The sequence below is a fragment of the Octopus bimaculoides genome, chromosome 11 (genome assembly GCF_046866305.1).
Source record: "Octopus bimaculoides isolate indiv1 chromosome 11, ASM4686630v1, whole genome shotgun sequence".
In the NCBI taxonomy this organism is placed as follows: Eukaryota; Metazoa; Mollusca; class Cephalopoda; order Octopoda; family Octopodidae; genus Octopus; species Octopus bimaculoides.
The window spans coordinates 154,867-226,955 of record NC_142938.1 but is presented as its reverse complement, the minus strand read 5'-3'; the positions used below and the strand labels follow the sequence as shown (position 1 = coordinate 226,955).

Genomic DNA, 72,089 nt, shown 5'->3' with positions numbered 1-72,089 from the left:
TATCGGAAATGCTTTTGTATAGTTATATGTTAATACATTCCTTATGTTCGAGTAAGTAATGCGATGCTTATGGAAACCTGAGTGTCATGTGGTGTGTGTGTGTGTGTGTACTTATGTATGTATTTATATGCCTATGTGCACACATATATATCTATGTATGTATATGCATTTTTTTTAATGACTGGATTTTATCTCTTCGTAAGTGTTCTTTCTGTTTCACAGGCAGATGACACAAAAAAAATATTCATTTTCACATAATGTTCCACTTCAAAATTTTGAAATGAATCTTCCAGAAGGAATTGTAAGTCACTCTAAGTAAGGAAATACAATCCCAGATTTGAAGTCAGTTTCATAATAATAAACACCAAGCAAAGAGCTCAGCCCGAGAGTCACATTTGGAAGTTTCTGCTGATAAAAAATAATACAAATGCACATACATGCATGCATATATGTATGTACACACACCCACACACATATATATGTATATGTATATGCGTATACATACGCACACGCACATATGCGAGAGAGAAAGGTGGAGGAAGAGTGGGAGGGAATTCCTCTTATTAAGTATAATGATCAAATTTGATTTATTCCTGATAACCTTCAACTGTGATGTAGTAAAAGAGTCTCCATAAAACTGATATTTTTTTCTTTTTCTCTGTCGTTCTACGACGACGTTGTTAGAGTTTGATGGAGACAATCGACTGTTGTAGAAGCAGCAGCAGCGAGAATGCTGTCACTCGTGATGGAAACATCTCACCGTTCCACAACTGATGTCTGCTGTTTATTATTACAGAAGACAACCTCACTTAATACACGATATTCTTTACAGAGAATAGAGTTAGGCTGGGGTGGGAGAGATGTCATGGATTCTCATTTATTACGGATCTAAGTGGCCTTTGTTTAGCTTTCACATCCAGTGATTGGCCATTGAGAAAATAGTGGATCCATGTGGTCACTGCACCTGCTAGAAATAGCAGCTGATTCTCCCATAAATTATATTTACCCTTCTCGAAGACTGACGCATTGAATAATATAATTGTATTAATACTGAATGAAAGACAGTGTGGTCATGGCTGGAATCATTTGCAGCATGAAAGTCTTGTTTCAGGAAATGACCTGGATCTAAGAACAGTTTTATTTTTAATGGAAGGAACAAAGAACAATACACAGTAAAAGGCGCAGAGGTTGTATTTATGGGAGACGTTGATATGAAACATAGACACACCACACCTGTACTATCTCCAACATACAAATGCCATCTACAGAAATCCTAGACACACTATATCTGAACTACCTCCAAGATAAATTTGTTTGTATAGGAAACCCTTGTAACTAGAGTCACACCTGGGATGTTAAATGTGAACAAAATAAGACAGCTTAACTTCAGCCAGGACATCGGAATTGCAAAATGTCGAACTAAAGTATAGTAACTACACTCGTAGCTATGATATTGCATACGGACAGTCGGGCCATAGATATATTGTTAGGTGACTTAGTAAAACAGTATTTATCTCATTATAAGACATAATGAGTGAAATGTATAAGGTGGGTAAATTAATGACAGTTTCTTTCATGGCTAATGTTGGATACTCTCTTAAACAAAGGACATTTTCTTTGTAATAACCCAATGTGTTAGAAAAAGCAGCTAAATCTTCTTCATATCTCACCTCATTGTCTTAAACCTGAGAAGGACTTACTAGAGAGTGAAGTCCTTGACATATCGTCATCATCATCATCGTTTAACGTCCGCTTTCCATGCTAGCATGGGTTGGACGATTTGACTGAGGACTGGTGAATCGGATGGCTACACTAGGCTCCAATCTGATCTGGAAGAGATTCTACAGCTGGATGCCCTTCCTAACGCCAACCACTCCGAGAGTGTAGTGGGTGCTTTTACGTGCCACCGGCACGAGGGCCAGTTAGGCGGTACTGGCAACAGACACGCTCAAGTGGTGTTTATTTTTACATGCCACTTGCACAGGAGACAGTCCAGCGGCACTGGCAACGGCCTCGCTCGAATGTTTTTTCACATGCTACCGGCACAAGTGCCAGTAAGGCGACGCTGGTAACGAACACGTTCAAACGGTGTTTTTTACGTGCCACCGGTGGCACGATTAATAAATGTGAACACCATGGTTGGAATACATTCGAAGATAGAACTGTTCAGAGGGAGTCATGGCTGAAACAACATTTTGCTTGTGAATGGGAAACAATATCAGAAACACAGCAAAGAGTTTTACAGAAGGATGTGGTTTCAGACGGTGGAAACTGGGATTTCATCTGTTAACTGTTATTAGGGAACACAATAAGGCAGTGAGCTGGCACAAAATTGTTAGCATACCAGGCAAAATGCTTCGCAGTATTTTGTCCATGTTCTGAGTTTAAATTCCTCCATGGTCGACTTTGCCTTTCATCCTTTCAGGGTTGATTAAATAAGTACCAGTTACACACTGGGGTCGATGTAATCAACTTAATCCCTTCCCCCCAAATTTGAGGCCTTGTGCTTCCAGTAGAAAGGATAATTAGGGAACACAGTGTTAGAAAACTTCTCTAAGGACTCATGGGTTTGTCTCTTTCTCATGACCTCAGTGGTGATAACTGCTTTTGAATATTTCTGTAAAGCACAAATTTATTTAAGTAGATTTTGAAAATGAAAGGAAGTTGTCGAGAAATAAAAGAAGATTAGCAGAAAAACAGTAGAAGATAGAATCTTTAGTAACAAGATTATGATAACAAAAGTTTCCTTATAAGATAAACAGTTAACCATTTCTTTTGAGGGTGCTTCAAGAGAAATACATTAAAGATTCGTCTTTAGGATTTATAAAATAAATGTTTGTTAAATTTGTCAAATGAATCCATAAAGTAATTGAAATAGGATATTGAAAAGTAAGAAATAATGATTGAGGAATGCTGATGGAATTGGTGGCCTATGACTTGGTGGTGTATGAAAAAGGAATATGTGACATGGTGTTGTATGATGTGAGGATATAGAAACTATAGACCTCATGTTGTTGTTGTTTGTTCTCAGATTAGCACAATTAAACAGGTTTATGGTCAAAGACATCTTGGTTGAGAATATTTGGTCTTTTTAACATCCAAGACTACATAAGGCAATGTAAATTTTAAGAATTTTAGGGTGTGATTTGAGAAAGATTGGTTGCTACTTCAAGCAAGAAGAGTGACTTCTTTGTTGAAACCTAACGTTATATGACTGTGGGTATGACTTAGTTGCTAACCAACCCAGTGTCACATTTTGTTCAAAGTTTAAGATCCTTAACATCTGAGTACTTTGAGTAGCAGCATTGTTGAAGGTTCTTTAAGGACACCAATTGATTGTCTGGGATGAATGCACAATGGCACACAAAAGAACTCCTGAGACCTTGGGAAGGATATTGCCAGATTTATATGACAATAGACCTGAAATGGGAGGAGTATCAGTGGAATTGTCAGACTCTGCAAGTGAGCCTCAAAAGGAACAAATGATGGTGAAATTCATGCTAGTCTTTAATGGTTATTGCTTTGGATCAAAGCTAAAAATCTTCAAACTGTCTACAAAGTATGAAAGCCAATTTTTTGAAGATGAGCAGTCTGTCATTTGACTGATAATTTTTGTTACAATTTGGAGGAAGTAGATTTCCTGATGATATTACTGGTACCATGGACCAACTCCTAGAAGAGAAGTGGTAAAATATAGTAGACAAATTGAGATCAAAGACGTTTCTCAACTTGCAAAATCATTAACATATAAATGGTTGTTAAAAAAAAGAAACAATACACGTTTGAGCAAAAACACCAGCTGTTATCTATTGCAGATATTTGCAGGAAATAGTCATAGTTACAAATCAATAGACATTGTTGTTTAAGGAGGACAAAATAGCTGAGTATCCTGTGGAATCATTGGAATCATTGGAAAGGGCTTCAGATCCACAGTCACACTGACAAGAGGATGATAAATAATGCTATTGTGCAATTTAGATCAGTGTTTCTCCTTCCTTTTGTATTTGTTGTTGGATCGTTCGTAAAGGTTCATAAGAGAAAGTAGGAGTTGAAAGGATTTGTAAAAGTATTTGAAAGAGGAAATAAGATTTTATTAGGTGGGGGAAATGTTAATTTGTGTAGTTTTATGGATTTTATTCGTAATTGGGAGTTATTTTGACTGAAAAAAAATGACGCTGTGACCTAAGTTATGGTATTTAGAATATTAATTGCGATTCTTTCATCCAAGAAATTTGGAATTGTGTAAATGTATGAATTTTAAACATACACACACACACAAAATCTGCCTTTTATAGATAAGATATATCTATTGTTGTATTTGGGGATGGTCATGTTGCCAGTTTAGCCAATAACCATCCCCAAAATACAACAATATCTGTTTCAACACATGATTTCACATCAAGAATCTTGCAAAACGAATATATAAACATATATATATATGCACACCCACACATCAATTGACACCTTTACATCTTTGTTATTTATATATATATATCCATGCTGGTGACATGTCAAAAGCACCCAGCACAGTCTGTAAAGCGGTTGGTGTTAGGAAGGGCATCCAGTCATAGAAACCATGCTAAAACAGACAATTAGAGTCTGGACAGCACTCCAGCTGGTTAGCTTCTGTTAAACTGTCTAACCCATGCCAGCATGTTAAAACGGACATTCAGTGACAATGATGATGATGATATATCTATATATATGTGTGTGTGTTTATATTACTGACCGAGACCTTTGGAAATGTGCTGTGCGTGAGAAGACCCGGCAAGCCAAGTAAGATCATTGCCAGTGCCCCTGGACTGGCTCTTGTGCAGGTGGCACATAAGATGCATCATTTTGAGCGTGGCTGTTGCCAGTATCGCCTGACTGGCCTTCGTGCAGGTGACACGTAAAAGCACCTACTACACTCTCTGAGTGGTTGGCGTTAGGAAGGGCATCCAGCTGTAGAAACTCTGCCAAATTTAGATTGGAGCCTGGTGTTGCCATCCGGTTTCACCAGTCCTCAGTCAAATCGTTCAACCCATGCTAGCATGGAAAGCGGACGTTAAACAATGATGATGATGATGATGATAAACACACGCACATTTAAAGAGATATTAACTGTACAACAGACGATCACATGTGTCTGATTAGTTTGTGGAATGAAATCACAAAATAAAATAAAACGAAAATATTTCTCACACAAAATTCATGAAACACAAAAATTGAAGGAAGTGTGAGAAAACGGTGTGAGAAGGCAGTAAACAGAACAACACACCATGTCAATATATACACACACACACACATGTATATTTTTATGTACATACATACACACACACATGCACTCACAAATATATATATGTGTGTGTGTGTGTGTGTGTGTGTATTGCAGTCAGAATAATAGTTGTGCTGTAGTTGATCAAGGCTTCTCCTGAGAAAAGACATACAGCTTCACACATTATGCATCATATATACTTGTATATCTCTATATATACTTGTATATCTATATATATACTTGTATATAAATGTATGCTCAGTCACGTGGTTGATGTTTGCGTGTATCAATCAATGCATAGTGAGTTTCATATATACATGCACAGAAACGCAGAGTAACTGTTCAACCAGAAGCAGGTGTACATGCATCTATCTATCTATCTATCTATCCATACACACACACACACACACACATATATATATATGTATTTATATATATATATATATATATATATATATATATATATATATATATATATATATAAGATGGATTTTTTCAGTTTCCGTCAACAAAATTGACTTACAAGGGTTTGGTCAACCCGAGGCTATAGTAGAAGACACTTGCCCAAGGTGCCATGCAATGGGACTGAACCTGGAACCATGAGGTTGAGAGCAAGCTTCTTACCACACAGTCATGCCTACACTCTCTGAGTGGTTGGCGTTAGGAAGGGCATCCAGCTGTAGAAACTCTGCCAAATTTAGATTGGAGCCTGGTGTTGCCATCCGGTTTCACCAGTCCTCAGTCAAGTCGTCCAACCCATGCTAGCATGGAAAGCGGACGTTAAACGATGATGATGATGATGATGATGACATCATACATATATACATACATCATACATATATACATGCATGTATGTATACTAGCAGTAATACCCATTGTCGATCGGGTAATTACTTTTACTGTTTCTTGGGCCAAGAAGCTAGAAAAATGGGTATATCATATAGAAGAATAGCTTTATGGAATGCAGGTGACTGTGCAATGGTCCTGAAAAGGCTACAGGTCAACATAAAGAACATTCCCTTCATCAGTTGTCCCCTGTTTTATGTACTCCGTGTTTGGAAGGTAGGGATAAGACATGACTTTGTTAATACGGGATACACCGTCTGCAAGTAGTTGGGTTCAGCATATTATCCTCCATTTTCTAATTGTTACACAAATTTTGGGTAAAACCTCCACTTTTACCCGCTCCCATTGATTGCACCTAGTATAGCACTAGCGTAGCAATAATTGGGTACCCTCCCAGCAGTATACTGGATAGATACTATCCCTTAGTGGGTTGAACCCCCAACCCCTAACTCTCTCACGTTATATATATATATATATATATATATATATATATATATATATATATATATATATATATATATATTTATCACCTGACAATTGTAAATGGGTGTCACAGTCATATAAGACATGTCTTTTCTTTCTAATCTTTTCTAAGAGCATGTCTAGTCATGGGGAAATATTACCTTACTTGTAATAAGTGATAGTGGTTAACAGGAGGGGGATCAAACACCAGAAAAGCTGCCTCTATAAATTCCAACACATGCCAGTATGGAAGTGGATGCTAAAATGCTGCTGCTGCTGCTGCTGCTGCTGCTGCTGATGATGATGATGATATATGTATGAATTCTTCTAAGTGTGTGTCTAAGTATTTAGGAAGAATTCCTGAAACAGTCCCAAGATTGGAAGAAAGATTTTTCTTAAATTTAAAATAATTAATTATCTGAAGAACATCTTTAAAAACCCTCAAATCGTTGGGAAAGAAGCATTGAAAACATCTATGGCATTCTATTTTTTTTTTTTTAGATATTTTATAGAGTTAATCATTTTTTTTAATTGAAGAAAATCTTTCTTTAAATATCATCATCATCATCATTATTTAACATCCAAATTCCACTCTGGCACAGGTTGTGGTCGAGGTCTCTTTCTTTCTTTTGTTGTCTTTTCTATCAATATATATATATATATATATGTGTGTGTGTGTGTGTGTGTATGTGTGTGTGTGTGTATGTGTGTGTGTGTGTATGTGTGTGTGTGTGTGTGTGTGTACATATAACCCATGCCAGCATGGAAGACAGACATTAATCAATGATGATTATGACACCCACACACAGCCACACATGTATTTGCATATGTACTCTTGTATATGCACGTGAGTCTCTGTGTGTGTGTGTGTGTGTGTGTGTTTGTTGTAGACGTTGTGTTCATCACTGATTTGTAAGATGGTGCTTTGTTAAACAGTCTCATAATATATTCTTTCTTTTCATGTCTTGCCCTGCCCACTCCACCCATTAAACCTGATCCCCGAGGACTAGTTCAATGAATGAACCCCACTACATCACTGGCATTTCATTTTATCAACCTCTGTGGAAAAGATGGCTTTGGTGGGATTTGATCTCAGAATGTAGAGGCAGAATGAATGGCACAAGGTATATTTTTATGATACTCCACTTACTCTGTAGATCCACTGTCACGAATAGGAGGAGGAGGAGGAGGATGAGGAGGATGAGGATGAGGAGGAGGAGGAGGAGGAGGAGGAGGAGGAGTTCCACAAAAGTTTCTATGTGGCAAGTGAAGTAGATTGAGGGTGAATCCATTGGGTCCCTACACGACTTTAGATAAACATGATGAGGCTTTCTAGGGAGAAGAAACGGAGAGGTGGAGAGAGAGAGAATTTAAGATGCACTGGATTGGAATCTAATGTTACATAAATAAATACACGGACATGCACATGCACACATACACAAATATATGCATATATGTGCGTCACGCATGCATAATATAATATATGCATATACATACACACATAGATGTACACACACACACACACATATATATGTGTGTGTTTACTTATATAAAAGTTGACAGTATGAACTCTGATGACAGCAAGCTGAGACTTTGAAGTTACTGTCAACCTTTTCCCTGCAAAAATTAATCTCTCTCTCTCTCTCTCTCTCTATCTATCTATATGAAAGAGAGAGAAAACTGTATACACACATACACATACATAGATAAATATCTATATATATATATATATATATATATATATGCATTTATACATACACCATATACATAATATACGTGCATATATACATGTGTATATATATCGTCGTCGTCGTTGTTTAACGTCCGCTTTCCATGCTAGCATGGGTTGGACGATTTGACTGAGGACTGGCGAACCAGATGGCTGCACCAGGCTCCAATCTGATCTGGCAGAGTTTCTACAGCTGGATGCCCTTCCTAACGCCAACCACTCTGAAAGTGTAGTGGGTGCTTTTACATGCCACCGACATGAAGGCCACATATGTACAAATATGTATACATACATATATATGTATGTTTATGGTTTTATGAGCTTTTCTTCTCTTTCTCCCTTTCTTTCTCTCTGGTGATACATATTTGGTTCTGAGAGCCACAGGGCATTGTATGGACATCCTCCATGTGATGCTTTGCCTGACACCTGCTGTTCTATGTGACATGTAAGATTGTTAATGATTGGCATAATGGCAAAAAATGTGTTTATTTGGTGCTGTAAGATCAACTGTTGTATTTATTGCAGGACACTGATAAGGTGAAGTGCATAATTGCATAAGGTTTCTAGTACTGTTATGTAATTAGTTTGGTATTTTGATGAAACATGTGAGTGTCTTGCAAAGCATTGAATACCACTCCTATTTTCTGCCTATTATGATTTCTCTGCGAAGGCAGTGAGCTGAAAGAACCGTTAGCATGTCAGACAAAATGCTTGGTGGTGTTTTGCTCATCTTCACATTCTGACCTCAAATATTGCTGAGGTTGACTTTGTCTTTCATCCTTTCAGGGTTAATAAAATAAGTACCAGTCATATACTGGGGTTGATGACTTTGCCCCACCCACACCAACTCGAAAACTGCTCGCCTGGTGCGAAAATTTGAAATCATTATCATTTCTCTGTCTGTGTCTGTGTCTCTCTGTACGTACACACACACACACACACACATAAATATTATATGATGGCTGTCAACTTGTAGATGGTTATGACCATCACTAACAAAGCAATGCTTGTGCAAAGACACCTCACAGACCCTCTCCCCCCACCCCATTGACATGATCCAGAGACAAGTGGAGGCAAGATGTCCTGTGTCAATATGGGTCGAAGACTCAGGAATGTGGAAGTACCATGATCTCAAGCACAAACAAAAGATCTCCAAAATGTCCAGTGCCATTCCCTGCATATCTGGTTTTAAATATCAGAGTGACCTTCTCCTAGAGACAGGCTTTAACAAAAGCTTGGGGCCACTGGAATTTCTGAGGGACTCTACTATTGCTAGACTGTTTTGCACCTACGTTGGTTCATTCGTCCTTTGTATGGGTGTGTGTATGTATGTATGTATGTATGTATGTATGTGTGTATGTGTGTATGTGTATGCAGGTATGTATGTTTGCATGTATGAGTGTGTGTCTATGCATACATATATATACATATACATCCATACACACACATGTATGTGTGTATAAATAAATATATATATCATATGGATATTATATGTACATGTATATATATATATACATATATATATATATATATATATATATATATATATATATATATATATATATATATATATATATATATATATATATATATATATATATATATACACACACATGTCTATATCTATAGAGAGAAAGAAAAAGAGAGAGACAGCAGAGACAGACAGACAGATAGACATACACACATGTATACAAAATGTAGAAGGCCACAAATCCAAGGAGGATATTCAGACAATGGAAGAATTTAATCTCAGTATCTGACTGGTACCTAATACTAATACTACTACTGATGATAATAATAATAATAATAAGAAGAAGAAGAAGTGTGTGCTTTCCTCACCGAATATGAAGATGAGTTTGGGGTCAGCTGCAATTAAAGAGACCTCCTTGCCATAATGGATCTTCACTTTGCCTTTATCACGGCCTCCATGAATCACTGTACAGTCGTCCTCCACTGCAGCCGTTCTCCTCGACTTTGAGCGGCGTAAATTTGACAAACCACATCCCATGTTGGTAACAGAGCTCTGGCATTGTAACCACAGTTCCACACCACTAAAGACTGCTGTCTCACACAAACTGCTACAACGGCAGCAGTAACAGCAGCAGCAGAAGTAGTAGTAGTAGCAGCAGTAGAAGCAGCACCAGCTGCAATAGCTGCTGCAATAGTAGCAACAGTAGTAGTAGTAGCAACTGTAGTAATACTAGTAGAAGTGGTAGCAGTAGTAGTCACTGTTGGTTAACTCCCTCCTTCCTACATAAATGTATTGTTGTTACTCATGTTAGTGTTGATGATGTTTGTAGTAGTGGTGGTGGTGGTGATGCTGGTGACGGTGGCAGTGGAAATGCCAGATGTTGACTGTAGTGTTTGTTGTGATGCTGATTGTTGTCAACAATGGCTGTTGATGTTATTGTTACGATAATGATAATGTTTAGCACTTGATGGACCCTGATTGAGCAGACAATCCATCTATGACCATCCTGTCATTTTATATAGGATCGTCTGTGTAGGGACACAGTTGAGGGACACAGTTGCTATTTCTAACACTTGGAAGCCTTATGAATGATGATGATGATGATGATGATGTTGACAATGCAAAGCTGGAGTGCAGTGTTCCTGCACTCACCACCACAAAGCAGCAGCAGCAGCAGCAGCAGTATCGGTGGAGGTGGAGGTGGTGGTGGTGGTTCACACAAACAGATGTGACATGACAACAGATGACAAAGTGAATCAGATGTGGTGGTGTTCATTTGTTGGTTCAACAGAAATAGCCTTAGAAGTTTTCCTCCACTACATGTGCTGCAAACCTAACACCCCATGATCCAATGTATCTTTCTAGAAAGCAGAAGATATTATTCAAGGGAGATTCAGCTCTTATTTCTAGTAGGTCATGCAATCATGTAAAGATACCTACACACACCACACCATCAAACACACACGCACACACACATCACATACATACATACACACACAGAGACAAACATGCATATACACAAAAACATTCATAAACAGAAATGCATGAACACATACACATACATGTACAGAAATGCACTCACATAGACACAAATACACAGACACACACATATACTCACACAGACACTTGCACACACACATACATACAAGTACCCACACTCAGACACATGCAAATACCCTGCCCTCTGCCAAACATATGCACCCCCCCCCCCCCCCACACACACAGAGAAACCCTTGACCAATGTGTTTCCCATCAGAGTGTCACAATTGACTCTAAGACAGTGATTATTCAGAAATTGATCTTGGTGGAATGACAAAGATGGTTGCTCCTGTTAAGTTTGACGTTTGAGTGTTTGAAGGAGAGGATTTGAGAATAATAGAAAGAAAGAAAAGAGAAAACACTAAGAATCTATTTGCAATGGATGCGAGAATGTAATTGGAGTCGAAGGATGGATTTTATTACAAAGTTGCAATGGGGACATTGATGATTTTGATTTTGGTTGGGATTGGCCAAATGTGTCTGTTGGTTGCAGGATAGAGTTCTTCTATAGTTCTTTTTCTTCAACTCAAATTGTTTGGATGCGTCATGAATGTCCCTGGAAGACAATGAGTGATCTGGAAGATTTGCCACAAGCGTCACCCCTGGAAATGTGGAGAAAATTTATGAGTTTGTGTATGAGAATCATTGGAAGACAACAATGTTTTGAAGCCTTTGAAAGAGGATATTTGATGAAAGTGACCGGATCTACAGAGCATGAAGAATTGGATTCTTGTTCACAACAAGATATCACTTCCATACCCGCATTATTCGCCAGATTTTGCTCCTGCAATTTTCCATCTCTTCCCCAAAATGAAAATGCAGCTCAAAAGTCACCGTTTTAACACTGTTGTTATGATTCAGAGTGAATTACAGAAGGTCCTCAACTCACTCATAGAAAATGACTTCCAGGCTGGATTCCAAAAGAGACAGGAATACTGGCACAGGTGTAGTGCTGTGCAAGGTGACTATTTCGAAGGAAATGCTGTTTAAAACATAAGTTGTTTTTTTTTATTAAACCTAACTAGTCCAGGGACCTTTTTGATTCTACCCTGTATTATAACTAATGAAATATTTTCTGTAAAGAGAAAAAAATGAGTTCAAAATTGTTTGATGTGTGTCACAAGGCCTTTTTTTTTTGTGTGTTTGTTTTCCCTAACTTTAGAACTTGGCTGCGTCTCTGATCCTTACCTCACATTAAATATGGTGTCAAACAAGGTGACTTTCTTGTTCCAACACTGTTCATGATCTTCCACCCTCTGTAGTTCTCCTGCACACTTTCAGGGACTGCAATGAGGCTGTGTATGCACAATATTGAACACCAGGTTAACTTTTCAACATTTGATGTTTTGCAACAGAGACGAAGAAGACTCTCCAGCTTTTGGTGTATGACCTCTTGTATGCTGACCACTGTGACCTTGTGTCACACATTGCACAAGCGATGCAAAACCTGATGGCTAGATATTCATACTCTTGCAAGGCCTTTGTCTTCATCATGAACCTTGACAAAACTGCTCTAATGTACCAACCTGCACCTGCATTGCTATATTTAGAGCCAACTGTCTATGTTGATGACCTCAAACTGATGGTGGCTGATAAGTTTACATACCTAGGTAGGACTATCAACTAATGTTGTTCTTTAGACGATGAGGTCACTACATGAATAAAACAGGCCACTGATGCTTTACCACTCTGAAGGGTTATGGTTGGTCCCAAAAAGGCTTGAAAAATAACATCAAATCAGCAATCTACAACACCAGTGTACAGACATGCCAATTATTTTCTTGTGAAACATGGGTAGTTTACTGCCATCATCCAAAAAACTGTTGAGCGTTTTCATCAGCAGTGTTTGAGAAACATCCTGGGCATCCACTGGATAACTGAGGTTTTAGAAAGAGCCAGTGCACTATCATCATATATGCACTGCGTTGGTCATATTGTACATCTTGATGACAGCAGAATTCCCAAGCAGATGTTGCATGGTGAACTGTCACAAGGCCATTGACCACAACATAAGCCAAGAAAGCAATTCAAGGTCAACTTTAAAAAGTCCCTTGGAGTCTGTGAAAGGGAAGACATATCATGAGCTTGGAAAACCTAGAAGCAAAGTGTTTATGATGGAGTAGTACATTCCAGTGAAATGCAAACAAATATGGTCACACATTTGAAGATCCACATGAAAAGAGAATTTGTTTGACCCTACAGTTTCTCACCTAGTCTGTGGCTACATATGTATGTCTTGCATAGGCTTTCTTGCTGGGGCCAACCTCACATGTACTGTCACCCAGAAAACGTATATAAATTGCTCAAGTTTATCTAGGCCCATGAGGGTGCAGAGAGAAAATCAGCAGAATCATCTGGAACAACCAAGAAGTCAGAGGAATGTGTATGAAAGTCAAACACTCAACAAGTTCTGTAAGTCGTTGGCAAAATTCAAGAGCTATTGCTGTTCTCACGACATGTAATAAGTCAACAGCCATCATGTAATGTATCTGTGTACAGGGTGATCAGGGTAAACTTGACAGTTTCCATAAAAGGAAAAGAATGCACAATATTTAAAAAAAAATTGGAGTATTTTAAAGACATCAAAAATAGATCAACTAGATTATGACTGAGAGATAACAGTTAACTCAAAGTAGCTGCTCTCAGCTTCCACCACAGTCTGAAGATGTCTCTGGAACCTGGCACATGCATTACTCACCATGTCACTAGGAAGATCTTCAAATACCTCCTTGATCTTGGCCACCAAGTTGGCTGTAGTGTTGCAGAGAGAACTGTTGGTATCTCACCTGTACCCTGCTCACAGTAATCCACGGGGAATTAGTAGGACAGAAATTGGGGCTGGTGAAATCACTTCTGACTCTTTCTAGAGATATGGCAAGGAGCCAAATCCTGCTACCACACATATGGCCTTCCAGCAGCAACCTTCTCCAGTCAGGGTTTGACCACAGTCTCCATAAGCCTCACATAGCATTCTGAATTGAGCCTAAGGTCCTGTTCAAAGATGTGGGGCAACATGACATTACCATCATTGGAAACATACCCAAAGACCAGCACTAGTTCAGTTTGTTATTTTTGAGGTAAATTGAGCTGTAAATGTTATTTTAACTATAATTAAACTATGACCATTTAATACCAATGATCAACTTCTAGTTGTTAGTTGTTGCTCCATTTCTTTTCTTATCTGAATATATTAAACCACAGTTTACCATTTAAATTACCAACAACTGTTAACCTTATAGCAAGGCCTATACATAGTGAGGTAATACACCAGTAGTGCCTACAGATACATTTATCCCTTAGATGGTTGCATAACCTCTAACTCATAATTTATATATATATATGTATGTATGCATCAATATATGTATGAGTTTGCATGTATGTATGTAGTAGATATGTATGTAGAAATATTTGACTGTGTGTATGTATATGTGTTTGTGTTTTAGAATAATCAAAAAAATCCAGTACAAGAATGTGAATAAAAGCACAAATACCAGGTATTGATGATGATGATGATGATGATGTTTTCTTTGATTTGCCACAGGTGTGGGAAATAATTTGTGTAGCTGTTTACATAAAATCCGGTGAGAGAGAAATAACAGTGAAGAAACAAAACATATACAAAATCTATGACTACATGTTAGACAATGTCCTCTTGATAGAGTAGAGTCTCTGATTCGGGTAACCAAGGAGAGCAACCAATTGAAGATCAGCTTGACAGCCAATGGCAGGATCCCTTATCCAGCTTTTGTTCTCCAATCTATAGGGGCATTTTTAAAGCAGTTCCACCGGCATTCGAAATAGGCCCCTAACCCCGATTCGCCTACGTTCAGGTTGGACATCATTGTTACCAGTTTGGGAAAGCAGGAATAAATCAGAGATACTGCTTCTGTTCATCTCAGGAATTTATTAAAATGTCCTTTTCCTCAATTGGATTATAAACTTAGACTATGCGAGATGTAAAAGCAGCCGCATTACTTGAAAAGCTTTTAAAGTGATTTGTAATAGTGAGGACTTGATTAAACAGTCTGGAAAAATGGACATCCAAAAGATAGAAACATATTTCCATTAAGAATGAAGTAAAATTATAGTAAAAAGTCGAAGGGAAATAACTCGGTGTAATATTTCAGTGTAGTTGTGAGTTCGAATTCTGTTGAGGTCGACTGCCCTTTCATCCGTTTGGGATCAATAAATTAAGTACCAGTAAAACACTGGGGATCTATGTAATCGATTATCCCCCTCCCCCAAATTTCAGGCCTGACATGCTAATGGTTCTGCCAGCTGGCTGCCTTAATAATAATAATAATAATAATAATAATAATAATAATAATAATAATAATAATAATAATAATAATAATAATAATAATAATAATAATAATAATAATAATAATAATTTCCTTCGTTTTCAATTTCTTGTATATGAGAGGTTAGCTTGGGAAGTTAAGCAGTTGTGGTCGACGAAAAAGGTAGCAGTAGGACCAATAATTGTCTGAGCCCTGGGAGCAGTGAGCAAAAATCTTGAGAAGTACGTGGAACAAATAGGGGCTGCAATAAGGGTGGAGCACTTGCAGAAAACAGCACTACTTGAAACTGCTCGAATACTCCGGAAGGTGCTCGAAAAATAAGAGGTGTTACCTCAGTTCACTGGTAGTGAATAGCTGGCACCGTGGTACATCTCCAGCGTTAGAAGCTGTGCAAAGGCAATGATAATAATAATAATAATAATAATAATAATAAAGCTTGCTTATCAAAAACTACTAGGCTAATGTCCTTCAAAACAGTTCTGACCCTAAATGCAGATTCTGACACATTTGATGAAACAATAGACCATCTCATCTTGGGATGTCCTGTGCTGACACCAAACGAATACAAAAATTGCCATGACAGAGTACGATAGTATTTACATTGGGAAATATATAAACATGACAAAATCCGCTCTCCTGCTTCCTGGTATGAACATCATCCTGAGCCAGTCACTGAAGGTCAAAACGTCACTATCCTCTGAGATTTTCCAGTTAACACTGACAGAATGATCCAGGCTAATCAAACAGACATAATTATTAAAGATAAGGAAGAAAATATTTATACACTAATAGATGTAAGTGTTCCCACTGATAAAAAATATGTAAAGGAATTTGATAAATTAAGTAAATATAAGGGACCTGGAAATTAAGATACAAAAGATGTGGCATCTTAAAGCAAGAACTGTTCCTGTTATTGTAGGTGCCCTAGGTATGATAAAAAAGGGATGTCAGAAACATCTAGATAAGACCCCAAGAGAGCCATATCTCAGAGAAATCCAAAAGATTGTGTTAACAAGTACTGTCCACATCCTTAGAAAAACCCTATCCATTTAAATGTCTGTGTTGTATTACATGATATTTCATTACCTTCCCTCCCTAAGCTCTCAGTCACTGCAATATCTCTTAACCTTCACTCACCCAAGGACACTGGGTGTGTCTTGGTAAATGATTGTAACAGACATGCAGATTAAAAGTAAATAGTAATAATAATAATAATGATTGTAGCTTTTAAGAAGTGGATTAAACCTAAAAGAAAAGAAAATTTGTCTAATTTTTGACCAAGTCGGCAGAGGCACAGCTGTAACCCTTTTTGTCTTTATTTCAGACACAGAACCCTCCTCCACACTACTGCATAATTGAATGTACCCTTTTATAAGGTGGTTTGAAAGAATTGGCAGGGTTTTTGTTTTTAGCAGATTGAATGATTATAGAGAGATTAACATGTTGAACTGGTTCTCGTTGTTGCCAGACAGCCTTCACCCTTTCGTTACCAAACTGGCTGAAACCAGCTCTGGCTCTGAGTATAAATGTCTTTTACTTGTTTCAGTCATTTGACTGTGGCCATGCTGGAGCACCGCCTTTAGTCAAACAAATCAACCCCAGGACTTATTCTTTGTAAGCCTAGTACTTATTCTCTTGGTCTCTTTTTACCGAACCACTAAGTTACGGGGGATGTAAACACACCAGCACCAATTGTCAAGCGATGTTGGGGAGACAAACACAGACACAAACATATACACACACACACATACATATATATATATATAACAGGCTTCTTTTGGTTTCCGTCTACCAAATCTACTCCCAAGGCTTTGGCCGGCCCGAGGCTATAGTAGAAGACACTTGCCCAAGGTGCCACGCTGTGGGACTGAACATGGAACCATGTGGTTGATAAGCAAGCTACTTACCACACAGTCACTCCTGTGCCTGTTTTCATAAGTTTTGAATCAAAGTCTTCCACCAAACCTTAGTCACAATTTATGTTCCTAACATTAGCTGAATGATAACGAAGTTAGTTTACTAAATTCTTTGTTATATTTAAAATTAATTGAAAGAAACCTGACGGAGCATCTCAACAGAAGTAAAGTAATGAAAGGGTTAACCTTGTTGGTGGTGGAGAGTTTCATTTAAGGGTCTCACTTAGCCTTGTTACTGGTGGATTAAACAAACTCTCTGATCTTTGGAGTAAACAAAATTCTTGAGAAATTTGATATTTTAATAACAAAAACAAAGACTCTAATGATTCCAATATAATCTAGGTATTGGTAGTATAAGGTTCTGTTTGGTACATTTCCCAAGCAAATTCTTCCGTATGATTCATATCATACATGGCAGCAATATAGTCAATCTCTAAACCAAATGGTCCTGAGTTTCCATCTCCAAGAGTTATTCCAAAGGCAGCAATACGGTCTAATGGTAAAGGATCTTGTCTATCCTGGATTCGACCCTTGAATGCTCTGTAAAACCGAGAAATTGGTATCTAGAAAAAAACAAAACAAAGTTGAAATATCAGAATGCGTGCACATATGGTCTCTGTGAAAGGAAAAGTGAAATAATGTTGACAACAGATGAAATAATCTCCCCTTACCTTAGCTACCTGCCAGTAGGGACCACCTCTTGTATATAAAGCAAAGTTATAGACATCATCCCAATGGACATCGTAGGTCATATCCATCTGAAGGTTGAGCATATATGTCCGTCCATCACCACGAACCCGTATCACAAAGTGGGTGTACCAGGTCCAATCATAAGGAATAAACCGCTTGAATGACTTCTGCAGTGAGAAAGACAAAAAGCATTTAAAAGTAGGTCCAAGGTTCATATTAGGCTGGTGGTAGTGGTGAGTGTGTGTGTGTGTTTCAAGAATGAGAGACAAAATTCCACACTGATTGATTGGGTTTAAGTCAACACCTCTGCACTTACTACACACAGTGTGTGTGTGTGTGTGTGTGTGTACAACTCATGCTAGCATGGAAAGCGGACGTTAAACGATGATGATGATGATGATGATGCACTAATACTGAACAGTAAGAATGAGTGCCCAACACTGCATTAGTGGATAAATATTCCATCTTTGTGGGTTAATAAAGCATATCATCATTATCATCATCATTTAACATCTGCTTTCCATGCTGGCATGGGTTGGATGGTTCGACAGGTGCACCAGGCTCCAATTGTTTACTTTTGCGGAGTTTTTATAGCTGAATGCCATCCTGATGGAATGGATGTCTTTTTATGTGGCACCAGCAGTAATGAGATTGCCAAGACAAGACCACCTCTCCAGAGGGAAGGGGCAGCATTAAGGAAGTGGCTCTGTGCCAGATAAGATGGATATGAGTAGAGGGAACAGAGAGAGAGAGAGAGAAAGAGAGAGAGAATATGCCAATAGATATTAATGTGAGCTCAACAAGCAGTGTTGAGTGTATGGCTGTAGTAAATGAATGAAGGTGTGAGAAAAACAAAGATTGAGAGTCAAGAAATTCTTCTCCCAATCAAACAGGTTGAACTAAAATGTAACATACCATATTCCTTGGTGATCGAATATTCACATAACCAGCATTCCTCACTATTCCATCTTTAGGAATCTTGGTAGAAAGATTACCATGAAAGAAGCCATTGCCATTCTTGTTGATTTCAAATGTTGCTGTACTGTTGCCTTCTCTGTGGTCATTGTCACAGGTCACAACCCACTGGTCAGTATCATTCTTAGAATTAAATCTCCATAAATAAGAATGATCTAAATGCTCTCTTATTAAATAAGGATCATTTTCAAATTTGACTTTCCATTCATTGAAAAATAATTTTGTTTCAGGCTTCAGGTGTTTCAAACCTTCCCAGGCCATTTTGAGTTTTGAATATTTTCCTACATTTTTGTCATAGCCAGACTTTCTGTCCATCTGATAGAATGTAACCCTTGTTGCACACGGCACTTTTATCATGGCTCGATTAAATGGTAACAACAAATGTTGGGTAAAAATAGGATTTCCTGGGGTGCAACATTGCTGTAAAGATGTCACCTTGTTGCACAGTCTTATTTTAGTAATCAAAGCCATTCCTGTGTGCTGGAGAAAAATGAAAATAAAATTATTACAAATGAAATAACTTCAACTTCACAGGACCCAGGTGTCCTTTGTAGATTTATAACACACACACACACACACCTATTCTGTCTACATCTACAACACACAATTGTCCTTCTATCTCTAAGACACATTTGTCCCTTTCTGTTCTATCCACATTAACAACACTCTATTCTTTAATATTCTCTATTCTTATGGTCACAGTTCTAAGAGGTTGAGTAAATTTGCTGAGAAGTGTTGATATTGCAGGTTGAAGTGGCTCAATGGTTGCAGGGGCATAGGGGTGAGGTTTGAGGATATGAAATTGAACTCTAATATATTGTTAATGATTATTAACCTATCCCCTCACGAATTAAACAATAATTCAACTCAAGGATGTGAAAATAAACAACATTCTATAACGAAACCAGCTCAGTACTTTACTATTAGTGACAAGTGACTGGTCTTAAATTACATTAAAATATATTTTCATTAGGTGCAGACTCTATTTTAAAAAGCATTTAGATAATCCAATGGTTTTCTGGTCAAATAAGTAATATGGTCATTTATTGAAAGTTTGTACATATAAGTTGATGGACAGAGAGCGGCAAACTACACTGAAGAAAAGTGAGAGAGAGAGAGAGAGAGAGAGAGAAGTAAACAGCTGTTTATAATTGGCATTGTGTCAAATGTATTTATTTCATTTTAATTTTCTTAATTTGTAAACGAAAATGTAAGTATACAGAATAGTAATGTCAAATATATTTGAGGTGTATATATGTGTGCATTTACATGTGTGGGTGTGTGTGTGTATGTGTGTGTGTATTGCTGAGATCAACTTTGTCTTTCATCGTTGGAATAAATAAATAAATGAAAAAGTATCAGTCAAATACTTGTATTTGATCTATTCAGCTAATTGCCTTTCATTAAATTTACTGGCTTTGTGCCAAATTTTGAAACTATTATTATTATTATTATTATTATTATTATTATTATTATTGTTGTTCTTTTTCTTTTTATCTCAGGTTTTGTTGGAACTCCTGGAGTCTTGCATACGTAGCAGGCTTGCTACTTGCAGCCTACCATGCCATGCTAGTCATTGGGTCCTGCTGCTACAATTAATTTGGGGCATTTTTTTAGCCTATCCTCTTCCAGGTCTGACCAGAACCAATATCTTCCAGAAATAGACAAATAGAAAGGGAAGAACTAACCTCAGTACAAGACTGGTACTCTACTTTATTGACTCCAAAAGGATGAAATGCAAAGTTGACCTTTGCAGTATTTGAATTGAGAGCTGCAAGGAGTCAAACATTGCAAAGTAAACATATCAGGCATGGCTGTGCGGTAACAAATTTGCTTCCCAACTACATGGTTTCAGGTTCAGTCCCACTGTGTGGCACTATAGTCCTGGGCTGATCAAAGCTTTAAGAGTGGGCTCGGTAGACAAAAGCTGAAAGAAGTCCCTCGTGTATGTGTGTGTGTGCGTGCGTATGTATATACATGAATGCGTGTGAGCATTCATGTACATGTCTCTGTGCATCTTTGTGTTCGTGTTTGTTCCTCACCACTGCTTGAAAAGCTGTTCTGGTTGGTACGTTTCGATACATTAGCGGTTCGGCAAGTGAACACCGATAGAACAAATACCAGACTTTAAAAATACGTACTGGGATCGATTTGGAGGAGACCCAGTCTTATGATTGAAACAAGTAAACGGTATATATATATATATATATATCGACAGCATTACACATATTTCAGCTTATTGATGCAACAAAAAACACTCATTCATCCAATGCCGATTACTTGTTTATCTTTGACTTTAGTTCGGTGAGGTGTGATCCCTTTTGTCCCCAAACACCCACCTTGGGACAAGCGGAGATTATATTAGTTTCAGTGAAAGCTAACAGCAATAACAGATGTAGATGAAGACAGGAAGGTTACCACTAACAGCAACGATGTCCTCTTTAACCTTTGAATAAACAAACCAACACAGTTTAACAGGTTTCTAGTTTTTATGGACACAGTGCTGGTGTTTGTTTTATAGAAAAAGGACAATCGGTATATTGTGACATTTATGAATTAGGGAAAACGAGTTTGAGAGAAGTAGGCGAATTGCCGAAATGTGAGTAAACAGAGATTAGGGCTGCTTTGATTTGGGCAGTTTATTTATTTCATTGAGATTTTTTCAGATTAAACCAGCATAATATCTATTTTATTCTTCGTAGGAACAGAGAAAACATTTGACTTAAGAGACATTGGGCTGTGGCTTGGCGAGGATGGGGTTGACATGTCGATTGCGGACCCAACGATGGTGCAAGTGCGTGCAAAACCCGTCAATTCGTTGAAATATCAATTAAGTATCGTTAAGTTAAAAGGGTGAGAGATAACCTTTTCGTACCTAGACACCAGTCCGTCACAGCTACAACACATATTAAGAAATAATAGATAAATAATTTAATACAAACCCGACAACAAGCCGTGTTTATCTAAGTCGATCCATGAGAAACAGTTGCTGGCAGGATCTAAGATCAAATCCTTCAGAAGTCACCAACACTCGTGTAGGTTTCATGTAATGTTGTATGATATTTTTACCTCATTTTAATTTAAGACAAATAAAAATCATTTTTAAATTAATGTCATTAAAAAAATTTGTTGTAAAATATTGAAATATTTCGAACGTACCAACATGAATACGAAACTATGCAAAATTGAACAATAACTCCAGTAAATAGGGGGGGGGAGAAGGGGAGTAGATAAGAAGGATGCGGAGTGAGGGAGGGAGTAGAGTAAAGTGAGAAAAGAAAAGTATAAAGTGAGATGAAAGGGAGAGTAAACAAGGAGAGGAGGAGGAGGAGGAGGAGGAGGAGGAGAAGATATAATAAGAGAGGGGAATAGAAAGGAAGAGAGTAATAGTGATAAGTATCAAAGAGAATAAGAGGAGGTGGTAGATGATTGTCTGAGAGAGAGGGGGGGATGGGTTAGAAATATTTTATGTAAGTGAGGAGAAAGGAAAGTAATGTAAGAGAGAAAGTGGGGGGAAAATAGAGAAAGCATAATGGGAGAGGAAGAGGTGATAGAAATATAGAAGTGGGTAGAGAAATAGAGAGTGCGAGAGAAAGAGAAGAAGGGTCAAATAATTAAATCGTACAAGAGGAAGAGGGAGAGGCGGAATACGGCGGAGAAAGAGGAATAAAGAGAGAGAAAAGGAGACAGGGTGAGAGGAAAGGAAGAAAGAGAGAAACAAGGAGACAGGGTGAGAGGAGAGGAAGAAAGAGAGATAAAAGGAGACAGGCTGAGAGGAGAGGAAGAAAGAGAGATAAAAGGAGACAGGGTGAGAGGAGAGGAAGAAAGAGAGAAAAAAGAGACAGGGTGAGAGGAAAGGAAGAAAGAGAGAGAAAAGGAGACAGGGTGAGAGGAAAGGAAGAAAGAGAGAGAAAAGGAGACAGGGTGAGAGGAAAGAAAGTGTTTATAATGGTTGTAGGATTTCCTTGCTATCATTTCTAGATTCCAGTTGGCCACACGAAGTAATCAAGTCTCTCTCTGCCGTTTTGTATGTTTTAAAATTGAACACTTAATACTGTCACTATTTCTGACACCTTTTTTGGTTGACTTGATTAATTAAAACTAATAGTTTTAATTAATTGAATATCTCCAATAATTACTGTGAAACCACCCCCCCACAACACATTTCAATTAAACTAAATTTCCCCCAAAATGGGAGCACGTACTTCGAGGTTACTTCAACATGAAGAAATAGAAGAAATTTCATCAGAAACTGGTTGTAAGTTCATTTCTTCTTATTTTATTCGATTTTGTCACTTCAAATCCTTCCAAATTATTTCGTGTCGCTTTATTATGTTTTGTCCTCCCTATTCAAGAAATTTCATTTAATTTGTCACATTTTCCAATGACTATGTTTTTACCTTTCGCTCATCCTTGTTCTTTTGTAAACAAATGAATAGGTTGTGACGCAAATATTCTTAACGAACCATAATCCAGAATCCGGTTTCGATTCTTACCTGAAAATAGTTTCATCATTTATAATCTTTGGTCAAGATGGATGTCAAACTATCTTCTGACTTGGGTTTGTTTTAACAGGTCTATTAACTATTTCCCTTCCATTACACACGGTTGTTGGACAAGGCATTCTGGTCCTAACTTCACATTTCCTCTCGTTTACAAGGTTGTTTGTAGTTTTAGAAAACCTTGTTCGATATAATATGAGGTACTTTTTACCCTGGCTTCACAGAATCAAGCCTAATGTTAGCATATAGAAGCAATCTTGCGATCAGTGACATTTATCTATCTATCTATGTATGCATTTGTAAAAATTTACCTCTATCTATCTGTCTGATAGACAGATGTTCCTAGCAGCTAACTGATGCGCCAAAAACCGTGATTTCTTCAGACGTGTTTTGAACTCGTATATTATTCCTCAAAATAACGAGGATTTTTGCAACCCTCACCCTATTCTTACCTCTTTCCGTAATTTTTCAGTTTGACTTTCGGAATTCTCAGATTTTTTTTGTTGGAAATATAATGTCCTTCAAAAATATGCGTAACTATTTCTTAAGCATACATCTAAAAAAATTTCCGAAAGTTTACACTGGAAATTGACGTCGAGACGGGGGAAGAAGGGGAGGGGTCCCCCCCCATCCCAATATTCTTTGGGCAAAATTGCAATCTACAATATTTAAAACACACATATATCCAAAGAAATATCACGGATTTTGGCTCACTAGATAATTTCCAACTCTATTCTACAGGAATGCGTCATATATGAGTTCCTGGCTTAAAGGGTATCATGAAAGGCCTGGTTTGAGGTCCAGCCTTCCAAGTTCTTTTACAGGGCTTAGAAAATCTGAAGGACCTCTGCAATAAGTGTGTGAATCTGAGAGGGGAATATGTTCAATAAAATCATAAATTACTGATCCTCCTGTATTTTCTTTTACCTAAAGCCATGAACTTTTCAGCACTCCTTCATGTGTGTGTGTGTGAAAGAGAGAGAATGATGCAAATAAACAAATACAACTACTTGGGTTAGAACATATGAAATCTACATACATGCAAATATAAAGAAAGCAAAGATTGAAAATTTTCAGACGATGAATGTTCATGCATAAACATAGAGATATATCTCATGTTAAGGTCATCTCGACAGATTTTCTATAGAAATTCTAACCAGCACTGATTTTTGTTAGGAAAATCAGTGCTAGCTATAATTTCTATAGAAAATCTGTGAAGATGACCTCAACCTGTGATTCAAGAGCACTACTAACACAATAGTATTGACTTATATAAACACTTAATATATTTTGTACCGTGTGGTTGCATAACAAAATACTGTATGCCCACGAGTCATAGATATTTCTCTATTAACAGAGCAAACTTACAGAGTACAGCAGTTCCTGGGTATTTGGGATTACTTCATGATGTTGGCAGATCTTGTTTACAAACATATATGCAGCCAGTAGTGAAACCCTATATGCATTGGGTAGATCTGGCCTCGGTCTTCAGGGTGGAGAGATAAATATCCATCATTTCAAATCAGAATGCAGTCTTCACTTTCTCCCTATTTTCATGTAATGTATATTTTGTATATCTAACCCAAGCAATTTTGTTTATTAGCATCATTATCTCCACATCTGCTCACCTGAATTCCTCTTGTAGCCACTCTTTACCCTGTGGACTCGGTCCTCAATAAAGGTTTTAAGAGTGCGAGTTCAAATCAGTTGAGCACAACTAAGTGTTTTCTACATTGAGCATCTCTGGATTCCATCTGTTGACTCCCACCTTCCCCTCCCCTCCCCCTCTCTCTATGTATGTATGCGTATCTTTAGGTGATCTTAAGGTTAGTGCAAAGCAGAGTGCTGGGAAGAAGAAAAAGCTGATTACGATAGAATTGAAGAAGGAAATCCTTGATAAGCACGAGAGAGGAGTGCTTGTAGTGGACACAGCATGTCAATACAACCAAAGCACATCAACGATCTGCACCATCCTAAAGAGCAACGATGAGATCAAGTCTGTTCCAACGGCAAAGAGTGTCCTGTGGACTCTCCAAGCAACACACATTATTTGTCCACAAAAAGATGGAAAAATTGCATCTGTAGATCAGGGAGAAGCAACTCGTAGGGGATATGATTACGGAGACCATCATCTGCAAGAAAGCACGAGAGCTGTATGGGGATCTCTTGATGCAGAACTCTGGAACCTTGAAAGAGGAGACCATGAGCAGACACATTTAAGGCTAGTCACTGCTGGTTCAATAATTTCAAGAAGAGGACTGGTGTCCATAGCATCGTCAGGGATGGAGAAGCAGTGAGCTGTGACATGAAGGCAATTGATGAGGCTTTTTGTGTGTGAATTCCCTCAGCTCATTGCAGTCAAGGGGTGCATTGCTGCACAACTATGATGAAACTGGCCTTTGGGGGGGGGGGGATGCAGAGGAGAAGAAAATGTCAGGCCACAAGCCTACCTATGAACAGAATAAAATAGCAGAGTCACAAAGAAAATGTGAATTATTATACAAGTCCACAACCAACTGCTGGCCTTCAGTCCCTGTAGACTACCAATACTTGACCTGTGGCTGAGCTTTCAGAGCATGCAATGGACTTATTGGTCACAGCTGGATACTAGGCCTAGTCTTCTCCTCCCATGTGATGTCCTTGGTCATTGTCGATGACCGACAAACTAATACTGCAAGTGTTGACCTCTATCAGTATAAGTTGTACAATAAGTCAATGTAGCTGCAGAGCACATGTCACTTCTAAGAGTTCATAAATACAGGCTTTCAATGATTTAATAATTCACACAGAAAGAGAAACAATTTTGGGTTAACCTTAAAATATAACAGAAAAGTTTTAATATTAAAAAAAAAAAAGTTAAAAGTTGTGTTGTATATATTTGTTCTGCATTGAAAGGTTTTTATTTTTATTTTTAAGGAAAATGTTGCAGTAAGTGGATTTAATAGACAGAAAGTGAAAGAAGTTGTGTGTGTGTGTGTGTGTGCATTATATATATATATATATATCATTGTCATTTAGTGGCCTTTGTCCATGTTGGCATGGGTTGGACGGTTTGACAAGTGATGGTTAAGTCAGAAGACTGTGCCAAGCTCTAGTGTCAACTTTTACATGGTTTCTATGGCTGAATGCCCTTCTTAATGCCAAATACTTTAGTGTGTACATGGCAGCAGTGAGATTACGAAGCAATTTACAAGACTCAGACTCTCAACTGAGTGGTGGTGAAACAGCTGAGAGAAGTTAGCCTAACCACTGCTAATTGACAGCAACTCCATAGAACGAAAGCTCTTCTTGTCATATGGCACCATGTCTGTGGTCAGTATGTTGTCATGTTAATTTGTAATTTACTTGTTAATCAAGGACTTTGTTAATTTTAAATGAAAAACTATCAGCAAACTAATCTACACATTTTAATGGTGAAGATATCTAAGATATAAATGTTATCATTTACTGATTAGTGATATTTAAAAAAAAGAAATGATTTTAAAAAAATCTATTTTCTTGTCTCTCGTCAGAACTAGAATGAGACATGTGACAACGGTGTCACATGCCCTGTTTGTGAGAATACGCTGACACAATTTTCATTTAGTAGATTTAAAATATCCAAATAACTTAGTCATTAGATATTCTCTTGATAACCAACTCAACTCAGTACATTCGTATTAAACGATTGACAGTTAATTAATGTGTGTGACAAATTGGATCAGTGGGATGGGAGAAACTCTCACCTTTTTGTTTTGTTGAAATGATGTCAATGGCAATTGGTAATGCAAACATTTTCTCATAAAACTTCCGAAAATAGAAGTGCATGGCATAAAGACACGTGTTGGAAATCATCTGAATTTTCTGACATATTTGAATTTTTTTTTTTCAAAGCAGGACTTTACTTCAAATCATAGAATTCTCTTCATTCTGAATAATTTCATCTTTTACCTATGCAGAAACAAGTTTTGTTGGACTTTTGTTTTGTCACTATCCATTGAAAGTTTAGTTAACTAAAGTTAATGAGAAACTTCCATTAATGAGAATCATCATTGTTTCATTCTTCACTTTGACAATTTTACTTTGCTATGGAGGTTACTATATCTCTATAAGCAATTCAATATAGACTTTCCTCATTGCTTCTCTATCTAGCAGACTTTATATGGTTACACTGTTTAAATAGTTCCACTCTTGTCTGTTGTTGTACCATTTCCTTCTTACTCCTTTTGGAGTTTAGATCCAAAAAGTGGAGGTAGAAGGAGTGAAGTATGGCTGTTGACGAAAGAAGTTCTTTGAAAAGTGGAGAACAATGAGAAATGTCTGATATAATGGTTGCGTAACAATAACTTGTCTAAAACATAGAGGACAAAAGTGAGCTGAAAGAGTGACCAGGTATTAAAGGGCACCAATTGATATTGTCATTGTTTCAATGTTCTCTTTTCTAGACAAAATTTGTTGAGGCAGATTTTCTATAGACAGATGTCCTTTCTGTTGCCATGTATTTCAACCTGTTTCTAAGTAAGGTAATATTCCCCATGCCACTGTATGGCAGTGGCACTTGTTTACAGCTATCATGCAAGATCAAGACAAAGAGAGACACACTCATGCATACGTGAATGGATGGGGGAGGCCAGTTGCATCAGTGTGCACATGTGAACGAGTCTCATTGACTGGCGTATGTTAACACTGAGAAGAAGATAAGCAATAAAATGGTTTGGCTTCACAGAATCAAGATGACTAATTGATGCCAGTTTGGAGAAGTTGACATTTAAAACAATGACTGTGAGGAGTTATTTTATAGAAATGGTTAATACAGAATATTTAGATTACACTTGATAGGGGTCAATGTTTTTCTGAATAACTTTCAGCAGATAAGATAACTCTCCTCATTGGTCAGGAAGCTGCATTCATGTAACTTTTCAAGAAATTTTTTTTTGTTTTGCAGTTAGGTAAAGCAAAATTCTTAAAATAGTCTTGTTAAGCATTTTGCTCAGTATGCTAACAATTCTGGCTGCTTTTAAAAAAAAGTTAATTATTAAATTGTATTTAAACAACACTGTAAAGACAGTCCAGTCATGATGTGACTTTCAGAGAAATATTCAAACAATAATCAATAAATAATGAAAGTTAAACTTAATCTGTTTTCTACAACATCCATAAAAGAATTTCCAGCACACCCTGACGGGGTAGGGGCAGGGACGATCAATAAAATTACAACCAGTTTACTTTATCACCAATTTCCCCCAATGTCAACTTTATACAAAATTACTAAACCGCTCCTCCTCCTTTACTTGTGAAATGTTATTGTTTCTAAAGAAATTTATTGCTGTCGTCATAGAAACAGGATTTCTGGTGTGAACCACTTTATGTCTTTCTATTGACCTCAACACTTTTCTGTGACTGACAACTTTGTGCCTTTCATTACAAACATACTTTCTTATCTTTATTTGACTTTTTCAATATTTCTTACATTCACAATATCATCATCATCATCATCATTCTATGTTCTTTTTCCATGCTAGCGTGGGGTGAATAGTTTAACAGGTTGCAATGGGTCACATCTGCTCCAGTATCTCATTCTGATGTGGTTTCTATAACTGGGTTCCCATCCTAACCCCAACCACTTTACATGGTGTGTTGGGTACATATTTTCGTGGAAGCAGCACAAAAATTGCTTTACTGTCTGTGGCACGAACACTGTTGGGAGTCACAGCTTGCAACACACAAGATCCCCCTGCCCCCACATCATGGATGGCAAAGATTGCAAGAAGATTGTCATGGAGAGACTGACAGAGATAACTGTGCTGGAGTGGTAGTAATGGGATTGGTGGGGAGAAAAAAAGGGAAGAATGATGGAGGGAGTGCGTTGAGTATGTGAACCCAGAGATGGACGGGGACAGTCTGCTTGGCATCAGTGGTGATGTTGCATCCTCTGTAACAAAATGTCTGGCTGTGGTTTGTTTTATGAAAACCAAGAATAAAATGAACAAAAAAGTTAACGGTTGGCACCAGGAAGGATATCTTGTAGAGTACTTCCTTAAAGTCTCGTCCAATCTACACCAGCATGGCAAAAATAACGATGATATGTGTGCATCTATGTACATATGTTTGTGCGTGTATATATATGTACACTCAGTGTTATGTGCTTGTATAGACACTTAAGTATAGCAACAATAGAGAGAAATAGGCCATGGAAGGCAAACGGTATTGTCATTGTTTGAAGTTGACCAAATCTGCCAGAAATCAATCTGTAGCTTCAAGAAAGGAAGGACGCATTACATAATAAAGTTACTTCATAATGGTGAGATCCTAACTCAGGTTCACCACCACCACCATATCTACAGTGGACACTCCTTATTATAAATATACTGCAAGTGTGTAAATTCTATTCTTATTAGTAAGGAACCCCAATTACTGATGAAATGTTTAACTGACTTTAATTAAGAAATTCCTGGTTTCACCAGTCTTTCTCAGACTTCAAGTACACACTTTGTCTAAACACAATTATATACTTGTTTGGCTGAGAGAGGTGGAGTTCACACTCAATGAGATTAATGACATATTAAATATTCTGTGAAGAGTTTGCTTTGTACATGCAGTGTCAAGGTGCTCATTGTGTGTGTGTGTGTGTGTGCGCGCGCACACACACGCACACACACATGGTGTGAACACAAAAGCTGAGGCCTGACCAGTGTTTTTTTTAAGTATTTATCTTCAGTGATGTATTAAGTAGAAGGGACCAGAAAGTTGAGTCTCGAGGGAATAAGAACAACTTTCATGGGCCCTACCCCACTGCAATTGTGTGTGTAGCAAACTCTACTTTTTTAAATTGGTCTCTTTCATGACAATTTGTACCTCTCACTTGCACTTTGATTTTATATTTAAAACATTTACTCATTATCACCTCCACCACCACCACCACGAGATGTAACCAAACACACAATCTTCAGTAATATAACAGCTCTAGTAAGAAACAGATTTCCTTTATGTGAAACTCTTTCCCTCTGCCTCCAAAATTTAGATTTCCTACATAGCATCATGATTGCCATCTTTTTACATCAATTTGCTGTGCTGACATATTTCACATGGGTTGCCACAATCGGACTCAGCAGAAATATGAAAACTCTTCATGCTTAGTTGGTTTGGAGGATCACATCTTGCTCACGTGTTTCAGTTGTGATTTGGTTTCTCTAGCTGAAGACCCTTCCCAACCACTTTGCACCTAAGTAGACTGGGTATATTTTTTCCATGCTACCAGCTCTCGACCCTTTAGTCTTGTTGACAAGACTAAAGGGTCCTCTTGATATCATGTCTTGTCTTGTCTTTACCTAGTGCAAGAGGCATGGATGGCAGAAGAAAGATATCGAGAGATAGCAGAGAGAGGAGAGATAGCAGTACTCAATATTATGTGCTGTATTACATACTTTGAAGATAATGTGACCCAGGAGGTAATAATGAGAGATGATGTGAAGGTGAAAGAAGCAAACACTGACTATAATAATGGTGACTGCCAATATAGGAAAGGAGGGGAAAGATAGAATGGACCCTGCACAAATAGGACCGATATATTTTGTTCAGGTTTACGTTTGTTTTTCCATCTTGTGATTGCTTTGGCCTGTCATGGGCTAACTTCACCTGAGAGGTAGTTTGTGACCCATAGTACTTTCCGAATGGCAAACCAATTTTTTTTTAGCAGTGAAGCCCACTTCCTGAAAAGGGTTACCCATACCCGGCCTAGATGAAAGCTGTTGGAGCCCATTTCCTATGGCCAGATGCCCTTCATTGTAAGACCAACACACGCACGCACGCGCGCCCGACTTTCTCGGAGTATCAGCCATATCAAACAAGTTGCTCCTTTTCACACTAAAACCAATTTAAACAAGTCCAGACACAAAATCCGAGGTGATTGCCCAACTGACACCAACACAATCACTGACAGTCGTCTTCTGACAGATTTCTATGAAAGACACACATACCTACATATAAATTCCCATGCACACACACACACTACTTTACATACATATATGCATACCTACACACACACACACACACACCTATGTATACAGAAGTGTGACAAGCATATGTTCATGCTTGTGTGCAGTTGCACATGTGTTTGGAAGCTGGTATGAATGTAAAAATGTTGAAGAATAAAAACTAAACAAATGAAAGCAAATAGAAAAAAATGAAAAAGAAAATTAAAGAAGTAAAACAAGAATTAAAATAACCTGAAGGAATGGCAGAACCGAGAAGGTTTAAAGACTTATGATCAAGGTCTATAGTGTGTGAGTATTCCTTCACCAACACATATCACATACTGTGATTGAGGGATATTTGGCTGGAGTTTCTAGTGGGCTCAGTTCCCCCATTAACTACATAGCCAATTATTTTCCTCGTTAGCAAAATCAGTAAATTGACAGACTTCTCTTTACTTCAGTTACTTTCTATCCAGTTTGAATCAAGTTGCCAGTTGTATTCATCATACACTGGGGTAGATCTTGTGGACTTTCTCTCACCACAAAATTTGAGGTTGTATGTCTGTTAGGAATAATCAGTGTCAGGTAACCAACTTCTACTGCTACGGCCATATTGTTGGAATAATTTTTAATGGACACAACACAAACACATCCATACAGCTCTGTACATTGGCATGTGTACTCACAAATATATTTAAGCATACCTTCATATGAACAAGCATTTATGTATGTTTACATGTACACGCACGCACGCACGCACGCACACTAATCCACAGAGAAGAGAAATGAATCTCAGTGCTGGTTGCTAGGAATTATTTGTGTCTGATTTGTAGATTTTTGGTATTATTTTCTTAACTGAATGTATTGATTGCAACTTAGTTGCTAATGGTTACCAGTTGTACAATCAATGTAAATTTCCTAGTTTGGCACAATTATCAATATTTTGACTAATAATGGTGTAGTGAGGGGAATCAAGGTAGATCTGTAACCCTTTTTAAGACCTTACACATAGGTGAGTGGAGGGGAGAGCAAATTCTCTTCATACCAAAGATCGTCATCATCTAAAGTCCATTTTCCATGCTGGCATGGGTTGGACGGTTTGCGAAATGTTTGCAACCAAATGGACACTGCTTAAAACAATAGTCCAGTGGGGCAAGATTTAAACCAGAGTGTGGGGACAGTTTAGGAACATAAATGAACAACACTACTGTATTTAGTCTTTTATTGCATCAGCTTCACTCACTCTATTGCATGTGTGTGTATATATATATATAATAATAATAATAATAATAATAATCCAAATAATAAGATAAATGTATACTTTAACACATCTTTAATGATTAGTTACAATTGTTTCTGTACTATATATATATATATACACTCTCTAGAAGATTCATCCTCCACAGCAGCAGAAGTGTTAAGGTTGCATCCCCTGGTGAAGAGGATTGGCCTGCAAGAGTCCTGTGCCAGGACCACGTAAAAAGCACTGATGCTGGTGCCATATAAAAAGCACTTGTACCATTGTCTCACATACAAGCAGTTGTGCCAGTACCACATTAAAAGCACCCGGCACACACTGTAAAGAGGTTGACATCAGAAAGGGCATCCAGCTGTAGAAACCAAGCCAAATCAGACTGGAATCTGGTATAGTTTTCTGTCTTGCCAACTCTGGTCAAACTGTCTAACCCATGCCAGCATGGAAAACAGACGTTAAAGGATGATGATGATACATATATGTAGGTGTACACACACACACACACACACATTATAAGTTTCCACACAATTTCCATTCATAAGTTAGCCTTAAGAAGGAAGAGACTTGCTCAATGAACAGCAGAATGAACAGCGAAATTCTTCACAACAACAGCCATGTTTGTTGTGCCAATGATTTAGTCACAGATTATGGATGATAGCCTTTAAATTACAACTATTATTTCTCCATTCCATCAGTATCATCAGAGACAGTCTGCTTCTACCTTCATATTACTCACTCTCACCCCAAGAAACAAACAACCTGATACTGAGATATCTTCTCTCTCTCTCTCTCTGGGACATGTTGAAAGAATTAATCCAGCTGCAAATCTTCAAAATCGGTTTGAAGACAATATTGGTGGCGTTTTTCTCCCAAATTTTCTAAAAGTAGATTATGAAGCCTAATTTTATTTTTACTTGACATGTCCTATTATTTTAGGTGTTCAGGGATATAATTTTGTTGGCAACAGAAAGATAAAGATGATGTGGATTCTAATTGATTTTGAAAATCTATTTACACATTTGACCTTTCCCCTCGGACTTTCTTGCGTATTGCAAAACTCTGCTTACAGATTGTCTCTTCAGTATTACTCTATCCCATCTTTATGTCTACTGATTGCAAGGTGGAATCATCGTGCCCTCATTTTAAATAATTTGAGCAAACACATGGTTAGAAAAAACATGCTCCAAATTAGCTCTTCTCTAATAACACCTGCTATTTCATTTGACCCTGAACAGTGAAATAATGAAACAAATTCCTTTCTTTTGTTTTATTTAGGGAAAAAACAAACATTCTTTTCTATTTGCATGACATTGAACCTTGTGACTGACATTCAAAGAACTCCTACACCATATGGAAATTTACTCACCCCATTTATTTTGAATAAAAGGGTTAATGATTGAAGGTCTTTTAAACTTGTTGTTCAAGTTTAATCCAAGCCACGTGACTTGTGCATGTGCGTTGGCCTCCTTTTTATAGGAGTGCAATGTGGTGATTGTGATGTGAATATTGAGATTGGTGATATTTTCTATGGGAAAATCCAATTCCAATTCAGTTTATTGTGTCTCTGAGGAAATGTTTATTCAGAAGATTAGATTTCCACCAATAAATATCAAGACCTGTTTGAAATGTTAAGCTGTTTGTTATTTTAGAATTTCTAAAGATTTCCCACTCTTTATTGTTGACCTTCTCTCAGTATAGTGACGTATTTCGTTATTCATAAGAATCTCTCTATTGTTTGTTTCATTGTATTAATTAGTCATTAATTTAGTCACTTTTAATTACTACTTCCACCTTAGAATACAATTAAATTCACATTGACTTGTGTATGCTTGTCTAGTTTTCATCCTTCTCATTCAGACCAAGCTGGAGCAGCTGGCATTAATCTTTTCCTTTGTAGATTAAAAGATCAACATTGATTTCTAACAATCCCACAAATTTAAAGGGAGGAGGGTGTCTATATTAACCCCAGTATTTGACTGGTACTTTTTCAATCCCACTGGGATTTGAATTCAGAACATAAAGATACCAAAACTAAACATTGACAAAACTTTTGTCACTCTACCAATTCACTGTTAGTTTGACTGCCGCTCCACCATTCTGAATTAAGGTTTAAACAGAAATATAAAACTATAAAATAAAATTTAAAACCTAATCTCCCCTTCCTTACCCACCTCCACCACATTTCAACATGACTGAAAGGTAAATATTCCTAAACTGACCACCACTACATGTCCTTGCTTACACATATGTCCTCACTACATCACACAATATACAATCTGGGATCAAGGCTCAACTGTTGTTCTATTATGTAGGGAACATGTGTGAATTATTTAATTTCTAAACCTATTTTCCTTTGTCAACCACTGTACAATATAGTATGTTATATATTTTTGACTGTATCAATAATATTTAGTGATACGAGCAAGTGTTTGACTGATAAGATCAGAATAAGACCAGAACTTGTCTGGAGTTGACTCCTATACTTGCTAAAAATAAAAACATTAGTAATTGATTAATGTATTGTCTTTTTTTACCTCATCACATTATTTTCCCAAATTATCTTTTTTAAGGCTCCATTTATAAATTTATTTGGCATAAACTTTTTTTGTCTCCCCATGTATTTCTAGTTAGCTTTGTTACTACTTGTATTAAACCCTGACTTATTTCTTTATTACTTTCTCTCTCGCTCCCTCTCCCATTTATTTCTAGTTAACAAATGTAACATTCTTTGCAGGGCTGGATATTAAAACAATTTTTTTGGTTGTGCATGACAAACTTCTTGTAGCTTAGGGTCTACAAAATCACAATCTTTGATTACTGTATCAATTATTAATACTTAATTATCCCCTAGCTGATTCTAGTAATTAGATTTGTTTGTTGCTATATTATTGTGTGTATGTATGTGTGTTCAGGTTGGTCTTTGGAATTTTGTCAGTTAGAGAATAGACACATTTCAAAAGAGAAATGCATAAACAAGCAAAATCTATGAAATTTCAGTTCATACTTTCTGCTAAAAGAAGAGTTCATTGTTTTGACCAAGGTTAGGTGTCCAGACAAGTTTGCATCTGATTTTGGTGTTTTGAGCGAGCTATTTTCATAAGTTTAAAATGTATGGCATATTGAAAATTCTAAAACTGGCCCCTGTATTTGAGTCAGCTCTGTCTTCAGGGTGGCATTACCACCCTGAACAGTGACATCTATATATGCTGACTGAATAACCGCCTAACAGTATTTTAACTCAAAAGTGATTGCTGTGTCTCTGCGTAATGATTGTCCCGACTACTGTTGAAATGAAACACATCCTGAGAAGCATTCAGCTGAGCTGATGTCATCCTCTTCCCAGGGTTCTGACTCCTCACAAAGACAGAGGCTGTGCACACAAAACTACGAAAACACTGTGAAAAAAGGGAAAAAAGATGAAGCACAAATCTTTGAACTTATGCGTTAATCCCTACAAAACACCAAATCTTGCCTGAGTGTGCGAATTGTAGATCAATATCAGAATTGGTTGGACAATACTGCAGTTGCTGGGTGGTCAGTGCTGGTAGTTGTGGACATATTTGATGATATTACAGTTAAAATGTGTATAATGACCATAATTAGCCGTTGGTCAACCTGTGCAGCCATATTCTGCCCCACTACCTATTTCCATCACCGATGATGTCACATGCTTCTATCTATTCCAGTTTCAGCCAATCAGATCTCAAGGTTATACAGCAGATTTACCAACCTTGACAAAAACAACAATGGTGTTCTTTGGTAAGTATTATTCCTGACTTCTCTGCAGAACAATTTCTTTCAATCAGTGAGCTTGGCACATTTAATAAATGCATGTGTGAGTGATAAATAAACAACAGGCCATTTTTTTGGGGATGTTAATTTGAGTTAGTAGGTTGAATCAAGACAGAATAAATGGTTATTTTTATTATTTTTTTCAATTGGTCTTTTCTGATTGAAGGGACTCTGCATGTATAGCCTTTAAAAGTCCACTGAAATCCCTTTAATTGATGTTGGTTAAATTTTCTCTTAAAAAGTTGAAAAGTTTGATGGCTGCAGGAAAAACATGAAATTTGGGAGGAGGACTAAAAGTATTGGATCCTTAGTTGTGATGGGTTGTTGGATGAGTAGGAGGTGAGTTGAGGGTGTTTGAGGTTGATCAAAGAATGGTGAGCTTCAAGAAGCAGAGATCACGGTAACAGCAGTGGGGAAAAAGTATAGGTTGGAATGTTGCTGTGTGCAGGTAAGTAGCTCCGTTACCATGTTTGGTAGGCTTTCTTCTGGGAGCCTGTCTCAGTGTTGGTGGGTCTGAGGTTTGTAGAGAATTACTATTTTCTGGTTTCTGAGGAAGAAAATCAGTCATTGTGAAACCATATTTGCTATGTTGAAGATTTACGTTCACCTGGAGGGAAAACTCTGTAAAACGAGGCCCAGTCATTGTGGACATTGATGGTTCTAGTTGTATAGTGTTTAAGTGATAGTGTCTGATTTGTGTTACTGCTCTTGAAGGAAACAAGAGTAGCATGACCCCATTGGAAAATATGTAGTTTCTGCTCAACGAGGAGTCGGGGATGTGGTAGATGAAAGAGTTTCTCTTCTATATTCCAGTCATCAACACAAGCACCATTTTTAACATCCATTTTGCTCTGCTTGCAAACATGGCTGATTCTCTTTCAGCATTCTTGACTGTAAATCACTGGTTGTCCTCCCCAACCTAAGCCATATACAGAATCAGGCTTCTTAGACATATAGTTGTCATGGTTACATACGGAATTATGATTGTTGTCTTGTTGTTGTTGTTACCATTATCATTTTTTATTTTTGTCTTTTATTCTTCAGCCGTGAAGATTTTCTTCGGATTCCTGAACTTGCCATAAACCCACTTGGAGACAGGATTGTACACTCGTTCTTTCAGGAAAGGTAAGCACATCGGTCTACAGGCATGGGTTGGATTCGAAGTGAAGACATTCATATAAATACCTGCACATGTATATAATTATGTGTGTGTGTGTGAAAGTGAGCTTATTATATGGGCTGATTCATTACTGAGAACAGAACAGAATTACTGTAAAGCTTCTTTCTCTGGTTCCATCCATTTTGAGTGTATGGTCCTTTTTTTATAGACCCCTGTCATCAGCCATACACACCACATCCTCACAGGTACAGCTTTCTCTTTTTTTGTACATTAATCAAATTCCTCTTCTGTCTCATTTATCTCTCTGTTCGTCTCTGCTCCATCATTCATTCACATCAACCACATTCACTTCTCTTTGCAAATTCTTCACTTTCAAGGTCCACATTTCACTACCATGCAGTATCACACTTTGTACATGTCATAAGATTTGCCTTTTGCTCTGAGGAACAAACCCTTTGTTTAAAGCAAACGTAATGACAATTTCTTTTTTCCAATTTGTTTTAACTCAGAAAAACTATATTTGTGGACCCCCCCCCCCACTTCCCCACCCTCCCTGCAAACCAGGTCAACTTCTTGAGAAGCCATGAATTCTCTTCTTGTCTACTTACTGCTTATGGAGATTCTCTTTTAGCCTGTTTTTGCTGCCACAGTACCTCTGACTCCTTTTCTACTGATGAAACAAGACCATTCCCATAGTGGTAGCAAGGTCTTGTCTTACAAATACTTTAGTCTTTCCTAAGTTTTCTGTAAGGCTCTTTGATTCCAGGTTTTGCTTCTGCGTCTGAAATTTCTTCAAATTTTCTAGCTGTAAATATTTCTTTGTGTGTGTGTGACCTACTAGTGTATACTTGTCTAAAATTGGATTTTGTTTTTTTGTCCAAGAGTAACTTAAAAGTTTTCTAAAGTAAGTTCTGAATTGAAAAAAATGTACTGATTAAAAAACCATTATTGTTTGTGCCCCAGTTTGGCCGTAGTCTAATAACCTAAATCCATGTGATCTAATATACTTACTATCTTTCTGTTTGTAGTAATGAAGAGACGGTGAACTTTCGACAGTTTATGCGTGTTTTGGCCCGATTCCGGCCAACAAAGACAAAACTGGAGAGAAACAAACTCAACTCCAGGGAAGAAAAGTTAAGATGTGAGTTTTTTTGTGCCTGTGTTATAACATGGAGATAATGAACATATGGTGTGCTCCCTTGACTCTGAAAGAAGCTTTTAGTCATCCTGGGTTTATTGTTTGCTTCATTCTTTTCTATAAATTGATTTCAGCTAAGAATACTAATGTAGCATGTGTGTTAATAGTGAACTGGGATTGAGTTCACCTGATGGAAATATAACCTATTGCTTGAGGACTTTTGTTTACATGGTAATGTTGTGATTGATATATAGTTGTGGCACTCTGTCGGTTACGACGACGAGGGTTCCAGTTGATCTGATCAACGGAACAGCCTGCTCTCATGAAATGAATGTGCAAGTGGCTGAGATTCAGTGTGACAAGGCTGGCCCCTTTGAAATACAGGCACAACAGAAACAGGAAGAAAGAGTGAGAGAAAGTTGTGGTGAAAGAGTACAACAGGGTTTGCCACTAGCCCCTGCTGGAGCCTCATGGAACTTTAGATGTTTTCGCTCAGTAAACACTCACAGCGACCGGTCTGGGAATCGAAACTGCAAGTCCGCTGCCCTAATCACTGGGACATTGCACCTCTACGACACATAGTAGTGTGGTATGTGATATAGTGTTGTGAGCATTACGTAGGTATGTGCTAGTGTTTGTACAGTGTCTCAGCTACAGTGTGTGCTGCAGTGTTGCGTCTCGTCTATAATTGTATGGTGACATGTTGTAGTGTCTTGATTGATATGCTGCAGTGTTCAGGCTGCTGTCATGTAGTGTGTGACATAGAAGAACTTGTTAGATGGCCAGCTATTGTCACTTTGATTTTCTGTAGCCATTATTTTGTCTCCAAAAATGACAGAAAATATTTTATGTATCATTTCTCTTTCAGTTGCATTCAAAATGTATGATTTGGATGGTGACAGCAAGATTTCCCGAGAAGAACTTTTGGCAGTGTTGCATATGATGGTAGGAACTAACATTTCAGAAGATCAGGTAAGATTTACATAATTCTCAAACTGTTTCAGCCTGTGGGCCTACAGGTCATAGGTTCTATCCCTTACCAGATCACAACAGGGCAGTTGTGAAGATTGTAGTTGCAGTTACTTCTGATTGTATGTTAATGATTTGTAGCAGTAACTCCAAATTCAAACATTGATGTCTAGCTCAATTTTTGTTTGACCTACAGTGTAGAAGACACTTGGCCTTGCTATTGTGCAATGATAATATAATGAGGTGTCTCCATTCTTCTAAATTACTTTGGATTGATTATTTCTCAAATGTAAAGATAAAATACCAGAAAAAAGAAAAAGTAATGCAAAAAAACCCCCCAAGTTTAATGAAACCATGGCAAGGGCAAAAACTGCTGTAAACGAGTGGGATGAAAGCCTAGGAGTATGGTTTAAATTGTTGTGTAGGAAAAGACATATCTTCAATGAAGACAGGTACAGTGATGATGATGATGATGTTTCTTTCTTCTTCTTCTTGTAGCTGGAAAGTATTGCTGACAGAACAATTGCTGAGGCTGACACTGATGGAGATAGACACATCTCTTTTTCAGAATTTCAAACCGTAAGTTCCATTATTGTTTATTATGTATGAGGCTGATCATGACATTGTTGCAAACCAGGTGTCTGTGATTGGGATGTACAGTTCTTCATTTTGGTCTCCCAAAGAGTGTCCTTCATTGGACTAAACATGTGAAAGTTGGGGGGGGGGGGCACCAGATCCAGCCTGTACTACAGTAGATGGGGAGACCAGTGACCAACCCAGTTTGTTGATCTTCTGATCTCTTGCCAATGATATGTATGGTAACACATTGTCATGGTGAATGTAGATCCTTTAAGCTATTTCTGTTCTCAATGTATCATTCACTGTTCACAGTACAGTTGTGTTCAAGCAAATGAAACATGGTACCACTGTCACCATGGAGGTTTTTATGCCATTCCATGGACCGATCCACCATTTCTGGATCATAAAGATACACCCATGTTTCATCCCCTGTCGCCAAATCAGAAGAAAAAAAGTCTTCAGATGCTTCCTGCAGATTAGAGCAGACTCCCACTCTTCTCTCCTTCAAATCAAGAGTCAACTGTCAAGGTACCCACTTTACACACGTACACTCTCTGCTACCCAAAAGTCTTCCATCATCTTCTGTAATGTAGGACGTCCACTGTGCAGTGGTGCAGCCATCTTGTGGTTTGTGACTCATTTGTCCATGTGACTCAATTCGTCCAATCACTGACAAGTCATGTCGATAGTCACAGATGATGCTCCCCCCCCCCATTGTGTGGTTTGTCTTCAATTCTGCTTTCTTCTTCTTTAAACTTTTTATCCATTGATGCATATTACTCTTGTCAATGGTGTCATCTCTACAGCCTTCCCTGGATGTTGGACAGCATGTGCTCCTTTGAGAACATTGCCTCTGCTTGGAACCCTCATCTGCCTTCAATAAAGAATGATAAGAAGATGAGTCACTCTCTACCAATGTGTGCAAGTTGAATGACCTGTGGTCAGTGAATAAAAAAGTTATAACCATTTTTGTATTATTTTCAGGACAAGATTTGTATGTGTGTGTGTGTGTGTGTGTGTACATACATCCCCCCTCCACTATCATCCCTCTCATGTTTATCTGTTCCCCTTCCCTATCCTTACTCTCCAGATTATTTATTTCTTTTTTCCTCTTTCTTCCACAGGTGATGGAATTAGTTGATGTTGAACAGAAGATGAGTATCCGATTCCTGCACTGACCAAAGCCATGAAATCTCTTTTCACTGTTGTCAGCGCCATCTTCTGGTCTATGTTTTAGTTAATTGTTCAGCTTCTGGTGATGGGTGTTGTAGAGTAGACATCACTTCATCAATTCACATGACTGTCTTTTAAGTAAGGCATCATTGTCACCAAATCCTCCCCTCCATAAGCTTCAGGGTTTGTGTCTGTCAGAAAGCATTGTTGTTGTTGTTAGTGTGGTAGAGTGGCAAACAGGTTCATCCCGCTATTCTAATTTCAATTCTTGCTCGTTTATTTGACATTTTCTGTCTCTGAGAGGCAATAAGTACCAATAATATACTGAGTTCAATTCCATTAACTACAATCCACACCTGTAAATTTCTCGCCTTACACCTGTGGAAGAAATTACAACTATTACTACTACTGTTACTACTATATTGCACAGTACGGATATAAAAATACTGCAAGCCTTAGCATGTGGTCTTCCTGTTTCAAGGGCAGATTTTTGGACTGTTCACATGTCTCGCTTAACGTCCAACCATTCTAAGTAGTATGATTGTCTGCATGAGAGATTGAACCTTGCACTATTTTCTAATGGCTCTTTATGTTATTGGTTCAAATCCTGCCAGGGTCAACTTTGGTACTTTATTTCATCAACCCCAAAAGAGTGTAAGACAGGCAAGAAGCAGTATTGGTGCCATTTAATTAACTTCCTCTCTACAAAATAGCTCACCTTCTGCCAAAATTAGCAACTTTTTTTTTTTTTTTTTTTTTTTTTTTAAATTTGGTAGTTGGTAGAATTGGCAAAGAAGCAAATCAAAATGCCAGACAATAATTGGTGACATCCTGATTTTAAATCTGACCTCTATTCAAAACTTCATCATTCATCCTTCTCAGGTTGTTAAAATAAGTCCCAGGATTGTCCACTCTAAAATATGAAGCCTGTCTATATATTAAGTCATCCTATAATTACAGTTTAACGGTACTTTAGACTAAGAGTAAATTACAGAATCCCAAGCAAGCTAATTTCAAAACCTCATCTTCTTTTGACTCGCTTTCATTTCTCTGATAAACTTTAGACTTTTTGCCAATCTCATTACTTCATCTCCCTCACTTTTAAAATTTTTCATTCTCAGAATTTCTCATAAAAACTGTTCAGAAAATCTCTTCATTAGTTCCATCAAAATCTCCCTCCCTCTCAGAAGAAAGTTCATCCTAATATTTGGTGACTTTAAATCAGTTTTAATTTCTATTTCATTTTTTTTTTTTGTTTAAAGCTATAACAAAATGCATCAACATTTCAGATGACAATCTCTTCTCCCTCCACCCTTTCCCCCACCTTTTCTATCTGGGACTCTATCTTTGGATGGTTTTCATCCTCATCTACACTTACTGTAAACCTTCAAACACAATCAGCCAAGACTAAAATAAACTTTTGTCCCTTATTATATCACCATTTTTGAGAGTCTCTTGCCTTCAGTGAAACCTCATTTGTTTATCTCCTGATTTTGTCTTATTTGAAATAATTTTGGTTAGTGTTGTGGCTTGCATGCTGTTTCTAGTAATAACAAGCTGTATTGACTCTTTTAAAGTTGCTCCAAACTTTGTTCAGTGCACTATAATCAATTTGAACTTGGTTCGATTCGAGATAGTATCAAGGATACTATCAGACTGTCCAACCCATGCCAGCAGGAAATATGGATGTTAAAGGATGATGATGAGATCTCAAACTCATTTCAAATCTGTGATGCCTTCTTTCTAAAGGGCATTGCTCTCAGATATTTAAGGTTTCCTTTTTTGGTAATTTGGCAAGTCCTGGTAATATGATAAGGAATTTGTGTTTAAAGCTGGTGATTTATGCCACTCTGCAATAAAAACATCAACAATGTCCTGAGATTCCATTGCTCAGACAACATTGAGACATGAATGTTTAAAAATTCCATCTTGATTCTAGAGATTTGGCTTTCTCAACCTTTGTTTGAGACACAGTATACAAGTGTCTGAATAAGCTATGGAATCAGGGGTTTGCCTAGTGGCAGACTTCTAGGGATAAGTGAAAAATTATGAAAAATATCACTGGGGACTTCTGGTATGTTTAAGATTTTGTATTTCGTGCTTTCAAGATTAATGAAACACGACAGTATTAGGATTTGGAACCACAAGACTAAACACTCAAACATTTAATCTGTTTTACTTCTGCCACACTAATTTATAATGGGGAATTCCTTTCAGAGACACAAATTTTGTAATTAAATTTACCCCCAGTGTATATATTTTACCAACATTGGATGAGGTGTCATCTTCTGCAGGAATAATGATTTATTTTTCCCCATTGGTACAAGGCTGCAGATTTGTAAAGCAGAGTGAATCCACTTTCACTCCATGATTAATAATTGTTTTATTGACCCTGGCTGGATTTGAACTCAGAATGAAACAAAACAGTTTAGTCACCCATGACTCAGAAATAATCTTCCAATTACTACAATGGTTATTCTGAGTCTTGGAGTAAATGCCTAATGGTATTTTGTTTCATTCCTCAATATTCTCAAGTCAACGTTACTTTCTAATTTGTCTGGGTTTTGTAAAATATGTACGAGTTCTGAAGTTTGATCTAATAACATTGAAATCCCTTACAAATTTCTCACCTTCATCATTGTAAACATATGGAGTCTATTTTGGGTTTTTCAGAATATATTTTAATTGTAGCTAATAATTACTGAAATATATTCCATTTCATATAAATGTAACTTAAAAAATTTTTTGTTTATTTAAAACATTCCATACTCTAAAATTGATAATTTACTCTTTTCTACTATTGTGACAAAAAAACGGAAAAAAAAATTAACCTTTCCAGAGATGTTGTAGCATTTCCATAAATTCTTGAAACCAAGTGCCTGTTAAAATGCTCTTCACATGCTTTCTGTTTTTATTCTAAGTTTTGATTACTTTTCTTTTCTTGTATCTTAACTTTCTTGGCAACTGAAGTTGAAGCAGATGAAATTATTACATATTATTGTGATTTTTGGCTGCTTGAACCGACTGGTGACTGGAAGAGTAGAAAAGCCAACTTCAGCAAGTTGTTATAGAGCGAAATAGGGGAGTTTGTAGGTGCTTTTGTGGCTGCTATGGGTCAAGGATGTCGCACACACCTCTGTAGCTCCTTTGGATTGCTGAAGCTTAGATATGGACCTCTACATTTATTGTGGATCTCATCAGGTGTGATTCAATGTTTTCTGGGAGGAGCAGCCAACCATTTATTTCAGAGTCTAGGAAAATATTTCATAATTTGTCTGTTTTTAGATCCTTTACTGCTGTCAAAATTCTTCTACATCATTGAATGATTGAGGTTTTCTGATGTATATATAATTGTGTAAATGTATGTATAGGCAAAACTGCATAAGTAATCCCTTCTGTGAATGCCCCAACCCCCCCAAATAATGCTTAAAGCTTTTCTTCATCCAATTCAGTTACTGGAACATATTTTTGAAAATCTGATTTGAAATTTATTCACTGCGGACCTCTTCATAAGCAAATTGATGAGAATTGTAAATATTGTTTTATAGTGTGGATTTTTTTTCTGAAGAATCCCCCGCCCCAACCCTAACAAGAACATTAAAATAAAACCCCCAAATATTTGATTTACCTCAATAAAATTCTGACTTCTTAAACACCATTTACTTGTTATTTTATTTGCATGTCTCGTTTGGTTTTAGATCTAAATGAATGTTATGAAAAATGTGTAGAATGAGATCAGCCATCAAACTTGGTCTCTTGAATTCTAGTTTGAATGCCAAGCAGAAATGCTTCAATCCAACTTTCAGCTAGTTGGCCACAGAAGTTAATTAACCAGTGACTGCATGAAAGCATCATTCGTTGAACCTGGTTATCAGCTGAAATGGTTTGCACCTAAAAAGCAAAAACAGATATATCCCACACAATAATTTAGTAACACATTTGTGCTGTTTAGATGTACAAACTAAAACCAGGTGGTGTGCTATTACGTTAGACTGGGCCCTACACTGGTTGAAACCTATCAAAGGTGCAGGCATGACTGAGTTGCCAAATATGTTTTCATCTTCAATTCCACTGCATGGTAAGTGTCTTTTATTGCAATCTCCGGGCCAACAAAAGCCTTGATTTTTTGGGAAATGGTAAAAAGCCCATCACACTGTGTGTGCTAGCACTTTTCCAAAATGGTTTGGCACCATGATTCCGAATGTGGAGTGCATGGTAATATCTGGGTGAGGTATGCATAGTTATACTGAATTTTTATAGCTTTTGTACCAATAGAGGGAGAGAGGGGGGACAACTTAAGAATGAATTATTAAAAAAAATTCTTTTTCTATGGACAATTTTATCAAATTTTGGACACTTTAGAGACAACAGATCGTATTCATTTTACCTTACCTATAAAGACCTGATTGATGTCGCTGAAGAGGAATACAAATGTCCGCGTCCATATTTGTTTCATTTAACTCCTTTTGCGCATCCGTAGATTGAAGGCAAATGAAACCCTCACCAGAAAACTCGTTATTCTAAAAATAACAGTTAAAGATCTCGTAAACAGAAATATGTTAAGACAACTTCTCTGTTGCATACGATTTTTTTTTTTCACTTTAACTAAATTCCCAGGTAAACGTTTCTAATAGAAAGGCAGAAGCAAAAATAAGGAATATACACGCACAATTAAATAGAGAAGTGTGAAGTATAATTTGTTGGTCACACTAAAGCGTTTGACCCGGTGACAAAAATAAAAACAACTTGCTGGGAACGAATATGAAGAAAAAAATGTGCGCTCGCGAACGGGGGTGGGGAGAGGAGTCAGAACGTTCACATCGAAGATGCCTGGCGCTGCAAAAAGGTGTCTGGTGCCTCAAAAACGTGCCCAGAGCAGTAACTACGTGCCTAGGGACGCACCTAAGTGCCTGGGGCTGTATGTTCGTACCTGGGGCCGTAAGTACGTGCCCGGGGCCGTAAGTACGTGCCCGGGGCCGCAAGAACGTGCTCGGGGCTGTAAGTACGTGCCCGCGCCCGGCGTCACAAGCAAGTGCCTGGATCCGCAAGAACGTGACCGGCAACGCAAGCACGTGCCCGGCGCCACAAAAACGTACCCGAAGCCGCAAGAACGCGACTGGGGCTGCAATAACGTGCCTGGAACCGCAAGAACATGCCCAGGGCTCCAAGTACGTATCTGGCGTCGCAAGAACGTGCCTAGATCCACAAGAACGTGCCTGGGATCAGAAGAAGGTGCTTGGCGCCGCAAGAACGTGCCTGGTGCTGCAACAGCGTGCCCGGGAAATAACTACACCCTGGGACCGTAATTACGTGCCTGGGGCCGTATGTAGGTGCCTGGAGCCGTAAGTACGTGCCAGGCCGTAACTCCGTCTCTGGGGCCGAAAGAACTTGCCTGGGCCCCAAATACGTGTCTGTGACCGTAAATACGTGACCGGGGTCGTAAGCACGTGCACGTGGCCACAAGAACGAGCCCGGCGCCGGAAAAGCGTGCCGGGAGGCGCAAGAACCTGCCCGGCACCGCAAGTACGAACTCGGTGACGCAAGAACATTCCTGACGCGGCAACAACGTACATGGCGCCGCATGAACGAGCCTGGAACCACAAGAACGTGTCCGGGCCGGAAGAACGTACCTGGACCCAAGAGGACGTGCCTGCGGCCGCAAGGATGTGATTTGCGTCGATAGACCGTGCTTGGCGTCCAAAGAACGTGCCCGGAGCAGAAACTACGTACTCGGGGCCGCAAGTACGTGCCTGGGGGCGTAACTAGGTGCACGGAGCCGTAACTACGTGCCCGCGGCCGTAACTACATGCCTGGGGCAGCAAGAACGTGCCTGTGTTCGTAACTACATGACTGGGGCCGCAAGTACGTGCTTGGGGCCGTAAGTACGTGCCCGGAGCCGTACATATGTCCTCGGGACCGTAAATATGTCTAGGGCTGCAAGAACGTGCCCCGGGGAAATAAGTACGTGTCCGGCGCCCCAAGAACGAGCTCGGGGACCGCAAGAACGTGACCGACGTCGCAAAAACGTGCCCGGCGCCGCAAATACATGGCCGGGGCACCAAGAACGTGCTCGGCTCCGCAAGAACGTGCCCAGCGACGCAACAACGTGCACGTCACCGCAAGAACGTGCAAGGCGACGCAACAACGTGTCCGACTTGCGGTCGCAGTTACATTCTTGCTGCACCAGGCAAGTTCTTGCATCCCCGGGCACGTTATTGCGGCCCCAGGCAGGTTCTTGCGGCGCCGGGCACGTTTTTTCGGCGTCGGACACGTTCTTGCGGCAGCTTGCACGTTGTTGCAATGGTGGGCACGTCTTTGTGGAGCCGAGCACGTGCTTGCAGCGCCGGGCGCGTTCTTGCGGTCCCGGACACGTACTTGCGGTCTCAGGTACGTACTTACGGCGCAAGGCACGTTCTTGAAACGCCGGGTACGTTCTTGCAGCCCCGGGCACGTTCTTGCGTTTCCAGTCATGTTATTGCGGTCCCAGACACATTCTTGCGGCGCCAGGTACGTTCTTGTGGCCTCGGACACGTTCTTGCGGTGCCGAGCACGTTCTTGCGACGCCAGGCACGTACATGCTGCCCCGAGCACGTTCTTGCGTTTCTAGGCACGTTATTGTGGCAGCGTGCACGTTGTTGCGACGGTGGGCACGTACTTACGGCCCCAGATACGTATATGCTTCCCCAGGCACGTACTTGCGGTCCCGGACACGTACTTGTTGCGGTCCCGGACACGTACTTGTTGCGGTCCCAGAGGCTCCAAGTACGTACCTGGCGTCGCAAGAACGTGCCTGGATCCACAAGAACGTGCCTTGGGCCGCAAGAACGTGCCTGGGATCACAAGAAGGTGCTTGGCACCGCAAGAACGTGCCCGGTGCTGCAACAGCGTGCCCGGGGGAATAACTACACCCTGGGACCGTATGTAGGTGCCTGGAGCCGTAAGTACGTGCCAGGCCGTAACTCCGTGTCTGGGGCCGAAAGAACTTGCCTGGACCCCCAAGTACGTGTCTGGAGCCGTAAATACGTGCCCGGGGCCGTAAGCACGTGCATGTGGCCACAAGAACGAGCCCGGGGCAATAATTACGTGCCCGGCGCCGGAAAAGCGTGCCGGGAGGCGCAAGAATCTGCCCGGCACCGCAAGTACAAGCTCGGTGACGCAAGAACTTTCCTGGCGCGGCAACAACATGCTCAATGACGCAAGAACCTGCCCGGCACCGCAAGAACATTCCTGGCGCGGCAACAACGTGCTCAATGACGCAAGAACGTGCCCGGCGCCGCAACAACGTACATGGCGCCGCAAGAACGTGCCTGGAACCACAAGAACGTGTCCAGGGCCGGAAGAACGTACCTGGACCTAAGAGGACGTGCCTGCGGCCGCAAGGATGTGGCTGGCGTCGATAGACCGTGCTTGGCGCCCAAAGAACGTGCCCGGAGCAGAAACTACGTACTCAAGACCGTAAGTACGGGCCTGGGGCCGTAACTACGTGCACGGAGCCGTAACAACATGCCTGGCGCCGTAACTACGTGCCTGTGTTCGTAACTACGTGACTGGAGCCGCAAGTACGTGCCCGGGGCCGTAAGTACGTGCTCTGAGCCGTACATATGTGCTCGGGACCGCAAATATGCGTAGGGCTGCAAGAACGTGCCCCGGGGCAATAAGTACGTGCCCGGCGCCCCAAGAACGAGCTCGGGGACCGCAAGAACGTGACCGACGCCGCAAATACATGGACGGGGCACCAAGAACGTGCTCGGCTCCGCAAGAACGTGCCCAGCGACGCAACAACGTGCACGTCACCACAAGAACGTGCCGGGCGCCACAACAACGTGTCCGACTTGCGGCCGCAGTTACATTCTTGCTGCACCAGGCAAGTTCTTGTATTCCCGGGCACGTTCTTCGGGAACAAGGCTCGTTATTGCGGCGCTGGGCACGTTCTTGCGGCAGCGTGCACGTTGTTGCGTCGGTGGGCACGTCTTTGTGGAGCCGAGCACGTGCTTGCAGCGCCGGACGCGTTCTTTCGGTCCCGGACACGTACTTGCGGCCCCAGGCACGTACTTACGGCCCGCGCACGTATATACGGCCCGAAGCACGTACTTGCGGCTTCATACATGTAGTTGCTGCTCCGGGCACGTTCTATCGACACCAAGCACGTTCTTGCGGCGTCGGACACATTCTTGCGGTGTCGGGCATGCTGTTGCGGTGCCGGGCACGCTGTTGCGGCGCAGGGCACTTTCTTGGGGTGTCGGGAACGTTCTTGCGGCGGCAGGCATGTGCTTTCTATGCCGGGCACGATGTTTCGGTGTCGTGCACGTTCCAGAGACGCCAGGCACGTTCTTGAAACGCCGGGTACGTTCTTGCGACCCCGGGCACTTTCTTGCGTTTCCAGTTATGTTATTGCGGTCCCAGACACTTTCTTGCGGCCCCGGGCACGTTCTTGCGGCAGCGTGCACGTTGTAGCGACGGTGGGCATGTACTTGCGGTCCCGGACACGTACTTGTTGGCGGTGCCAGACACATTCTTGCGGCCCCAAGCACGTACTTGCTGCCCCAGGCACGTACTAACGGCCCCAGGAACGTATATGCTGCCCCAGGCACGTTCTTGCGGTTCCAGGCAAATTATTGCGGCCCCAGGCACATTCATCGGCGCAAGCACGTTCCAGCGACGCCAGGCACGTTCTTGCGTTTCCAGTCATGTTATTGCGGTCCCAGACACGTTCTTGCGGCCACGGGCACGTTCTTACGACGCCGGGCACGTTCTTGCGGCCCCAGGCACGTAGTTACGGCCGCGGGCACGTACTTACAGCCCTAGGCACGTCCTTGCGGCCCCAGGCACGTAGTTACGGCCGCGGGCACGTCCTTGCGACGCCAGGTACGTTCTTGTGGTGCCGGACACGTTCTTGCGGCCCCAGGCACGTTGTTGATGCTCCGGGCACGTTCTAACGACGCCAGGCCTGCTTTTGCGGCCCCAGGCATGTTCTTGTGACCCAGGCATGTTCTTGCGGCCCCAGGCAAGTTCTTCGGCGTCGAACACATTCTTGCGGCGACTGGCACGTTCTTGCGACCCCGGACACGTTCTTGCGGTGCCAGGCAATTGTTTGCGACGGTACCAGGAATGTTTTTGCGGCGCCAGGCACTTTCATGCGGTCCCAGGCACGTTCTTGTGGCGCAAGGCACGTTGTAGCGACGCCAGACACGTTCTTGCGATGCCAGACACGTTTCTGCGACCCCAAGCACGTTCTTGCGGCGGCGTGCACGTTGGCGCGGTACTGGGCACGTCCTTGCGGAGCAAGTACTTGCACCGCCGGGCACGTTATTGCAGCGCCGGGAACGTTCTTGCGACCCTAGGCACATACTTACGGCCCCGAGCACATACTTGCGGCCCCGGGCACGTAGTTACGGCCCCAGGCACGTACTTGCAGCCCCGTAGTTGCTGCTCCGGGCACGTTCCAGCGACGCTCTTGCGGTTTCAGGTACGTTCTTGGGGCGCCGGGCAGGTTCTTGCGGCTACAGGCACGTTCTTCCGGCGCCGGTCATGTTCTTGGGACGCCAGGCACGTGCTTGCGGCGCCGGGCACGTTCTTGCGGCCCCGGGCTCGTCCTTACGGCCCCAGGCACTTACTTGCGGCACCAGGTAGTTACTGCCCCGAGCACGTCCTTGCGGCACCAGGTAATTTTTGCGGCGCCGGACACGTTCTTGCGTCGTCGGGCACGTACTTATTGCTCCGAGCATGTTTCTGCAGCCATAGGCACATACTTACGGCCCCGGGCACATACTTGCGGCCCTGGGCACGTATTTACGGCCCCAGGCTCGTACATAAGGCCATAGGCACGTATTTGCGGCGCTAGGCACGTACTTGCGGCGCTAGGCACATTCTTGCGGCCACAGGCACATTCTTGCGGGTTCATGTACATTGTTGCGGCGCTGGACAGGTTCTTCCGAGCCTGGCACGTTCTTGCGACGTGGGGCATGTACTTGTGTCGCCAGATATGTTCTTGTGCCGCCTAGCACGTCCTGGCGGCATCGAGCACGTTGTTGCGGCGCCGGGCACGTTCTTGCGGTGCCGAATACGTTCTTGCGGCGCCGAGCACGTACTTGCAGTGCCCCGCACGTTCTTGATGCGCCAGGCACGTTCTTGCGCAGCCGGTAATTTGCTTCCGGCGCCGGGCACGTTCGTGACGCTTCGGCACGTTCTTGCGGCCCGCGGCACATACTTAAGACTCCATGAACATGTATACGGCTCCAGGCACGTTCTATCTCAGAATCGCAAGAACGTGCACGGCTTCGCAAGAATGTGCCCGGTGCCGCAGGAACATGGCCAGCAACCCAAGTACGTGCTCGGCGCCGCAAGAACGTGTCCAAGGCAGTAACTACGTGTCCGGGGCCGTTACTATGTGCCTGTAGCCGCAAGTACGTGCCCGGCGCCGTAAGTACGTGTCTGGGTCCGTTAGTACGTACCCGGTTGGGAAGTACGTGCCTGGTGCTGCAAGAATGTGCTTGGAAACGCAAGACATGCCCAGGGCCGCAAGAACGTTCCTGGGGTCGCAAGAACGTGCCCGGGGCAGTAAATACGTGCCTGGGGTCGCAAGTATGTGCCTGGGAACGTATGTACGTTCCATGGTGTCGTAAGTATGTGCTCGGGGCCGTAACTAGGTGCCTGTGGTCGTAAGTACGTGCCTGTGGTCGTAAGTACGTACCTGGGGGCGCCAGAACGTGCCCGGCTCGGAAGAACCTGTGCTGCGCCAAAAGAACATGCCCGGCGACGCAAGAATATACCTGTACCCGCAAGAATGTGCCAGGGGCCGCAAGTAAGTAACTGGCGTTGATAGAACGTGCCTGGCGCCGCAAGAACGTGCCCGGGGCAGCAACTACGTTTCTAGGGTCACAAGTATGTGCCTGGGGTCGTATGTATGCTCCTAGGGCCGTAGGTACGTGCCTGGGACTGTAACTATGTGCTTGGACCGCAAGAAAGCGCCTGGGGCCGTAAGTACGTGCCTGAGGCTGCAAGTACGTGCCCGGGGCCGCAAGAACGAGCCCAGCGACGTAAGAATGTGCCTGGCGCTGCAAGAACGTCATCATGACAGTAACTACCTGGAGCCGCAAGTAAGTGACTGGGGCCGTATGTACGTGCCTGGGGCCGTAAATACGAGCCTGGGGATGTAAGTACGTGTTTGGCGCCGCAAGAACGTGCCCGGCGCCGCAAGACCGTGCCCAACACAGCGAGAATGTGCCCACCACCGCAAGAACCTTCCCGGCACTGCAGGAACATGCCTGGCGCCGGAAGCAAGTGCCCAGCTCCGCAAGAACGTGCCCAGTGCTGAAAGAACGTGCTCGGCTCCTCAGGTACGTGTTCGGCTCTACAAGAACATGCCCAACGCCGCAAGTACGTACCTGGCGCCGCAAGAACGTGTCTGGGGCTGCAATAACGTGCCTGGAATCACTAAAACGTGCCTTGCGATGCAAGAACGTGCCTAGGGCCAGGAGAAACACTGGCACCCCAGGCTAAAGAAGGTCTTCATTGACATAAGGTGTTGTTACCTGTTTGGTGGGATATGGAAGGTTTTGTCCACTTTGAACTTTTAAACCCAAACCAAACAATAACAAAGGAGATCTACTGTGACCAGCTTAAGTCAGCGCCAGAAGGAAAACGACCATCTTTGGTTTTAAGACGAAAGGTGTTCTTCCATCAGGATAATGCTCGGCCAGATACAGATGACATTCTGAAGGCCAGAGCAGTTTGATTGGGAAACAATGCCCCAATCACCATATTCGCTGGATATTGCCCCATCTGATTATCATTTATACTGCAGTCATCAAAATCATTTGAATGGAAAAAATATGAATTCTGTAGACGAGGTCAGAACAGTACTGGAGGAGTATTTTTCGTCAGGGACAAGTGAATTTTGGAAGAGGGGCCTTGCAAGTCTACCAGATCAATGGAAGAGCATTGTAGAAAATGTAAGAGAGTATATTTTAGATTAAAAAAGAACTTTATCTTAATTTTGAAAAATAAAAGAATTATAAAAAACCGCATTATTTATGAGATAACCCAATATAGGTTAGAAGAGAGAAAGGCTTCACTGAGTTTTTTCTAATCAGAAACCTCCATTACTCAGTTTCTCAATGCCTGCCACACACATGAAGAAAAAAAAAACCTTTAAGTTTAAATTCTTTTCGCCCTTTTGATACCAGCCCCACCAGAGAGCACTTTTGGTTCTATCACACAAACATCCAGGTTTAAAATTAAAACCTACCCTCAAAATTTCATATTAACAGTTTCCAAATTCAATGAATTTTGTAAAATAATTTTATAATTATTGTTTTTAAAATTAATTAAAATAAAGACAGTGTATTTTAACAGAAATATGGTAACAAAAAGAGGGTTAATGGCCATCAAACACAATTCACAAGACAGCCAATGTTATAGAGAATGGAATTGGTCAAAGTGTAGTTATAGTAGGGAGACTGCAGAATGAGATCAAATCCAAGAGTGAATTAATGGAATTTATGGAGAAAGTTGTTGCAAAAACAAACATTAAATTGTAAATGACTGGTGTTTTATTAAGTCTTCTTTTAATCTGACTGAGTATAATGCGTGTGTGTGTGTGTGTGTGTGTGTGTGTGTGTGTGTGTGTGTGTGTGTATTACATGTTTTAAAAGAGGCACACAAAGAAATGAATATTTTATAGGTGAGTTCATGCATTGTGTGCAGGGTATTTACGAGAGAAGAGGAAAAAACAAGCACCAGGATCGTTAAACAGGTTATTTTTACAATGTTAAAATTCTCAGAGCCTTCAAAATAGCAGAATAAGTGATAACATTTCTGAGGCAAAAACAAGGTAACCATTTGTCAGTTCACATACATACATGTGTGTGTGTGTGTGTGTGTGTACACACACACACACACAGAGAAAGGAATCTTTTTTTTCTTTTTAAGTTTGACATCAAACCAATTGATGGTTCTCATTATTGTTACCATTATCATCATCATCATCATCCTTATTATGAACCATTTTGGCAGCTAAGGTCATTTTTATCAAATATATTTGAAATAATTTTAATAAAAGTTTTAGTAACAAATGGTAGTGTGCCACCACTGCCACTACACTGTTTCCAAAAACAATGATTTGTTGAAATCAGATAAGATTCTAATAATATTTGGAGCTAATAAATTATTGTAATCAGGAGGAACTGGAGACAGCCAATTTTTTCAAATGTTCCATGAAGACTTGAAGACTAACATCATCAGTTAACACTGGAGCACCACTATCCTGTAAAAGACAAGGAAGAATTTAGAAATTTCAGAAATTTACAAAAACACACACACACATATATATATATATATATATATATATATATATATATATATAGGCATGCATGTGTTTGTGTCACTTTGTCTTAATGTCATGCAATACTTGTAAGCAAGTGTCATCATAATCCTCATTCAAATGGCATCATTTGTTTCTGATCTTCTATGAAAATATGTCTAGCTACAGGGAAATATTATCTTGCTTGCAAACAAGGGCATCTGACTAGAAAATCTGTCTCAATGAATTCTGTGTGACGCATGCAAGCATGGCTAGAAATAGTAGTGAAGGTAGTTTGAGGTAAACGAGGAGAAAAGAGTTGATGGTTAAGTGGGGTGGGGATGGTTGATTGTAAGAGTTGGAGTTCAATAGGAATTGGTTTAGTGGAGAGGGAGTGATGGCCGGCAGTACAGAAATGACGATGATGTGTTCTGCTTTCATCATCAGAATAATAAAAGAGGACATGTTGTGGAGGAAAAATGTGATGGAGAGATAAGCTAGTGGGGTGGGGTAGGGGTGATGTGCAGAGTAGCAGATATAGACTTGACAGGGATGTACTGGTGAGAGATGCAGATGTGTGCATACATAAGATGCCTCCATCGCTACCTAACATCAGTTTATCAATGTATGCACAGGTGGGTGGCCCCACTCAAGCACTGCATATCATCATCCTGAGATCAATCCTCTTCATGCATGCGTGCATATATGTATAATATGCGTGATTTCTGTCTATACACCCTCAGATGCTTTTTTTTGTCTAAGGTACACTAGTACCGTAATGTGTGTGTGCATATATATATATATATATATATATATATATATATACTTATATTGTCCTGGAGTAATAGCAGTAGTAATACTATAATTCTTTTTCATTCTCTATCACAAGTAACACAAATTTGTCTTTTCATTTTAAATCCTTGCAAAAAAATAAATAAAATTTGAAAACTAGACAACGTGAAAATGGACGGACATATTACTTAGCTACAACATACCTTGTTTAATTAATGAGATAAACAGAATGAAACAAAGATATACAGAAGATGGTCCCATGAGAGGATCATAAATTTTCTTCCTTTTTTATTGTCTGATTAGATAAATTTACATTTAATATTTACAAATATCTCAATATGTAACAAAACTAAAGTTTATTATTAGTTAATTCCTGTCATTGCATTCTGTACCAATTCTTTCTATAAAAATATGTATTTAACCTACACCAAACCAGCACCACCAGTTAAATTAGGTGAAATAATTGGTCAGTAATTATAAGAAACATGCTCCAATCACCAATTAAAATTAAAACTTAATTTATTTTTACAACAAAATAAGATAAAAATTTTAAAAATCACCAAAGAAAACTAAAATAAAAAAAATCCCTTCACCTAAAAAAAAACCCAAACAACAAAAAATATAATAAAATATAAAAACTATACAGATACCTCGCTGAATATTTGGGTCTGAATTTAGTTTAAGATTTGAAAGAAAATGACAGAAATTTATTTCACAGAAGAAAAGAGGAATTGATTTTTGGAAACCAGATTTTAAAGAATTTGGTTTTGGAGAGAATTAAGAGAAAAAAAAAACAAAACAAATAAAACACAAGAAGCAAAGAAATATTGCTGGTTGACTGTCACAAATTGTTAAATGGACTGGACCCCAGTATATGGCTGGTACTTCTCTATTCAGGAAGAATGTAAAACTAAGTTAATAATGTTTATGGGATTTAAATTGAAAAACTTAAATATTTGGTTAGATGTCACCATTTCTGACAGAGAACCTATCTGTAGTGAATAAGCTGGCTAGAAACTGCAGCCAAATCTCTCTTTAAAAAATGTAGCAATATACTCAATGACAAACTTATGTCTGGAATAAAGATGAGATGCTTATCACCAGAATGCCTTTGGCTTAGGTCAGCTTCATAAAGACTGATTTCAAACTAAACAATAAATCAACCCCAGTATATAACTGCTATTTTATTGTCTTTGGAAGGATAAAAATCAAAGCTGACCCTAATGAGATTTGAACCGAAAAAGGGTCATAACTCCATAAAGCAAGGTATTTAGTCCATCAAATTAGCAACTGTGTCATCTAATCATCACAATTTATGCTGGAACAAGTTTAAAACAATTTAGATATACTATCTAACCATTACCTCAGATTGCTGCCATCTTAGCAAATATAATACGGAGCAGCTCCTTCTGGAGTTGGATGCTGGAATCCTCATCTCCTCTTCTGTCTATCAACACTCCCCACATTTTGAAGTCATTCAAATTGTTGCCAATAAGATTACATTTAAGATTACAAGTTTACATCTGTTCTTTCAGCCAGACTACAATGTCTGTCATTATTATATCTTCATAGTTTTTCAGAGCAGTTTCACAAGTAGCTACCATCACACAAATGTTATCAGTTGATACAAATATTATTAGTAAACACAAATACCACCAGTAGACACGAACATTATCAATAAGCCCAAACTTTAGAAAACAAGAAATATATAACTAATAGTTGTCATCAATTGGTGGTGGAGCTTTCATGGGGGGGGGGGGGTAGAAAATGAAATAAAAAATTCTTCATCAATATAATGTTCGTTACAAGGTTGACTAGGTCTGCAAGCACTACTTGTTGCATGTTACCACAATCTCAACAGTGTTACCTCAACAATTATTGCTCTCCTAAATTGTGCATCATCATCATCATCATCATCATCGTTTAACATCTGCTTTCCATGCTAGCATGGGTTGGAATCATTTCTGTAAACTTTTCTCTCACTATCTATTCCATCTCACACTCTAATACTTTCTACCTAATGAACCTGTGTAGTAATTGAACCTACTAGAAATAGGAGCCAAATCTCCCTCAAATCATACCGAGCAGTCTTAAAAAAAAGAATACATAATATAGTCCTATGAACATAATGTTGAAAAAATAAAAGTCACTGGTGATTCACAACTGGAACAGCTCTGATGATAAGTCGACTGGATCAGGGCTAATCTAGCAGATGTAATTATTTGGCCAGTTTTCACTGTACAACTTTTCCCCTACTGACATTAACCCACAATCACTGCATGACTCATTTTCAACTCCATTTCTTCCTCGGACTGAATAACTGTTGTAAAACTGACAAATATTCCAAATTCTTCTGACCGACCCACAGTTTTGAACGACTTGTTACCTGTCAGGCATCATCTGTGGCTGTATTTTATTCCTCCTCTCACTTGCAACTAGACTTAATAAAAATTAAATAAAATGAATACAACAGAAAAACAAGAATGTTTTTACTTACTTGTCCCCAGGCATAGAGATTGTTGTGTGTCTGTGAAGGGTTTACTTTGGATAAGAGGAAACGAGCCTACAATGAAAACAATCAAGAGAACAGCTAATTAATAACATAAACAATATATAGCAACACTAATTAGGATTGCTAATATTAGCAACACTAATTATTTCATTAATTGTTGTCTCCCTCCAACATGATGCTTGCAGAGAAAGAGTAAAATATGTGTAGCATTTATGATGGAGAGTCATCTTAAAAGGTCATCCTAAGTGGACCCCATATAATAGGGGACACACCATGACACTCACCCCTTTAATAATAATAATAACCATTTTGAATGATTTCTTACATCAAATAAAAACCATTCAGAATTTTAAGAGAGCAAATGGGAAATGTTCACAACTTTTAACTGCCATTAACAACAATTAATTGTCATCATCTTTAATTATTAGGGACGTTACTGAAATGGTTTTAAGGTGACATCGATGATAGGGGTCATCTGATCTGGCATCAGTTGACTGCCTCCTCAATGACCCCACAAAAGTGATGAAATACAAACATGTGGTGTTAAACTGTCTCTACCCATTGTCCTGACTGAAGATTGGCGACTACGTTAGGAAAAAAAAAAACAATCACACACATACAACAACAACATGGGCTCGAGTTTATTTATTTGGGTGGAAATAATAAGATTAACCCCACTAATACATGACTTTTATACAGACCCCCAGAAAGACAACACCTAGGTAAGATCTGAAGCCAGAAAGTAAAGTAAAACCTAAATTCCATAACACACATTTTGTCTGATGCTCAACCATTTGTTCATCGACTAATCTCTCAATAATAATAATAATAATAATAATAATAATAATAATAATAATATTCACCCAGTGAACAACTTTATTGTTTAATGAAGAGTTGTGTGTAAAAAAAAAAAAAATCATTTCTTTACCACACAACATACTAACATAGTTGAAGGGAGATATTTGCATGTCTTTCTCAGTGACAGCAGTTGGGACCACTGATGGTATTCACCTTCAGTGAATCAACTTTCAATGAATAAAACCAGAACTTACCTGAGAACCACCAGCCTCTGTGTCTATGTACCTGGGCATAGGGAATCTGGTCTGCAGAATTTCCTGTGCATCATCAACAGGAGCTTGTAACAGCTGCTTGAAATTTTCATATTCAGGCTGACTTTGATAGCCTTGCTTACGCCAAAGAGCAATTGTCTACAAGGAAACAAAGATAATTGTGATCAAGAAGTATAACAGGTGTAAAGTAGAAGAGCTCTGCACCCCTATTACTTGGTTATAGATTGGTTGGGTCTTATCCAGTACAAAGTATGGTTGCATTCCTTTTGTGAAGAGTCCAGCCTCTGAGATCAGCTTTCATCACTTCTTCCCTTCATTTTCCTCTTCTACAAGTTCCTTCCACTTGGATCACGTGATACTTCTTTACAGACATATCACATGACACTACCAGCTCAGTCATTCCCTCTCTCTCTTGTACACTATGTTTCATTATTCTTAGCCTCAGTCTGTCTCACATAATCTGTCATTCATTCACACCAACATTACATAACCAGCAGAGCAGGCTGCTCACATTTCTTTCCAGCTTTCTACATCCTCTTCATTTGATGCTCAGATTTTGCTACCAAGCAATATCACACTTCATAAGAATTAATATTTTCTTTATTAACCACTAAGAGTTGACAAAATCATTGGGACAACACAACGTAGAATTACATGAAATAGCAATTAAATAAAAAAAAGGTGGGGACTAAAAAATAAGGAAACAACTCAAACTAGAAATAACTTCCAAAAAGGAGACACTTCCAAAGGGTAACTCACAGAAACCCCACTAAACCACAAAGACAATTGCCTTTTCCCCATTTACTTTCCTCCAATCCACAGGCACATGATCAGGGAAGGACCATTCACTCAGGCCATGTTCACCACTCTCATTCAGGGAAGGACCATTCACTCAGGCCATGTTCACCACTCTCATTCAGGGAAGGGCCATTCACTCAGGCCATGTTCACCACTCTCATTCAGGGAAGGGCCATTCACTCAGGCCATGTTCACCACTCTCATTCAGGGAAGGGCCATTCACTCAGGCCATGTTCACCACTCTCATTCAGGGAAGGGCCATTCACTCAGGCCATGTTCACCACTCTCATTCAGGGAAGGGCCATTCACTCAGGCCATGTTCACCACTCTCATTCAGGGAAGGGCCATTCACTCAGGCCATGTTCACCACTCTCATTCAGGGAAGGGCCATTCACTCAGGCCATGTTCACCACTCTCATTCAGGGAAGGGCCATTCACTCAGGCCATGTTCACCACTCTCATTCAGGGAAGGGCCATTCACTCAGGCCATGTTCACCACTCTCATTCAGGGAAGGGCCATTCACTCAGGCCATGTTCACCACTCTCATTCAGGGAAGGGCCATTCACTCAGGCCATGTTCACCACTCTCATTCAGGGAAGGACCATTCACTCAGGCCATGTTCACCACTCTCATTCAGGGAAGGACCATTCACTCAGGCCATGTTCACCACTCTCATTCAGGGAAGGGCCATTCACTCAGGCCATGTTCACCACTCTCATTCAGGGAAGGGCCATTCACTCAGGCCATGTTCACCACTCTCATTCAGGGAAGGGCCATTCACTCAGGCCATGTTCACCACTCTCATTCAGGGAAGGGCCATTCACTCAGGCCATGTTCACCACTCTCATTCAGGGAAGGGCCATTCACTCAGGCCATGTTCACCACTCTCATTCAGGGAAGGACCATTCACTCAGGCCATGTTCACCACTCTCATTCAGGGAAGGGCCATTCACTCAGGCCATGTTCACCACTCTCATTCAGGGAAGGGCCATTCACTCAGGCCATGTTCACCACTCTCATTCAGGGAAGGACCATTCACTCAGGCCATGTTCACCACTCTCATTCAGGGAAGGACCATTCACTCAGGCCATGTTCACCACTCTCATTCAGGGAAGGACCATTCACTCAGGCCATGTTCACCACTCTCATTCAGGGAAGGACCATTCACTCAGGCCATGTTCACCACTCTCATTCAGGGAAGGACCATTCACTCAGGCCATGTTCACCACTCTCATTCAGGGAAGGACCATTCACTCAGGCCATGTTCACCACTCTCATTCAGGGAAGGACCATTCACTCAGGCCATGTTCACCACTCTCATTCAGGGAAGGACCATTCACTCAGGCCATGTTCACCACTCTCATTCAGGGAAGGGCCATTCACTCAGGCCATGTTCACCACTCTCATTCAGGGAAGGGCCATTCACTCAGGCCATGTTCACCACTCTCATTCAGGGAAGGGCCATTCACTCAGGCCATGTTCACCACTCTCATTCAGGGAAGGGCCATTCACTCAGGCCATGTTCACCACTCTCATTCAGGGAAGGACCATTCACTCAGGCCATGTTCACCACTCTCATTCAGGGAAGGACCATTGTGTCTGCTTTCAATAACATCAAATACTGTGAATGAATATTAAAAGATAAAAACAGAAAAGAACTTGAAAACTAACCTCTCCGTGATAAATAACAATATGGAAAAAAGTGTCCATCAGCAGAATTCTGTCCGCCATAATACTGCTTGTGTCCAGTAAAACAGGCTGAAAATATTGGAAAGAATGATAGAAGGCAATGTTTCTGGTTAAAACAATTTTGATATTCCTCAGTTAAAATATGAAGACAATATAGATTCCCTTAAAACGACTTTATTATTATTACATCATTATTATTAATAGTAAATAATCACATATTTTTGTAATATTAAACATCTTTCGTGTTAACTCTCTGTTAGTGTTCCAAGAAACATCTCACTCCTCCAAAGCTCAGACTTAAGAGCTGCTACAATCAATGTAGGCACAAGAAAAGGTAGGTTTGTTGAGATTGTTGAAATGCTAGAGTAGAAGATTGTAGAGGTGTGCTGTGAGATCTTTGCCATCATCATCATCATAAATAATTGTAAGTTAATTCAATTATAATTCTCTCTATAACAAAAAAGTTAAATATAAAAACAAACATTAAACTGAAGATCACTGAATGTGTTTCATTAGAGTTTTATTTTTACAAAGAAAAAGTTACTTTGAAGTTTTAACTATGTAGCCTTTATTAGAGAGTCTGATGTTGGTTACACCAGGTTGCTGTTTTTAATGGAATGTTCCACCAGTATTTTGTGGTGTGGGCACTCATCCTTTCGAATGTTGGGCCTCACAGAGGCAATGACCAAGACTCTTGGTATTATGTTGCGCTTGAGAAGAAGAACCATCAAGCCAAATCAGTCGTGGCAGATACCAGTGTCATGCAAATGGCACCTGTGCCAGTGACATGTAAAAAGTACCCATTACATTCTTGGAGTGGTTGGCGTTAGGAAGGGCATCCAGTCATAGAAACCATACCAAATCAAACTGGAGTCTGGTGCAGATGTTAAATGATGATGATGATGATAATAAAAGGCCACCATTGTGAATGAAGCATTAATATACGAAGTGAAGAGAATGACAATAGAGACTTACTTCTGGGGTTCCATTGAAGGAATAAGCATAGAGAATTGGTTGAATCATGATTAGGGACTGAGTTAGGTCTTCTCGGTTGAGCATATGTCTACAAAAAATATAGATAAAGGCATGTGAATAAGGTTGGAGGAAGAACTAGCATATGTGCATGTGTGTGTCCATATATGTATGTATGTAGTTAGGTTTCTTTTGGATCTATTTAAGTTTTATTCCTTGCAGAGTTCAAGCCAATTGCTAAAAAAATGGAAAGGCTCTTTTGTCTAAGTTAAGGCAGATATTGGGCTTTGTGAATCAGTTGTTGTGTGTATGATCAGTTCATTAATGTGCATGTGTTCAATATGTATCTGCAATTGTGTGCATGTGTTCCTTCAGGAACATCAAATGAAGAAGACCTGAAATGATTTCCAAATTTTCACTGTTCTTCAAATTAATTCTAACTGGAAAATGCAAATCAGTTTGTTTTGTTCTTTTTGGAAAACCTAAGTATTGCTAGGTTTTTATGCAGATCTGTTGTAATGTAACTCAGTGCACCTTAGAAGAACAAACAAAATCTCTGTAGCCTGGATATAACGAAACAACTCATAGTTTAATTTTTATTTAATGTGCCATTTTGATGTTTTTCAGGCTTAAAAGGTTGTTTTTGTGGTCAATTGGCACTACAGTGAATTGATGGAGTATCTTAGCTTCCAGTCATTTTTCATCCTTTTTATGTAACCTATCAATGGATCTTCCTTTTTGTACAATTGATAAATGGAAAGAAACATTCTTTCTTTGGTTTTTACCAAGTTTGTATCCATGGCAAAAGTTCAAGAGGATAGTATTCATTACAGAAAGATGAGTAGTCAGTTTATGCTGATGTGACTGACTTCAATGTGTGTATGTATGTGTGTGTGTGTGTCTATGCATATATTTATGTATGAGTGAGAGAAGGAAAAGTTAAAAGGTGAAAGAAAGAGAGTACCTGTAGTATGTTGTCTCATCTGGACTGTTGTTAAATACTTGCAAGAATTGCGATCTTCGCAGGTGGAACATGAATTGAGGATAGAGCGAGAAGTTAGGAGTGAAACGGAAAGAATTTGGATCTTCCTTATGATAATCTCCAAATTTTTGACACTGAAAAATAAGAGCAAAAAAACAAATTGAAAAACAGTAAAAAAAGAACATTTAGAAAATACGATGCTTGGCATGGACTGAAGGAGAAGTACGTTAATAATACACGCTATCATTATGTTCATTATGACATTTGACATGTATTTGGACAGGTCTAGGAGAATTAATTTCTAAATATTTCTGACTTTTACTAACACACAAAGAAATACTAAAACTCACTCACACACAAAACAGAAGCATACACACACACACACACACACACACACATTTGAAGTCTATTTATTATGTGAGAAAATCTAACTTTGCAGGAAGTGAGCTCACACTTTGTTCAAGATATATTTGTCTTCCATTTGTTGAACATATGCCTAAATGATTGACAAAATATAACATCAGAAATTGAAGAAAAAAGAATCTTTCTACAGACCAATCTAATTAACATTCGATCGAGCCATCTAAGCACGTCAGGTCCATCATCAGTCTCAGCTCTGAAGATAGCAACTCTAGCCATTAAGACAGCCGCAGCTTCTTGGTCAAAGCCAGCAGAGATGTGTTGTATATTGGTGGTGGCATCAGCCCAGCTAATGAAGAGAATAAAATATCTGTTAATCTAGTTTAGTTTAGGAGAGAGAAAGAGGAGGGAGGGGGAGAGGGGGAGAGAGAGAGAGAGAGAGTGTGTGTGTGTGTGTGTGTGTGTGTGTGTGTGTGGGTAGGTTATACATTTAGTGACCTAGAAATCTCTATAATCATTGCTGGTATACACAGGCCATAGTCATCATCATTTGATGCCCCTTTTCCCATGCTGGTATAGGTTAGATAGTTCATATGAACAGATGAACCAGAAGGCTGCATCAAGCTCCAATATCTGCGTTGCCATGGTTTCTACAGCCAGATGGCCTATCTAATAATGACAGCAGTGTAATGGGTACCTTTTTACATGGCACCAGCACAGGAGAGGTCACCAAGTACTTGCAAGACAAGATCCCTCAACTGAGTGGGAATAGCATTGAGGGATTAGAAGGTAAGAGAGAGGTTCAGGGAAAAGGAGAGAGAGAGAGAGAGAGAGAGAGAAATGAGGTCAAGGTAGAGGATAAATGTGAGAGAGAGAATAGGAAGAGAAAAGGTGGAGCTGTGCTGGAATGAGTAAAGTGTGACAGGATTAAAGATAAGGAATGAGTTGGACATAGAGAATAGCGTTTAAGTAGAAGGAAGGAAATAGGGGACCACAAAAGAATATCATCATCATTGTTGTCATCGTTTAACGTGTCTGTCTTCCATGCGAGCATGGGTGGGAAGATACCACAAGAGCCAGCCAGGTCGAAGCCTGCACCAGGCTTCTGTGACTGTTTTGGCAGGATTTTTACAGCTGGATGCCCTTCTGAACACCAACCACTCAGCAAAGTGGACTGAGTGCTTTCTACGTGGCACAAGCACAGGCTATGAGGTCAGTTTTGGCCAGGTTTTTACAGCTGGATGCCCTTCCGAGTGTGGACTGAGTGCTTTTAAGTGGCACTTGCACTGACAGGGTCAGCAAGTACTTGCAAGACATAAAATGGAAGAATATTCGTCAGAGAATGAGGTGTGAGTGGAGCTTGAGTATAATGAGAATAGAAAAAAAGGAATAAAAACGAAAATGACAAAACAAACAATACAAATACAAAAATCAGAACCAAATATTATGATGATAATCATCATTGTTTAACGTCCATTTTCCATGCTGGCATGGGTTGGACGGTTTGCTTGGGGTCTGGCAAGCCAGGAGGACGCACAGGTTATAATCTGTTCTGGCAAAGTTTCTACAGCTGGATGCCCTTCCAAACGCCAACCACTCCAGTGCTTTTTACATGCCACTGGCACAGGAGACAGTCGGGGTGAGGGGGCTGGCATCAGCCACATTCGGATGCTGTTTATGTGCCACTGTTAAGGTGTTTAAAATATCTAGCTGAGTGGGTTACTGCTTAGTTATCCATGTACCTAATTAGGTTGTACAGGAAGGTATCATACCCAATGATATAGCAGCATCATAGTTAGCTTTTACAAGGAAATCAAATTGCTGTAGAAGGTCATGAAAGTAAGAAAGAGTTCACAGCTCAAATTAGGTTGAATGAGATGCAGTTTGGTTTTGTGTCAAAATGAAGAACTATTGATGCTCTCTTTCTAGTGAAGTAGCTAAAGTACTTAGCGAAAAATATACCACTGTATTTCACATTCATTTTTTACCTGGTGAAAGCTTTCAACAGGATCATCTTACTGTGATCTAATAATGGTCACTGAGAAAGCTAGGAGTAGATGAATGGCTTGTGAATCATACAAGCCATGTACAGAAGAGCTGTCATCAAGGCAAGAATTAGCAATGAATAATACAGTGATGATTTGTGTGCAAGGAGGGGGTTGACCAGGACTCACTCCCCTCTTCTTTGTTCTTTGGATTAATCATGTGTGTGTGTGTGTGTGTGTGTGTGTGTGCGTGCGTGAGTATCTGTGTTTCTCCCCTGCCACCGCTTGACAACCAGTGTTGGTGATGTTTCCATACCTGTATCAGTCTCTTTTGGATGAAGCACTAAGTACTAGGCTTGAAAAAATAATGAGTCCTGGGGTTGATCTGTTCAATTAAAAGCCTTTAAGGTGGTGCCCCAGCATGGCTGCAGTCAAACGACTGAAACAAATAAAAGACACACACATCTCCACACACACACACATATAAATTATATATAGAAGAAAGAGATTTAACTGTAGCTAAAGCAAAATAAAGATAATGCTGCATATTTACTTGCGTGCGACTGTTGTCACTCGTACTCTTCTCTGTCCAGAAGAATGTTGGTATTGGCTGATATATTGGATATAGCCTCGGCCACCTTGAGGAATTGGGGCATTGTGCTAGACAAGGAAATATGGAAATATACAAAGAATTTCAATTCAAAGAAAATTATTTTAGAAAAACTAAAAAGCTTTAAATGTCTTTTTCATGTGTGCCTCTCTCTCTCTCTCTCTTTATATTTATATATATATATATATATATACACTCACATATAGACACAGTGGTGAGAAAGGATCTTCAGATGTTGGGCCTCACAGAGGGGATGACATGGAATTGTGACTTTAGGTAGTTTGCTGTGCTTGAGAAGACACACCAAGCTAAGTAAAATCATGGTTGTCCATGCAATACAGGCATGTCCTCGACAAGACCCCTCTCAGCTGAGAATCCTAGTGTTGTGGGCTCATGATTGCCAGTACCATACAAAAGCACCCATACCAGTCCTCTGTAAAAGCACCTGTGCTGGCACCACATAAAAAAGCCCATGCTAGTTGCACATAAAGTGGTTGGCATTAGGAAGGGCATCCAGCCATAGAAACTATGCTATTACAGACAAATGGAGCCTGGACAGCCCTGCAACTGGCAAGCTCCTGCAAGAACCATCTAACTCATGACTGCATGGATGTCGTAAGATGGTGATATATATAATGTGAATTTAGGTGAGTTGGCTACACAAGATTATTTGTAGAAAATAGGTTCTATTTAAACTAAATAACATGGCTCCAATCTGATTTGGCAAAGTTTCTACAGCTGGATGCCCTTCCTAACATCAACCACTCCGAGAGTGTAGTGGGTGCTTTTACGTGCCACCGGCATGAGGGCCAGTCAGGCGGTACTGTCAACGGCCACACTCAAAATGGTGTATTTTACGTGCCACCTGCACAGGCAACAACCTCGCTCGAATGTTTCTTCACGTGCCACTGGCACAAGTCCTAGTAAGGTGATGCTGGTAACAATCACGCTCAAATGGTGCTATTTACATGCCACTGGCACAGAAGCCAGACAGCTGCTCTGGCAATGATCACACTCGGACGGTGCTCTTAGCGCTCCACTGACGGTGAATTTGTTTGCATTTATATTATATAACAATATATAATTTTCTGGGTATATGTGATGTTTGTATATTAGTGTGCTGAGGGAGTTCATCAGGGAGGCTTTATCTTCTATGTGTGGAGTTCGTATGTTGTATATATTCAATGTTCCTGTTCAGGGAACGAAACTGTCCTGATGGAATTTGCCAAGCGGGTGGTGGTTCCTCTTTGAAATATTAGTGTGTGTGTGTGTGTGTGTGTATGCATATAATGTTGTAGATCTATTTATTGCATAAGTGTATTGAGAATGAGGGTGTATTATATACCATTTTAAAGTTTGTTACACACCAAGTGCTCTGTGTCAAACTGAAGACTGTGAACTACCAACTTGCTAGTTTAAAAACATCTTATCAAATTATCAATTCTCTCCTGAGTTACTTTGCCTATTTTAAGTGGTTTGATACGAGACAGATGAGGGCTGCAACTATACACATGAAAAACCCACACAGTTTGTTACTGACAAATAACAATTCAAATACACCTAATAATGAAGATTTTATGAAGAAAAAGAAATCTTACCTGATTGACAACTTCAAAGAATATAGCTATAGTTGAGTTAGGGTATAAGCCACACATCTTCCATTGACATGTACCACCCATTCCAAGTTCAGTGTCTGAGACACACTGACTCTTGGTACCAAGAGATACACAGGAACCTATGGCACCGGAAACTTTCAATTCACGTGAAGTCTGAAAATAGAAAGAAAATAATATATTTCAATATAGTTTATATAAATATTAATTCTTTTAAAAATCTATTTAATGTAGATCGTACACACACAGTAGAAACATAGTGAGAAATGACTGCTATGGCACATATGTAGTTTAAGAAAATTGTTCATCAACTGCATAGTTCTGGGTTCAGTACCATTATGTATAAACTTCAACAAAAAGTGCCTTTTACTCTGTCCTTGGGCAAACCAAAGTCTTGTGAGTAGATAGTTAGTAAACAGAAACTAAAAGAAACCCACTGTATGCGTGTATGTGTATATTTATATACTTTAACTTTCTAAGACATCTCAACGCCTCTAAAAACAAACTTCGTTTGTTTGTTTACGTTTGTCGTAATTTGAATTTAACATATATATATATATATATATATTATGTGCGAACAGCTATGCTGCATGATGTGAAACATGGGCAGTGACAGCCAAGAACATGCGTAGGCTTGTAAGAAATGAAGCCAGTATGCTTTGCTGGATGTGCAATGTCAGTGTGCATGTTCGACAAAGTATAAGCATCTTGAGAGAAAAGCATACGAAGAATCAGATGTGGTGTGCAAGAGAGATGACTGCGCTGGTATGGTCTTGTGATGTGTATGCCGATCTCTAACTGTGGAGGGAACCTGTCATAGAAGTAGATCCAGGAAGACATGGGACAAGGTGGTGAAACATGATCTTCAAACTTTGAGCCTCACAGAGGTAATGACTGTTGACCGAGACCTTTGGTGATGTGCTGTGCTTAAGAGGACCCGTCAAGCCAAGTGCACCCATGCTGGTGGCACATAAAGAATATCTTTCAAGCATTGGGCCTCATGAAGGCAAAGTAGCTGAGTTCCTTTCGAGTGTTGGACCTCACAGAGGCAATGACCAAGACCTTTGGCCTTATGTTGTGCTTGAGAAGAAGACCCAACAAGCAGAGCAAAAGCATAGTTGTGTCATGCAAACTGGCACCTGTGCAGGTGACACATGAAAGCAACCTGGTGTCATGCAAATGGCACCCATGCTAGAGGCATGTGAAAGCACCCATTACACTCTCGGAGTGGTTGGCGTTAAGAAGCACATCTAGCTGTAGAAAACCATGCCAAATCAGACTGGAGTCTGGTGCAGCCTTTCAGTGTGCCAGCCCAGTCAAACTGTCCAACCCAGGCCAGTCTAATGGTTTTATTGGTAGTCACCAGCTTTTCTACAACAGTTAGATTAGTTGAAATAATCGTTATTTCAAAGCTGATTATTTTGCACTCATTTACGAGTGTATATTTTGTCTTGAGTGGAAGTTGATATTGATAAAGCCATCCCTTAACTTGTAAAGGATATCAATAAGTATTATCTCTCAAGTTAAAATGTATGTCATGTTAGCATAAGTCTTGTACGGATGCTAATGTACACCTACACGTCTTATGAAAATGTATGTTAAAGATCATGTCCTTATTACGTACCACTATGAAAAAAAAACGTTACAGATTATTAAACAGAATTAAATATGTTAAACAGGTTGGGAAGAATTGAAGAAAGATGAAATATCATTTCATATAGTTTATTTATATACATTTATACGTATATTATTTTTCTAGCTAATTTTTTGGCTTAACCAATGAAACACGACAACCAAAATAGGCGTCGGACTTTTAAAGAGTATTTCTCATGGTAACAACCATTACTCTGGATTTGAGTGACGTGGATTCATTTAGACAACCACAGGCACTAAAGTTTTCTCCAAAATCCAGGGTTTTTCTAACTGCTCAACTTGACTTTTAAGAATTGAAATTGCATAAAAATATTCTTTTACTAATTTTCAGAATTCAAATATGAGCAGTTATTTCAACCAATGGGAAAATAACAATCATATTTCCTCAGCAATACAACATTACGTCATATTGCCGGCTGTTATGAATTGGCGCCACACTACGCGAATGGCTGCATGCTACACCAGCATGGACAACAGACGTTAAATGATTATGACACACACAGACACACAGGTGTGTCTGTGAGATTGTTTCAACTGTGATAGTTGAAAACACATGTAAGTCACACGAGCAGTGTCATGTTTCCAATATTCCATGGAAGAATGTCCAACTTCAAAGCTTCAAACTTCCAACCAAAAGAATAACTGAGGAATTTGCAAGATTACTGGTACAAAACTACAAATTTATAAAGATGTAACGTTGATTAAAGTATCTGCAGTAATCAACAGGTAATTATTTTACCACCCAACAAAGTTGGCTTCAGAACAAAAAATGACAATCTTGCTTCTCCCAAATCATTACCTCCTGACTCAGGTAAACGACCCCAAATTGTACAATCCAACTCTTGTTTATTACAGGCAGTTTATTTTACTGACTTCCCTAAGTATAAAACGTCTATCCTAACAGGAGGTGAAGTTAGAATGTAAAAAGACAAAGTAAAAACTACGAGACAGCATATCTAGCACTCCTGTTTCAACCATTTGATATTTGTTAATCTACAATATATAAGAACTTGCTCCACTTACCTTGACTTCAAGTGTTGCACCAAAACCCATCTTGAATTCTCCTTTCATATCTTTAGAAAATACACGTTGGAAGGTTTGTTTGAACAAAGATGTGTTGAATGAATCACCCATAACCATGTGACCGCTGTGAAAAACAACAAAATATTGAACATTTCTACCATCTAACGAAAGACCAGAGCTAACACAGGATTTTGTACATTTTCCCACTTTTTTTTATGCCACTGATTACTATATTACTACCTGTTTAGATCTATTGGTATGAAACTATTCATATGGAATTGAAATTAGAGTGTAAGTGCCCTGAGAGAAAAGTTGGACCTAAGAAGCATCAAATGTGGTGTGCAAGAGAGACAATTACGATGGTATGGTCATGTGTTGTGAATGGATGAGGACAGCTGTGTGAAGAAGTGTCACTCTCTAACTGTGGAAGAGGTAGACCCAAGAAGACATGGGATGAGGTGGTGAAGCATGACCTTCAAACATTTGGCCTCACAGAGGCAATGACAGGAGACCAAAACCTTTGGAGATATGCTGTGATTGAAAAGACCTGGCAACTAAAGCGAGATCGTAGCTATGCATGTATGGCCCAGTTAAGAGTACCCCTGATGCATTGTGTGATATGATATGCTTGAGAAGACCTGTTGATTCTTGATAAAACCAATATCGTAGCTGTGGCCAGTGTCCCCTGACTGGTGGTATGTAAAAAGCACCAACCATACGTGGCCGATGCCAGTACCCACTGACTGGTCCCCGTGCTAGTCAAACAACTAGTCAAATAATAATCAAATGTATGCTTAAAATAACTGACCTAGTTCCTACTACTACTACTACTACTTTGATTACAGATTCTTCCTTGCAACCAATCTAGTTTAGTTCTGAAGAAGACAGGTAGATATGTTCTTTACTTTATTCAATTCATCAACAGTGGGATCAATTATTGTGATTGTTGCATTAGGGAACTATGATAATCTAAACTTATCTGAAACATGTAAATTGGAATGAAATGTATAAATATTTATTACCGTTGTACATTTCATTCATATATATATACACACACACACAC

The 72,089-nt window shown here is 39.7% G+C and overlaps 4 protein-coding genes across 6 annotated transcripts in view; 1 reads left to right on the top strand and 3 right to left on the bottom strand.

The window, feature by feature from the left end:
* The window catches only part of LOC106881191 (uncharacterized), a 19,677-nt gene extending 9,227 nt beyond the window's left edge, over positions 1-10,450 (bottom strand). Inside the window, 1 exon segment of the mRNA XM_089359164.1 lies at positions 10,134-10,450. Within this exon segment, the coding sequence (XP_089215290.1) occupies positions 10,134-10,302 (169 nt within the window). The 5' untranslated portion in view covers positions 10,303-10,450.
* A 7,333-nt stretch (positions 10,451-17,783) lies between these two features.
* Positions 17,784-22,957, bottom strand: LOC106881200 (complex I intermediate-associated protein 30, mitochondrial). 2 transcript variants are annotated; one of them, XM_014931502.3, is made up of 4 exons: positions 22,129-22,957; positions 19,127-19,666; positions 18,193-18,378; positions 17,784-18,084 (listed from the first exon to the last, which is right to left on the bottom strand). In XM_014931502.3, exons 2-4 carry the CDS (start codon positions 19,655-19,657, stop codon positions 17,860-17,862), a joined length of 942 nt encoding a protein of 313 aa, XP_014786988.1. In that variant the 5' UTR covers positions 19,658-19,666; positions 22,129-22,957; the 3' UTR covers positions 17,784-17,859. The 2 variants fall into 2 exon arrangements, with proteins under 2 accessions (XP_014786988.1, XP_089215286.1); XM_089359160.1 differs by lacking the exon at positions 22,129-22,957 and adding an exon at positions 20,875-21,574.
* A 137-nt stretch (positions 22,958-23,094) lies between these two features.
* LOC106881204 (calcineurin B homologous protein 1) lies at positions 23,095-45,319 on the top strand. The gene is made up of 7 exons (XM_014931508.3): positions 23,095-23,444; positions 36,582-36,654; positions 37,732-37,812; positions 38,836-38,948; positions 39,814-39,917; positions 40,413-40,493; positions 41,618-45,319. The coding sequence occupies exons 1-7, from the start codon at positions 23,378-23,380 to the stop codon at positions 41,669-41,671; spliced, it is 573 nt and encodes a 190-aa protein (XP_014786994.1). The 5' UTR covers positions 23,095-23,377; the 3' UTR covers positions 41,672-45,319.
* An 8,875-nt stretch (positions 45,320-54,194) lies between these two features.
* The window catches only part of LOC106881198 (protein transport protein Sec23A), a 31,670-nt gene continuing 13,775 nt past the window's right edge, over positions 54,195-72,089 (bottom strand). Inside the window, exons 11-21 of one of the 2 annotated variants that reach the window (XM_052971409.2) lie at positions 71,027-71,150; positions 68,336-68,506; positions 66,681-66,787; positions 64,338-64,491; positions 63,765-63,916; positions 62,804-62,891; positions 61,811-61,897; positions 59,323-59,478; positions 58,256-58,321; positions 56,409-56,426; positions 54,195-54,930 (exon numbers count right to left, since the gene is read on the bottom strand). In XM_052971409.2, coding sequence (XP_052827369.1) covers positions 54,841-54,930; positions 56,409-56,426; positions 58,256-58,321; positions 59,323-59,478; positions 61,811-61,897; positions 62,804-62,891; positions 63,765-63,916; positions 64,338-64,491; positions 66,681-66,787; positions 68,336-68,506; positions 71,027-71,150 — 1,213 coding nt within the window. In that variant the 3' untranslated portion in view covers positions 54,195-54,840. The remainder of the gene's footprint in view (positions 54,931-56,408; positions 56,427-58,255; positions 58,322-59,322; positions 59,479-61,810; positions 61,898-62,803; positions 62,892-63,764; positions 63,917-64,337; positions 64,492-66,680; positions 66,788-68,335; positions 68,507-71,026; positions 71,151-72,089) is intronic. The other variant, XM_014931498.3, reaches the window with a different exon arrangement.

Excerpts from the sequence above, each read along its gene's own strand:
- LOC106881200 (XM_014931502.3), bottom strand. The coding sequence starts at position 19,657 with ATGGCTTTGATTACTAAAATAAGACTGTGCAACAAGGTGACATCTTTA. Across the intron at positions 18,379-19,126 it reads TTCGATCACCAAGGAATATG|AAGTCATTCAAGCGGTTTAT; the intron begins GTATGTTACATT and ends TTCTCACTGCAG. Across the intron at positions 18,085-18,192 it reads CCTACTGGCAGGTAGCTAAG|ATACCAATTTCTCGGTTTTA; the intron begins GTAAGGGGAGAT and ends GTTTTTTTCTAG.
- LOC106881204 (XM_014931508.3), top strand. The coding sequence starts at position 23,378 with ATGGGAGCACGTACTTCGAGGTTACTTCAACATGAAGAAATAGAAGAA. Across the intron at positions 37,813-38,835 it reads CACTCGTTCTTTCAGGAAAG|TAATGAAGAGACGGTGAACT; the intron begins GTAAGCACATCG and ends TTCTGTTTGTAG. Across the intron at positions 40,494-41,617 it reads CTTTTTCAGAATTTCAAACC|GTGATGGAATTAGTTGATGT; the intron begins GTAAGTTCCATT and ends TTTCTTCCACAG.